Source organism: Talpa occidentalis, unplaced genomic scaffold, assembly GCF_014898055.3.
Source record: "Talpa occidentalis isolate TD23 unplaced genomic scaffold, MPIMG_talOcc4v2.1 talOcc4.5, whole genome shotgun sequence".
In the NCBI taxonomy this organism is placed as follows: domain Eukaryota; kingdom Metazoa; phylum Chordata; class Mammalia; order Eulipotyphla; family Talpidae; genus Talpa; species Talpa occidentalis.
Genome location: NW_023604861.1, coordinates 97,468,193 through 97,540,281, shown reverse-complemented (window position 1 = coordinate 97,540,281; position 72,089 = coordinate 97,468,193). Strand labels below are relative to the sequence as shown.

General features: G+C 43.9%; 1 long non-coding RNA gene across 1 annotated transcript; it reads left to right on the top strand.

Moving 5' to 3' along the window:
* Window positions 1-51,052: 51,052 nt before the first annotated feature.
* Window positions 51,053-58,770, top strand: LOC119259201 (uncharacterized). The gene is made up of 3 exons (XR_005128411.2): window positions 51,053-51,331; window positions 53,841-53,987; window positions 58,556-58,770. It is a non-coding gene; the product is annotated as an uncharacterized LOC119259201 (long non-coding RNA).
* The last annotated feature ends 13,319 nt before the right edge of the window (window positions 58,771-72,089 follow it).

Below are 72,089 nucleotides of genomic sequence, written 5' to 3'. Positions count from 1 at the left end.
AGCTCGCTGGCCAATATCCTATAAATCCATAATGCTCCATAAATGGCCACTAGGCTCATGTGATTAATTAATATTAGTAATTAATATTTATTACTTATATTAATGATCACCATTACTATATTAGTTATTAGTGATAAATAATTGCTCATAATTAGTAGTCAGGGAAATTCAAATTAAAACCACAGTGAAATACCAATTCTTGTGCACTAGAATGCTTGAAATTTTAAAGACTGATCATACCAAAGGTTGGCAAAAAAACATGAAGCAACTTGAATTCTCACGATTTTCTGGCATGAGAATGCAATCAATGTAAAAAGTTGTTGGCAGTTACTTATATATTAAATATGCACTTACAGTATGACCTAGCAATATTCCTCCTAGGTATTTCCCAAGAGAAATAAAAGCATTTGTCCACAAAATCACATGTTCATATTCTTAGCAACTTTATTCATAATACTCCAAAATTGGAACTAGCCCAAACAGTCAACAGCAGGTGAATGGATAAACAAATTGCATATAATTAATTACTTCCCATCCAATCTGTGGACAGATGCAAGTCACATCAACTCTCAGCACTCTGCTGTGTTGAGACTAGGCCTGGTAACCCCAGACATGGATGCCGAGATGAGAAGGACACAGTGAGGTAAAAGGCTGAAACCTGAAGACCACGTGGGAGGAGTTCTGCTTCTGTGTGATGCTAGTTCTTTCTCTCTGAGTGCCACAAGAGACATTTCTGGCACCTGGACTACATCTTAGAAGAGAGAAGAAACCATGTCAGAAATTTAGACCATGCGTAACCTAACATTTAAAGAAGAAACTGAGAAATTTTTGGCTCGTAAAATGAAATATTTTGTTGCTGCCAACAGGAAAGGAGCCTTGAGAACAAGATGGGTTTAGATATAAAAAAGGATGAAGGGCCTCCCCTGGTGGCACAGTGGTTGAGGGCTGGGCTGCAAAGCTGCCGGCAGCCTCTGCAGCACGGGTTCAATCCCCGGCCACCAGCGAGGGTCCCACATGGCGCACAGACCTCTCCTGTCGTATCCGCTGCTCTCTTCAGCAGTGTATTTCGTCAGTCTGCCTGTTCTGTTCCCTGCTCTGGCTCTGGTGAAGTCTCTCACCCTCCTGCGTTTCTGACTATACCCAGTGTTTGTATAAATAAATAAATAAATCTTTAAAAAAGGATGAAGTTGGGCATTCCCTGGTGGCACAGAGGTTGAGCGATGGACTGTGAAGCTGCCCGCAGCCTCTGCAGCACCGGTTTGATCCCCAGCCTCCGGCGAGGGTCACACATGGCACACAGACCTCTCCTGCCATGCCCGCTGCTCCCCTCAGCAGTGCACTTCGTCAGTCTGCTTGTTCTGTTCCCTGCTCTGGCTCTGGTGAATTCTCTCACCCTCCCAAGCTTCTGACAATACCCAGTGCTTATATAAATAAATAAATAAATAAATAAATAAATAAATAAATAAATATTTTTTTAAAAAAAGGATGAAGTTATGTATTTTTGCCTTCCTGACATGTAGTTGAGATTTTTGTGTATTTCTAGAGGATCCAGATATGGGGGGATCAGCCAGTGTGAAGAGGGAAGAGAAAGGCAGTAGTAGCCTGAAACCTCAAAAATTCCAAATCTGGATTGGGGTTTCTTTGTCCAAGGTGTGCAACCCCCCACCCCACCCTCCTTAACATGACAAGCTGCAGAAGACCACACTGAACTGTTAGCTTAAGGTAAATTGTTCTCCCTTTGAGTTTCAAATGAATTCAGTGCAATTGCACCTCTAGAAAAAGGTATTTTCCACAGATTTAGTTTCAACTCTGAGAAACAGGTTTGTGTTTTATCGAATATCCAAATTTATTGTTAGTATAAGATCTCATCATTCTCACAAAATCCTAAATGTTCTTAAGTATTCACCTTCCATTTCAGAATTCACTGTCCAAAATTCAAAATCCAGAATCCCTTGCTTCTGGAGGGAAAGTTGGGGTGATTCTTCCTTTTATTCTCTGTACCCACCCCAAGTATAACTAGTAAATGAGAAGGGCATCTTGGTGGCCCCAGGGGAGTAAGTGTCTTTCATCCCCAGAGAATTGTAGAACAGGGTTGAAACTTGGGTGACTGGTCATCCCAGTTGGCCTGTGACTGTCCCAATTTTAGCACTGAAAATCCCACATCTCAGGAAATTTCTCAGTTCTGAGCAAATTATGTTGTGGTCACCCTGCCGGTAGGTCATGATTTGTAAATCACAGGCTCTCTCTTCCTGTAGGTCAGCTGCCTCCTGTTCTAGAGTTTTCTGTTTGAAAGGCTTCCTGATGTTTATGCCTTGATCTGCACCCTGCTTGCTTTGTCTTTCTCCTGGCTTTGTGTTGTCTTTTATAGTAACTCTGATCACCCACGCCTTGTGGGGGTTTCAGCTACAATCAGTCTGCCCTTACTCTTCTTGGTACCTCTAGCCCAACAACTTCAGGCTAGTTTCCAAGAGAACTCAGAGTTTAGAAAGTTTTTTAGTGCCTATAAATGATGTGTAAACTAGCATTGCTATTAATTCTGATGATAAAGAATATCTTTTATTTATGGATGTTTTACTTAAATTTATGTGACTCCAAATGTGCTTACGAATTATATGATGCCCTCTTACCTTCAAGTAAAACTCTAATTTTGGGATTTGAGTTTTTGTTTTGTTTCTGGTTCACTTGAGTTTTGGTGGAGTAAAACATAGCCACAAAAAGAAAAAGAAAGCGGGCAATGTTCCTTGCTTTTCAGTTGTGTTTCAAGGGTTTAATATTGAAGTGTGACTACAGCTCTAACCCAATCAGTGCTACAGGAAGAAGGATTGTTTGGACCACAGCAGTAAATTCATTCATTCATTCATTCATTCATTCATTCATTCATTCAACAAACATGTATTCTGTGTCAAGATGTTTCAGAGATGAAATGAAAGCTAAAGTTCCAGCCAGCCACAGAGCACCACCATGCCCACCGTTGCTCTTACATGTCCTGCACACAACTGTGTAAGTGGGACTTTCATGAGTAAGTATAGGGATGTAGGGGAGGAAAATGTTTTTTCTCAACTATCTTGGGGTCCTTGATTGGGTTTGAAAATTAAACTGGCAAAGACAGATGAACAGGAGGAAAATCATGCAAATTAATTTCAGTAAGTTTTAAAAGACACTGAAGAATTACAATGAAATGAAGACTCAAGAAACCATTAGACCTGAGTAATTGATGCCAGGTTTGATGAAGAGTGCATTGTCACAGAAGAATATGATAGGCTAAGGAGCATAAGCTAAGAACAGTGATCTCAGAGAATCTTAGCACAACCTGCTTATTAAGATTCTTCTTAGCATCCTTTTGTCTTCATAGATAAGGATGTTCTTTTTTCCCCAAGTACAGAAGGGCATCTCTCACTGTGAGTTTTATAATCTATTCCAGGGAATAAGGGTAAGGTAGGCAGCAGGTCAGAGTGACCTAACTGCTCCTGTTGTTTTCTCAACCCCCTTCAGTTAAAATATTCAATATGCTAAGGTGCCATATTTTGGAGTAACATGTCCCAAACCCCATCAGGGCTCTGGCAACAATGATGTCATGTCATCAAACAGAAGAGCCTGTTTTATGGTAGAAACCAGGGGCAGAAATTGGTGTAACCAACTCCATCCTTCAGCCTCACCCAATGGATCCCAGGCACATGACTCATTGACAGGATCAGGTTACCAATACCCTAGGCCATATGTAGGATGGCACTAAAATTAAGCCATTTCTTTAACACAGATAATCCTTGAATCACAGGTGATGGTATGAGCAACAGAATCAGCATCTTTGAACTCCATCACCAAGGACTAAGAGAAAGGCAATTCCTTTAGTCATGGAAAAGGCTAGGTCACTTGGGTTGGGAATGTGCAGGCCCCAAGTCTGGGGGAGGAAAGACTAGGAATGGCAAACATCAGCATGAAGCAGGAGTAATGTGGTCAGAGGTCACAGCTGTGTTGAACAACATCAATTCTCATATCTCAGGCAACGGCACATAGGGACAGAAGTTGCTGGAATGCCCATTCTTGGTTATACTTAGAAGGGAGAGGAAAAGCTGGTAGTTCCATTTTGTGTATGGTTTTTGGATCGTCCCTCATCCCATGTGAGTCTTCACTATAACTTTCTATGGTGGGTTGAATAAAGACACCCAAAGTCATCCAGGTGCTAATCCCTGGAAACTACAAAGGGTCTTTGCATTGAGTTGAAGCTTCTGAGATGGGAAGCTCATCTGGGTAACCTGGATGGACACTGAATGGAACATTCAAGTCTATATAAGAGGGAGGCAAGGTCAAAGGAGAGAAGGCCATGGACAATGGAGGCAAATATTGGAGTAGTGCACTTTTACATGAAGGAAGGAGTAACAAGCCAAGGAATACAAGTGGCTTTAAGAAACTGGAACAATCTATGAAGCTGAATATCTCCTAGAGCCTCCAAAGAACCACAATTTAACTTTAGCCCAGTGAAACTGATTTTAGGTATCTGACCTCCAAAACCATCAGATAATATATGTGTACTGTCTTAAGAATCTTAGTTTAGTACAATTTGCATGAAAGAAGCAGGAGGTAGGGGGCCCAACAGGCTAACTTGTCACATCGCAGGAGCCCAGACCTCTCTGCCTTCTGCTGGAAACATCCCAGGCCTTCCAAATCAAGACACCATGCTAAAGTCCTTGAGAAGAAACTGGCTAGGTCCTTCAGGGTTCTGCAGAACTTAGGGAGAATCTGTGATCTTTATCAACTATGACGGCTGCTCACCAGCTCTTGGCCTCCTGCACATTAGACATCATGTGGCCCTAAGAAACCCCATGCTGGCTTAATAGCCTCCGCATGCAGCAATGAGCCCTGGCAGCTGGAGTGTGTGCTGGCACCAGCAGGGCAAAGAGTGGGCAAGCTGCAAAAGCTCTCAGGGCTGATGTGGCACCGCCACAGCCAGGCTGTCTGACCTGGCTTATAGAATGAAAGACAAGCACATACTGGAAACCTCCACCCAGAGTAGGAGCAGCTAACAGCTTGGAGGTCAACCCCCGGTGCTGCTGTGTTACAGCAGACGCTGTTACTCCAGCATTTTGGTCTCAGAGCCTGGGGACAATGGGCCGAGCTGCTGGCATTCTTTACAAGGTGCACTAACAACGCCAGGTGAAAACAAAGCATTTCCTGCTGGCTCATTTTGTCCCATATGTATTTCTCTCACTGTTTCTCAGCACAACAGGGTGTGAAGATGGAAGAGAGAGGCTGTCTCAGCAACTCATCGTGGGGGAGGGTAATTTGGTCAATGCTCCTATTTACTGAAATGGCTTTCTACTGACAGAGAAAGAAAGTCCCGAAATAAAGGGGGCCTGTAATTGTTTGCTTCCTATTGCTTTTTTTAGTTACAACAGTAAAAACTGTCCTTCAAACATAGTCCCAAAAGACATCAGAGTCTGACAATGACGAATGGGGAACAGATGTTTCTGGACCGTCAGAGCAGCAGCTTCCTCCTCGCCCCGTGTGCTCCGGGACACTGGGAGGGAGCTGGGCACTGTCCGGCCCTGGGACCCGACACATCAGGTGCTGGCCCCCAGCGTGCAGATTCTAAGGACGTGAAGAACCGACAGGCTGGGCTCCCCCTGATTAAATTGGGCGACTGTGGCTTTTAACTGCCTTGGGAATTAGGGTGTGTGCCTCGAATGAGGAACTAAGACGGGCCCTGATTTCCCAGCAGGGTCTAGCTCAATTTCCAGAGTTCTCGCTCCCCAGGCCGGGGAGAGAGGAACATCTGATTTTCTCAGGACCCGCAGCCAGCTCTGCAACTCTCGACAGCTAACACATGTTTGCCTCATGTCATTTCAACCCCCTTTCCTGCTCCCTGAGAATCCACGTGGCAAGTGTGTAGGGATGGGCATGCAGAGCAGCAGTGGGGATAAAGATGCCCCACATGCCCCTTGCCCTCCACTCATGGCCTCAGGTGTGTGGCCAGTGGAAATCAGTCACAATTCTATTTATATTAGGAACCACTAAGACCTACTGTGTGCTGGTTTCTAGATCCCAGTGGTTAGGAAGCAGGCTATGGAGTACTGCTCCCTGGGCTCAACTCTCAGCTTCAGGGCTCACTGTCTGCATGCCCTGGCATCCCATAACCTCTGGGTGCCTCAGTTTCCCCATTCTTAGGTAGTAAGAAGCTTAGTGCTTTCCTGTGGCACGACTTGCGAGGACCAAGTGATACAGTGCCTGTCGAGGGCACAGGCTGGCCTGACATGCAGGAGTGCCAATGACAAGACAGGAAAAGAGTCTCAGAGAGCCAGGCACCTGGCCTAAGGAGTAGAGTGGAATTTGAATCCAGGCAGTCAATCCTTCTGTCTACCAGCCTCCCACCCTCACCCCCTGCCCAGCCTTCGGTGGCTTTTAGTGTGTATGCACAGGCCTGCAGTCCATGCAGCTGAAGTGTACAGCTGACTCCAGATGGGAGTCAGAAAGCGGCTGGGAACATTGTCATCACAACGCGCATTCTGAGCAGAGGACAGGGGGACGAGGGGGCGGCTGGAGCCCAGTTTGCTCTTGCGAAGCACTTCCTGAACTGCACATTCGGTTACCACAAAATGAGTCAAGGTCCCTTTCAAGTGGCTTGCTGAGCTTCCCTCTGATCTGGCACAGCTCCCTGGGATGGAGGGGCAACAGCCTTCCCTGATGAGCCGTCAAACCCCCTTGAAAGTCCCCTCACTGGGCACTGGCCCTCACTCCTGCACAGGCCCTGCGTCCCTTCTCTCCTATCACAACCCCAAGGGCAGTCATGTCTTGTCCCCACTTTACAAATGGGAAAACTGAGGCTCAGAGAGAATTGTCTTGGATCACACAGCTAGGGCTAGGATTTGAATTCACATCTGTCTGACTCTTACCTGCCCTGGTACACTGCAATGAGGGGAGGTCAGCTTCCTGGCCTGGGTCAAGTAGAGACCTGGAAGTTTTCTCTGGACCCTTTTTAGATTCAGTCCTGGGAAGACTGGAATGTGGAGATGGAAGGATTAGAACTAAATCCTCCTCAATCCCAGGAGGAGACAGGGGACTGTGCTTTCTAGACAGTAAATGCAAAGGCCCCTGTGGGAAAGTGTTTCCTAGTGGACTCATTCCAAAGAAGAAAGGGGCCACCCTGTCCACAAAGGATCTCATCTGAAAGACCATGGTTTCCTGGAAGAGGAAGATAGTCACAAGCTGACACTAACGCTCGGTTTCAGCCTTAGACACTTGCCTGGGTGGAGAGGAGCTCAGCTGGGAAGGGTTTTTTATCCTGGGGTAACGGAGATGGACGGGAGGAGGAGCATGACTCCACTGTGCAGGAATGCACTGTCTGAGACCTAACACTTCTGTGGACCTGGAGTCCCTGGACAGGAAGGAAGGACAATGAGTGGCACTCAGGAAATAAGAGAGAAGAAAGAAGCAGGTGTGTTTAAAAGACACAGCCTGTCAAAAAGTAACTCTAGCTAGTTTGAATTGTGCCAGTGAGATTTGGTTCTCTATTTTTGCTTATGTCATGGCTGTTTTGATTTGGTCTCGGAGTTTTCTTGGTAATCACTGATAGACAAGACAGAAGGCCACAAAAATGTGAAAAAGAAAAGAACAACACAATGAAATAGTAACAGTAGCTCAGCACCCCTGACACTGTTATTTGTAGAAGTCACCCATCTTGTTGAAATGGAAACGAGCCGAGTCCCACATTGATTTTCCTGATACCCTTTGTCTTTCTTTAAAGAGTAACTTTCGGTTAGAGAGATAATGTACAGCCTCCTTGTAAAATATTACAATGTGATAAAGAAAGTTTAAGAACCCTTGACCACTGCCCGGATGGAGCTGCCTTCCCCAGTCAACCACCACACTCCCTTTGATGTAGGTCTTGTGGATTGGGTAGAACTTTTTAGACTTTGTTTACTACTTAATTTTTGAGAATGGATTTGGTGCTGTTGATTTAAGTATATACTTAAAGAAATGTGTCCTGCAAGTCAAATTCCAAAGGGTCACAAAGCCTCTTTCTTAGAAGGGCCCAGAAAGGTCTAAATTGCCTCCAAGCCCTTCCTCCAAGCAATACCTCAGCCTTCTTTGCTAATATCTCTCACTTGCTTCCTCTCTAAACCCTACTCTCCTAGCCTGACTGGCAGGCATCAACATTTCTGTTTTATAGACAATGGATCCTAGACTCTCCGAGTTAAGAGTCTTGCCCAAAACTACCCTCACTGAATGTTTTTTCTACTGCAGCAGCAACTCTGTACCAGCAAGTCCTGCCTACTCACTGAGATCTCAGGTAGTAAGATTTCCAGACGTAAATGGTCTGTTCCCCTGCCCACAGGGGAACCCAAGTTCTCCCACAAGAGGCAGCCACTCCTCCCTCAGGCTTCGTGAAGCACTGAGCCTAAATTCTTATAGGAGGGGGCTTTTATATTCAGTTTCTCAAGCCAGAGAAGTAGACAGATTTGTGAGTTTCCAGAACATTCAAGATCTTAAAATGCCAGACCCTGATGCAGCAGATTGTATAGACAAAGGAAAGAGAACAACAGCGTCCGTCCCAGGTTCTCCGAGCTGAACACATTCACTCAGGATCATGGGGAGGCAGGACCACCAGAGTTTCCAACTAGAACGTAGTATGGCTCTGAGGTTGAAGTGGACTATTATGTAAGTGGTAGTAACTGTGGTGGGTATCCTTAAGTTGGGATAAGCAGTAGAAAAGTAAGAAAGTATGAAAACTGTAGGACCCAGGGTCTTAAGAAGTCTTTCCAAGGAATATCGCATACACAGCAGACTTCAAACAATGGTTCACTGAGTTTGGGATACTTGAACAACTTTCCCTTCATAGAGATTTATGTTTGCCAGCACATTAAAGGCCCTGACAAGTCCTGCAGTAATGGAAAAAGCTCAACTGTCTAACCCAAGTTTTCCCAAACTTACTATTCCAGAAAATTCTTTTCTGGCAAAATACTTATTGCTAACTCTGTGAAAAATATATGAGATCTGCTGACCCTGCCATCTCAGGGGCAGGAGGGAGGAAAGATATTAGTCCCAGTGCTTCCTAAGCACTTGTGAACTTCTGTGGCCTAATGGCATAGGTCCTGGCACCCAATCTTGCCTCTGGTAGGGTAGCCAGACTCAGTGTCTAAAACCCTAGAGCACTGATAACACTTTCAATGATGACTTAAGTCTAAAATTACAGGGTCTCAAATTGTGGCCTTGGGCCAAATCCAGCCTACCACCCATCTTTGGTAAATGCAGTTTTGCTAAACATGGCCAGCCTCGTGCCTTTACATATTGCCTGTGGCTACTTTTTTCCTACAATGGGACAGTTGAATACTCATGACAGAGAACATTCAGCCCACAGAATCTGAGACATTTACTCTCTGATCCTTTAGAGAAAAGTTTTGTTGAGCACAGGCTTAAAAAAATAAATACAAACTCACCTGAAACATTGACTCTATAAAACCTCAATACCGTGGAAAATGTAGACTCTAAATTCCTATATATTGGACCAATTCTGGTTCTGCTGTAGTTAAATTGTTGACATAATTGACCCATACAGGATTCAAGTGCAAAAGAGAGAGAACAAGAAAGAGAGAGAGAGGATGGATAAAGAGAATGAAACTGGAAAGGGGTTCCCTTCTGAGCAGTGATGTCTCTCCTAAAGGGAACTATAGAGAAGTTTTATTGCTTAAGAATATTGAATTTGGGGCCTCCCTGGTGGTACATCAGCTTGAGCACAGTGCTGTAAAGAGGCCCGCAGCCTCTGTAGCGCGGGTTCGATTCCCGGCCAGCCAGGGAGATGCCCACATGGTGCCTCAGACTTCTCCTGTTGCACCCGCTGCTCCCCTCAGCAGTGTATTTTGGTCTTTCTGCATGTTCTGCTCCCATTCTGTCTCTGGTGAATCCTCTCATCCTCCTGCGCCTCTAGCTTGTACCCCAGCTCTTGTGTAAAAATAAATAAATCTAAAAAAAAAAAAAAAGAATATTGACTTTGAAGTCAGAACAAGGCTCAGATACCAGTGCCATTAATGGGCAGGTTGTTCACCCCAATGGAGGTTGTTCCCTCCAAGCCTCTGCTTGGTTGTGTGTGAGAAACCTGGAGAAGATGTCATCAGCTGGACAGGGTTGTTGTGTACAGGGTCCCTCTGTCGCTTCACAGAGGACAGAACGTTTCTCATAAGTTGCACCCAGGATGCATTAAAATGCTAAACAAATGTGATTCCTATCCAGGAATTATTCAAGGGACCCATAATCATACCTGGGGACAGGCAATATCTGGACCAGAAAAAATTCCTTTCTTTCCCAATTAGATGTTGGATGTTAATTTGGTCACCTGAGTGTGATCTTCCCCTGTGTGTGGGCATTGTGTCATACCTAACTGGGGCACACCCTGCTGCTCCCTTTTAAACCACAAGGCCGCCTGGGAAGCAGTTGGTCTTGTGTGTGTAATCCACAGACCCAAGATGCCCCGTGGGCAAATGGCAAGGCGGGAGAGACTTCCACACTACAATTCATGATGGAACATTTGGGATTCTGGGAGGCAAATATGAACAGACCAGCTCCCTGTCAGCTGGCAAGGTCTGCCCAGAGAGACGCTGGTGTTTATCTGCCACATCCTTTAGTTTTTATTGCACTCAGTCGCCTTGTATATTTAATGGGAAAATTTGTTGAAGTGGTTATTAAGCCATAGTGGGCAGGGGGAGGGGAGAAAGGGTGTGGGGAGGCATTCTCCAACCCTGAAGTTGGCAAAATTGCCTCATTAATCAGACCTGTGCTGGGATACAACGTTATTCATGTTTAGGGCATTAAAACTTGAAGCTAAAATTGTAGCAGAGGTAATTTGAGCACATGCAGCCTGTCTCTCTATAATAGATTTATGATGTTTACTCAACAATGGATGGGAACTTTCGGGGAAAGAGAGATTTTCCCTCCCTCCTTTCAAAATGCATTGTCAGCCCACAATGATCAAGTTCCCAATTTTTGTGTGAGTGTACAGAGCTTTTTAAAAACATCACTCCGGGGTGATAAGAGCAGATCCTCTATCTGATCTTCCCTCTCTGAGCCCAGGTGGAGGGAGGCTTGTGAGGGCCAGAGACTAGCGGCGACTGCGGTGTCCCAGATAGTCCGTAAAGCTGAATCAGGAACATCTGGGTCTGCACTGCCCACAAGGGACTCAGGGAGTTTCCGAGGGAAGCCTCCGCGTTCCTGGCTGAGGGTTTTGCTCTCAGGTACATTGTGGTTACAGTTCTTGGAACTGATTGCTGGAGCCTCAGAAAAGCGAGGGCTCCCACTTGCCAATTTTCGCACCTACTTCCCATGACAAACATGTCTGCCCCGTCAGCCCAGGCAGAGCTCCCTTTAGGCGAGACATCGCTGCTCAGAAGGGAACCCCTTTCCTATAGGGGTTTTCTTTACCATGCGGCACACGGAACATTCCTCCCACCTTTGAACAAGATGGCCAAGAACAGAGAAGTGCGCTGGCCTGAAAGTGGGGTGTCCATTTCTCCTCTCCTCACTGTGGTGGCTGCCACAGGAGTGGGCAGGGACAGGGTCCCCTGCTGGTCACACTGGCTGAGCCTAACTTTGCCTTGGGCCTGGTGTACCGGTGATAAATTGGGAACAACACCACCACCATACAGAATTGTTTTACAAATTAAGTGAACATATTTAAGAAATTTAGTTTAACACACCCATTTGGAGGACCAGCTTTGTGGCTTCCTAGCAGAGTCATTTGGGGCAAGTTGCTCACCCACTTTGAGGCTCCATTTCGATCTTAAAATGGGGACAAGTTGTAACCTTCTCACTGGGCCATGGCTGAGCATGTGCAAGTGCTTTCTAGAACGATATATGCTCATAGATTTTCAATAAATATTGGATTCCTGTCTCAATTTGATGGAAAGAGGCATTTCTCCTGAACTTAGGTGTCCCTGATTCAGCTTTACAGGAACAGAGTTTGTACTCCTGAGGAAGCAGAGGTTGCACTTCATGCTAAAGTCAGAAACACTGGCAGAGGTTGTACTGGCATAAGTCAAGCTGAAAATCTTTGTGTTTACACAGGCTCTGGGGAGAGCTCAGTGACACCACAGCGTGTTACTCAGATAGAGGATCCGAAAGTCCTGCCTAAAGCGAACGCTATAATTTCACAACCTCCTTCTTTTTTTCAAAACAGAGTCTGGCTTTCCAGTACTTGTGTGTGTTTGTTTGTTCTGTCATCTAAACCAGTGTGGTCCAACAGATTTAAACTAGCACTACTTTTCCCCTCCTCTGTAAACACTAGAATTTCCCTATTTGATCTAAATATAAGAAATGTGAAGTTAAACTCAAAGAAACATTTCCCCTCCCTGTACCCTGACTTGCTACACTAGGGAACCCTGTTTCGTCCCTGAGACTGGGGCAGGGAGAAGAGAACTGAAAAAGTTTCAAAGATGACACGCAGTTATAATTTTTAATTATTGCGCAAAATATATTTACCAACGGAAGGAATACTTTCAAACTACCTTTCTCATAATGGGGCCTGTTCAAGCACACACACGCAAGTATTTGTGTAATTTTGCAAAAAGTTTCCAGACAGAAACACACGCATGCAAAGACGTATAGGAGCTGGTCCTGTCTTTGCCCTAAAAACTGCATTCTATCTTCTGGCTGGAGACCCTTCAACCAAGTCTTTACCTAGAAGCACAGAGAGGAGGCGCTAGTACTAGAGTCAACTAGCCAACAAGAGAAGACAACACCACCTCCATAACAAAATGAATTTTCAAGACCATAAGTGCAACTTAAAATCACACTCATTTTTTTCAATTTAAATAATTTGAAATGAATCAATGAGGAAAAGATGGCACTAACCACAGGCAAGTGAGCTTCTTAAATTTTTTGAGTTAGCCTAGCCTTACAAATAAATTCCCAGCCAACTTCACAATGAGGGACACTCTTCTCAACCAGAAAGCTTGCAGTTTGGGAAATGAAATTCCTAAGAATTTATCTGCTGTCTCACCTTGTGTGCTCTGGGAGAGGGGCTGTGCGCAGAGCTCTTGGAATGTACAGAAGAGTTGACTGAGCAGTGCCAGCTCCAGCCTTCCAGAACTAAACCTCCAAGGGCATTGCAGGGACCTGAGACCTTGACTTATTTTTCCACAGAAGGGACTCATGTGTATGTTCCCAACATTTAAAGAGGTAATGTGCCTGGAGAACAGGAAGGGATGCTTTATAAGCAAAAATATGGGGTGATTAAGAGTATCAGGTCAATCAGATAAAGATACTATTTGAATTTTAGCTCACGATTTGAATTTTAGCTCATTCTTTAATTTATTCTGAAAGGAAAAGGAAGGGAGAAGGAAGGAGATGAATGGTATTGGGACTTGATTTCCCATAAACTGCTTCTCTCAAGAGCAAAGAGACACTTTGTGGTTTATTTCAATCCCATCTTTTTAGAAGGTGTAATTGTTTTGTGTTCTAGCAACACTGCCCTATATCTTAGATGACTTGAGATATTTATTTTCAATGCCCTCAGTGTCCCTGCCAATGGAAGCATTATTAGGCAGATAAACTCCCCAGCCTGCAACAGAATAGACACAAATATTGTAAGAATAGTAGGCACAGGGAGAGTTGAACAAGACTGTGGTCCATCAGGTCTGTGAATGCTGAGGGAACTACCATGGTTTGTTACAATATTGACAAGATTCCACCACTTAGGATAAAGATGATTTCTTCTTTCTCTCACTGTCTCAAAGCACCTTACAGATCTCGTGCTCTGATAGCGTCCATGAGGTTTGAAAGCCAAATGTCATCCTTCATTTGACAGTTAAGGAAATTACAGGGCAGGGGTTAAATGACACTTTCAAGTGAAAAGTCAGCGCTAGAATCTTGGTATTTCTTTGTTCTTTGTTGGTTCCCTGTCGTTGTTCTTCTTTGTCACAAAATATTCTTGCCCAACCCACTTTTTTGCACTGTATTTGTAAACAAAAGCAGCTGTCAGTCACCTGCCCAGAGAAAGAAAGAAGAACTTAGCTAGCACATGTACTTTTTGCTGCCAACACTTCAGATGTCTCTGTCTTTCCATTACAGTCTCTATTACAGTCTCTCAGAAGTTGCAGTGGAAGAAATGGAGTGAGGGGTGAGTGTGGAACAAGGTTCAGCAAGGAAATGGGGTGTGAGGAGTTTCTGATTAGAAACAACAAATTAGAGTTTGGATTAGCTGTATTTCTTGTCTCAGAAACCTACTGTGTGACTCTCCCTCTATTGTTTGGTTAAGTTTTGCTACTTTTAAATGGGAACATTTATGTGTTTCAAATTTTTTCTTTCATAAATGAAAATAAAGTTATTTTTTGGTGTTAAGTGTCTCCTAAAGTAAAGTTAAGAAGCAGAATAATGAGGTTTTCAACCATGCACAACTGACAATTAGCTAATAAAAATCTTTTCCCCCCATTTCCTCAAAAGTCAGTTCTCAGAAAAACAATTCATTTACTGTATGTACCCTGTTTACCAGCAAGGTTAAAAGTTCAGGAAAAGAAAGACATCAAAATATTTACATTAAAGCAAATCATGGCCCCTATACTGTGTCTGGCTCTGCTGTTTTGGGATGGGGCCCTTGGCACGCTTGTCTGAGCCGAGAAAGCAGAGCTGTGGCAGAGTGGTGCTGCCTCCCCGCCCCTCCCTTCCCTTCTGCTTTCCCCCCTGAGACTGCTGTCTCTGCTACCCTTGCTTTCTAGACTTTTTCTTCCTTTTGATATTTTATATTTTATGGGTTACATCACTAGATCCCATCTGGAGTATTTTTACTGATGACATATTTCTACTACCTCCTGATACATTTATTATTTTCCAAAACCCCTCAACTTTTATGGATTAAACAATAATATTCGGGCCTCCCTGGTGGCGCAGCGGTTGAGCGCTGGGTTGCGAAGCTGCACGCAGCCTCTGTGGCACCGGTTCGATCCCCGGCTGCTCCCCGGCCACTTGAGGAGGGTCCCACATGGCGCGCAGACCGCTCCTGCTGCCCGCTGCTCCCCTCAGCAGTGTGCTTCGGTCCATCTGCCTGTTCTGCTACCTGCTCTGGCTCTGGTGAATTCTCTCACCCTCCCGTGCTTCTGACTGTACCCAGTGCTTGTATAAACAAAAAACAAACAAATATATAAATAAAACATGCCTCTATTAAAAAAAAAAATAAACAATAATATTCACCACTTATTGAATCTGTACTTAGTACCCTATACGCTCAGTGCTTTCATGTATTATTGCAAATTCCCTCTTGTGCGGGCTTGGTGGGCATAACTGTCCCTTGTTGACGGATTTGGAAACAGGCTCAGAGCGATCAGACAATGTGCCAGAGACCATGCAGTCCAGAACTGGGCATGTCTCATCAAGTTCTGTAATTGATGGAGTCTCCATTTCCCCAACCCCAAAAGAAGGGGTCTAACACCGACCGTGTCTTCAAAGATATTCCTGGGTCATACCTGCCTCAAGAAGAGGCATGTCAAGGAAAGGCAGGTAGCCTTTAGCTAACCTGAGCAATGCACTTCCAGGGGGAACAGCAGCCGAGAAAGGGGCTGGGGGCCATGTGGGCAGGGGCTACAGTGACCAAGGCTCCTCACAAGCCCCTATGTCCATGGGAGGACAGAAGGAAGGGGCGTCTGTTCTAGTGAGTGCCCTGAGCACATCCTTCCTATGGTCCTATTGCATTGCAGTTGCTAACTAGGTACGAAGGACAAGGCCCATTTGTTCACGGCAGATGAATGTGTCCTGCCCTCAAGGGCTCCAGGTGAAGGTCTCAGCATCCATGTTCACCCAGCCTGGCTGCCATCACTCTTTCTCCCCACAGCACTGATGCCACTGCTGGGAGCGGCTTCCCTTGCGCACCTGCAGGCAGAGGCCTTCTCTCCCTGGAGACGCATGGGGCTCCAGCTCCACAGGGGATGAAGGGAGCCTGTGGACAAGCCTGAGGGAACACGACTCTTCCCTCCCTCGCACACACTCAAGACACACACACAGGTGTCTTGCCCATACTAGACCCACTTCTCACACAAACACCCACTCACCACCTGCACACACCACATGCACCTACATGCATGCATGCACACCACAGGTGTACACACATAACAGATTCCTCCACACTCCAACTCACTCCACAAATGACACTCCACCACCCACACCACACGAACAGGTGCTAATGTACCAGACGCCATACTCAATCACACACAAAGCTCTCATGCCACACACACAAAGCTCTCATGCCACACACACACACTGAACACATGCACAAGAGCTGCAGACACCTGTGACTACAACACACATGTGCTGATTCCACATCCAGACACATATACAACACACATGGACACACCACATGTCCCCCACACAGCAACACCCTCTGTGTCCTCCACCCACGCACCACCTCACACATCTACCCAGGCACCTGTACTCACTTGTACACACGACACATGGGCACCTAAACACATACACATACCACACACACACACACACAAACACTGCACATATATACCATGCACACATGTGCCTCCATGTGCATCACATGCGCACACATGATCGTACTACACACATACATACACACAGCCACACTCATTCTCACACTCCCATTGTTGACTCCAGTTGCCAGAACTGGAGGGGGATTGCCAAACACCCTTCCTCCTGAAAGAGACATTGGATGTGTGAAGGAGGTAATGTTTGTAAGGCGCTTCTTTAGGAAATTAGAAAGCAGATAACAAGTGACCTCAGTCACCAGATCACTTGTTGCCCAAACCAAGATATCATTGGGAATAAAAGGCAGAGCTGAAAGTAAGTGACTGTCCTGGCCAACCTGGGGTCCATGGTCTCTCCTGAAAGGGATCAGGACAATAATCACAGTCATGCTCTGCTGCCTTCAGAGGGCCCAACAATAAAGATATTGGAGCAAGAGCTGGCAAGGACTGGAGGCAGAATGCTAACAGTTTGGGATAATTTACTTCCTGTATGCTTTTTCTCCCTCCTCAGATGGCAGCAAGGACCCCTTCTGCTGGTGTAACTCTTTTCATGGTTTCTTAGCCTTCTTTCCTTTTCTATCTTATTGACTCTCAAAGGGCCCCACTGTTAGCTGAGGCGTGGAGGTTTGCCCAGGGCCTCAGAAGCCTCGTGCTGATTTTCCCCCAACCCCTTTTCTCCTCAGAAGAATAAAGACCAAATTCACTTCACTCGCATTTGTTCACCACCTACGTGAGGCAGGCACATGTTGGGTTCTGAAGGTAAAAGGTGTCACCACAGAACCCTGACCTCAAGGGGCCCAGACAGCAGAGCTAGCAGCTGCGCTCACCACTCTCCAGGGGATTGAGCTAAAATGCAGATTCTGATGCCAAGGGGCCGGGGAGGGGCCTTTGCTTCTTTGACCCACTGACCACACTTTGAGCACCAGGCAGTTGTCAGAATACAAAGTTGGTCAGATCCCAGCCCATGGCTAGGACCCTCACCCACACTGGAGGGTGCGGGATCAACATGGCTGCCCCTATTCAAGGCCGAGAAGGCTCAGTGGCTGCCCCTCCAGAGTCATTCGGCTTCCAGTCTCCCCCACTTTCAATTATGCTCTGGGGTCTTCCTTCCAACTGTTGCTTAACATTCACAGTCCTTTCAAAGGAAAAATGGCATTTGCTGTTCCACACTTAAAAGCATAAAGAGGCAGTATGATGGCAGTATGATGGTACAGACCAGATAGTGCTGGATTGCGATCCAGAATGCACCAGCACTAGTTTTGTGATTTTGAGCAAATTGAAACTCAGTTTTCTTAACTGAAACAACGAGCTAATCCTCCCACCTCTGGAGTCTATTAGGAGGATTGGAAATAGCATTGTGAACCATTAAAGTCAAAAGCAAACTAGAGACTCAGAGGAAGCTAGGATTACTTTACAGGTGCAATTTTATTAATCCAACTACATAGGTAAACACTACTAAAAATGTAGTAATTGGAGGTCCAAAGGAGTGAGGCCGGGAACCCAGGCTACAGAGACAGAGTTTAAAGCTGGCTCCTTATAGCTATAAGGACTCAAGTTGGCTCTTGAGGTCCTACTAAGTCACGCAAAATAGAGAAACAGACCCATGACTCACAAGTGACAGCATCATGCATAGGTAGGCCTCTGAGGGCAATCCAAATCTCGTGTTTGGAGACATGAGTCTTCCCTGATTCAAGGCCAGACATTCCCCAGGCTGACTCCCTTTTACTGGATAAAAGCAAACATGACTCATACTTTAGTAGTAACAAAAAGATCTTTAAATATAGAAATTTCAAGTAGAGCTATTTGTCAGAAAGCAAAGGTAAGTTTGTTAAAGCCGCCTAGACTATCACACCTTCCCTGATTTTGTTAACTGAGTCAAAGGACCCAACATGGGGATTCATGTGAATAAAGCCGATCCCAGCTGTTTCAGTTCAGTGCATTTCTCAGCCAGATGTTCACACATGGAAAAGGGGAGCAAAGTAGATTTTTTCCACTGAGTTCTCTTCTCCACCAGATTTTTCTCTTACTGGCATCTCTGATACAATGAGAACATGTGGATCAAACCACGTTAAGAGGATTCGCCCAGAAGTCCAAGTAGGGACCCCACAGGTGACCACCTTAGCCTGGGTTTGTGCACAGAACCCTTGGCCTCACCCTATTTTTGCCGTGCTCCAAGAATGTGTAGATCTAACTTGCAGACATCTTAGAAATACTGGAGTGAAAGGAAAGGGACTTGGAAGGCTGGAAATGAGCAAATGTCAGCACCACTTTCCAAAGGAATGGGTTCAAAAAACTGAGGAGCAGTTGTTTCGATTTCTGGCAGGCCTAGAAGTGACATTAGACAAGGTGGCCAAGCATTTGGGAAGAAAGTGGTGGTCTCTAAGAGGCAACACCAGTTCTCTAAGAGAAAGTCATTCCAAGCTAACCTCATTTCCTGTTTTGACGAGCTTCACCAGAACAGTCGATTAGGGGAATGCCCCAGAAAGTGTGTCTTGCTTTCAGTAAAGCATCTGAAAACCTCTCATAGTATCCTATGTACATAAGATACAAAAGATGGCACAGATGATGGTATAACCTGGTATAACAGCTGGTAAGCAGCCATCCCCAAAGAGGTCAGCTCAGGGTATCAGGCCAGCCCTGCCACCTCTACTCTCCCTTCAGCAGCTGGAGGTGAACAAGTCATTCCTGAAAGCTCTGTTGGGCAGTATTGTCTTTCCCCAAAGTGTGGTTTGAAAGGATTCTCTGTAGTTCCACACACAAAGGAGCATGAGGACTCCAAGGTGACAGTGTTCATCTGTGGACTTTGCACCAATTATTTTTGGAAAAAGCAGGAATGTTTCTCACAGAGAGCCATAGGACCCTGTCTGTGCTCTGTGCCACTGGGCATTTTCAAAATAATTTGGAGGGACAGACTGAAGGCATATTTATCAAATTTGTAAATCACACAACACTCTGAGGAAAAAAATGATCCCCAAGAATCAAGTCACCGAAGTCAGGAATATGGGATGAAACAAGAGAAACCCAAGTGAAGTTTCTAATAATGCCCTGGGAAAATACGAAATATAGGTGACATCCCAATCCAGTTATGCTGCTAAGTACTTGAGTGTAGGCCGAGATGACAAAACAAAACTTTTAAGTCTTCACCTTTATTTTTTAATTCTTTCCATAAGATCAAGCTCTCTCTCTGGGTGTTAGACAGGCACTGAAATCTCTTCTCTACTTATGTGAGGGCCTTGTTGTGAGGACAAAATAAGTCAGAGAGAGTAAAGTGCTTTGAAAAAGGGAAAGCTCTGAAATTCAAAATAGTATTATTATTTGTTGTAAGGTGCTTTCCCTCCAAAAAAAGAAAAAAAAAAATCTGACAGTCTACAAGTGATTAGCAGAAAATGATTCAGCTTTGGCTTCAGTTTCTCCAGTTCTCTCTCACCCCAACTTAGTTGAATTTGCTGAGAGGCCTAATTGGCCCAATTTAAAGGTCTGAACTCCCCCAGACTCCTCTCTGGCAATTACTTTTCCAAAAGTTCTTCCAGGAAGGCCTCCTTCCCACTGACCTCAATTCTGAGATAACAGCAATTAAAAAATCACTCATTGAGCTCCTTTTCCAGGGCTGCAAAGTGAGTCAATGACATCTGTGAGTGAATGCCAAGTGAATGGGGTCAGGGCCTTAGACTCTGCAGGTATTTGAAATGCTTTTCTATCCTACCATGCAATGCTTTGAAAGCAAGTGACTCTTACTGCTACTCAAGACTGACTGAAGAGATAGATGAAGAATATGCTGCAGATCCAGGACAGCAGGCCTTGGTCAAGTTAACACAGAGATGATAAAGTTCATCTTCCTTTGGGTTCAGAGTAATTTCACTTGGGAGTTAAGAGCCTCAGGGTTACCCAGGCTGGGTACCCTTGTCTGATCTGTCCAATGATACTTTCTGCAACGATACAAATGTTCTGTGTCTTCAGGCCACCTGGATATTTTCATTTAAGTTAATTAAAATAAAAAGGAATTTAAAATTCAGGTTCTTGGTCCGACTAGTCACATTTTCTATAGATGTGTGTGGCTAGTGGCTGCATATTCAAAATACAGTCCTAGCCCAAACGTTCTTAAGTATATTTTGGATATACTTGGGGGAGTTTAAAAAAAAATACTACTGTCTCCCCCATCCCAGATTCTGATGTGATTGCTGCTGGCAGACTCTGGACATCTGGGTATTTTAAAAACTACTGGATCATATCAATGTCTGGCCAGGACTCAGAACCATGTAATCAGTTCTCTTTATTCCTTTTCCTTTTAGCCTCCTGAACTATTGATAAATATCCTGCAAACACCATATGAGTTATTTCTGCTTCTCTCTGAGACTGTGATCTCCATTTTCCTAAGTGATAAATACCTTAGTGGGCTAGTCTTGGAAAGAGGCAGAGGATGCCAATTAGTTCTCTTTAAAGGTATAGGTAAGGGGCAAACAGGAGGGAGGAGACAATCTACCCAACCAGATTCCCTTATCCCCAGCAAGGGTATGTCCAGAGGGGTGAGTTAGGTCTGTGTGAGTGCCCCACAGAGCTCATGTGCAAACCTGCATGTGGCCTGGGTTCCTGGGCACCCTCAGAGATTTGTCTTGTGGCCCCTGCAATCTCTTCTTCATGGCCTGCTTCTCTCCTAGAATCTGGATAAATGGATCCAGTAGAAGTGGTTCTACAACTCTTAAAAAATAAAAGATTCTCAGGGCACAGTGGAATCTTAGTATTTTGTTGACAGAAGTGCCTTCTGGAGAAGCGAGGTGATACTCTTTGGGCAGGAACTGGCAGAGGGAGGAAAACACTGCTTTCCAGATGCCTCTCTGGGAACACATCCCTCCAGAAGCATGAGTAAATAAAAGTTAACTTGAGGACATTTTATCAAGACAGAGCTTGGTTTCTGATGAGGATCTGATGTCCAGATAGCAGTGGGCAGACTTTGCTTTGGGTGGTATCCTTGCAGAAAGTCGAGGTCCCCACCTTGACCACCCGTTCACCTTGTCACCTCATCACAGTTTCCTCATTCACCAAACAGTGGTGAGAATACCAGGCTGCTCAACACCGAGTGCTGCTATGAGAAGCCACAACATCCAAACATCAACACAATTACTGAATTGAGTGCCAGGGGCTGGGGACATACTGGGGTCAGGCAGATAGAACCTGCTTTTATCAAGCTGTAAACTGTAGGGCAGGTGAGAGGCAGACACCTAATTAATAAATGAACTGTCAGGATAATTGCTGCTATTGCTAAGTTCTGTGAAGAAAATAAAATAGGGTCATGAGGTAGAGAGAAATGTTGGGTGGGGGGCTCCTTGCAGGACATGGCGGTAAGAGTGCACCTCTCTGAGGCGTCCATCTGGGCCGTGACCTGGGTCTGCACAGCAGCATATACTGTGCCACACAGCAGTGGGCTGAGGTGGTCATCATGGTATATAGATTAATTCTGACAAGTGTGAACTAGGATCATGTAGTCTTTTCAATTATTCTTAGATACCCACTAATGGTAAAACTGAAGACTGACAGAAAGAGCTGGAAGGGAAATACAAGTGACCTCTTGGCTGGATTCCTGGAGGCTCAAGCTTGAAGGACTGCTTTGACATCTACCCATTTTCAGAAACGTGTAGTTGACACCTCTGGGGGTTGGGTCTGAACTGTGGATTTAAGAAATCTGAGCATCTTAATAAAATGACAATGCTGACCTGCACAGCCCTCCCCTATGCTTTGTGAGCAAAGACCCCACCATGTGGGTAGAGGTACTGGGAAGGGGATGTTGGAGCAGACTTGACCACATCCACTGCTTTGTCTCGAGAACCTCACACAAAGAAACCGTTATGGAAGGAAGACGTGAGTGGGTGACCCAGTGTGGAGGGAGCTGTAAGGGAGGCAGCTGAGTAGATAGAGGTCTCCAGTAGATAATTCAAGGTTCAAGGTTGGTGATGATTCACTATTTATAGGCTATAAGTAGGTGGAGAAAGAAATGTCCACATGCCTTCCAGTGTTTTTCTCAAATGTCAACATGCCAATGCTGATCTAAAGAGGTTTTCAAAAGAGGTAGAAGCTCAGGTCAGGCAAGACCGAGAGATAAGAAACTCAAGTTCACACCCTTATGAAGATGCCATCCGTCTATATGGTACGGCAGCGCTCACTCAAGCTCCTCTACAAATTAAAGACTCCTCCGTAACCTCTAAAGCAGTGTTTATAAACACTGCAAAGAAACAAACAATTCAGTTTTCTTTAGTTTTGCTTTTAATGATAGAGAAGCAATAAAGGCACACAGGGACAGGCCAGATAACAAGAGACCTGACCAGACCATGACCACAGAGATTACCAGCCACTGGGGAGACCTCGATTGTCCACGGCGGTCAGGACCTGGTCCCGGGGCAAAGCCTTCACCTGCATTCCGACTGTGGGCAGTGGGCAGCGGGTAGAGGTGCTGGTTGGGGGCCGAGTCCTGCTTTTCTGTGTCTGTGTCATTTTCGATCAAGTGTGTCATAGAGCTTCCTGTTTCATCTCCCAGTTATTCTGAAACAAAAACATGCATGAAAACACAGGTCATTGCCAACCACATTGAGAGGCATCCAGTACATGGAAACTGAAAAGATAAATGCCACAGTAAGCTGGGGAATCAAATTTATCAGCATCTATTCAAATAGTGATCATCAACACCAAAACTGCAGGTGGTGATGGGTGGGTAGGCGGGGCATCTGTTTAAAAATAATTCAGAAGAGAGTGAAGGCAGATGCTCCCAGAAGCCCACTGCCTGTTTACTGAAAACTCAAAGTCAGTTCTGACCCTATGCTCAGGGTCCCCTCTGGGTGCGCTCAGAGGCTGGCCCCATGCATGCTCCTGTCGGCCTAGCTGAGGAGTCACCCAGGACTGCCAGGACAACCCTGAACCTCCCTCCCCAAGTGTCTGAAGACACTTAAGGAGAGGTCCCCGGGGGAATTGTAGCCAATGAGAATGGACAAGGAGGACAGCAGCTGAGCCTCTGGGCCCCTCTCCTCACCTCTCCGCATTTCGGGAGACGTGCTCTCCCAGGCACATCAAAGCAACACGAGCAGACAAACTTGTGCTGAGCAGCCTCAGGAAGACAGAGGGAAGGAAGATGAGAAAGGGATTCCTGAACCAATCTGAGGACAGCACATAATTCTATGAAAACTGCTTTGCCTCTTAGACCAGTATGGTTTGGCTCCCAGGCTGCACCTTGCTTGTGGAAGTTCTTTCTTATGTCCTCAAAATAAGTGAAAGGATGCCTCCGCAGAGACAAGTCAATTCAAAAATACCATGGCATCATCTCCCCCAAAGTCCAAGCTGCAGCCCTTCTGGCAAACTTTGCATGTAAAGCTGCTGTCAGAGACGCTGCGGGGAGGAAGGGAGGGCTAGTGGCGGCGCTGCGTGGAGGGAGGTGAAAGCCAAGCCTGCTGCTATTCCAGGCGTTCTCTGACCACACGGACTCACTCGTGGCTACTCCAGCCGCTGTGGGTACCCTGCCGCCACCTTCCCCACAACATGCACCTGCCCAAGATGCGACCCTGAGTGCCCCCGGCAAACCTGCTGCCTTCACTATTTCTTCACTTTTATTAACAGCACAGATTTCTCTGTGAAAACGAGGAGATTTTAGAAAAGTTCCACCCTTACCCTGTAAATCCACTCACATTGCACACTGGCACTCAGGAGACCCTTTCACATGCTAGCCTCTGTTGGCAGAGTTCGGCTGATCCCTGCCCAGCCTCCGAGCCCTTCCTGTAAGCCTTCCTGTGTTGCAGGTCAGAGAGAAAAGCTTCTTTTTTTTTTAGTATTTTATTTTTTATAATTCTTACATCATTTTTCATTTTTGCACAATGTATGCATTTTCATTTTGGTTATATTCCCCATACAATTGCACCCCTCCCTTATTTTGACCCTAATCCTTCCTCTCCCTGCCCCCCCGCCCCCAGCTCATGGTGTGTCTCTGGTTAAGCTTCTTTTAAGCCCAGAGACCTCACTGTCCCGACACTCACAAGCTAGCTGTGCAGCTTGTATTTATTTCTTAAAACCCTGCTTCGTTTTCCCCCAATATCTTCCCCTGATGTCCTTATGAATATTAGATGATTCACACAAACTCCTACAGCCTTTATTTTTTCCTCAATGGCCTTATTTGCCAATGGCAGTGAAGCACGAGGCTTTCTGAGGGATGGCTCCTGGCTTAGTGGCAGCTAACATTCCCGGGAGAATGCTGACCAGAAAACCAGTCCACTGATTTATGTCCTATGAGCTAGCATTTTCTAGTATGGCTCAAAATCCAGCTTCTGAGCCCAAGATTTCAGAAGCACTGCCTTGCTGGGTAGGTGAAGAGAAACAGGAACTAAGAAGTACATCGGTGGCAGACATGGGTGGAAGGGGAAACCTGGTTCCTTTAGTTTCACCATCGAAAGAGGGGTGGCTTAGGAACCCGGGCTCCGCTCCAATTACCCACTTCTGAGTGCAAAGCAAAACCAAAGCGCAACACCCAAGTAGGCTGTGGTATGGAACCCCAAACATGTGGAGTTTAACCAAAACCATGAGAGGAGGTAGGACCTTCAGGACCATTTGGTCAACCCTTCATCTGACAAGCACACAGAGGGAAGGAGTTGACAAACTTCCCAAGGCACACTGCACAGGGCACTGCAGGCACTGAGATTTGGGTTTCTCCTACCTAGTCCCTAGATTCTGACTTCCAGCTTTCCTCTGCAAAGCCTTACCTGTCTTGTCTGGGAGTTTTTGCATGGATGAGTCAAATCCTGAATGACTCACTGTTGGCCTGGCTGTGTAGTGATCATTGAAGAAACCCAAGGTAGCCCATCCAGGAACTCCAAAAGGTTTGCCCCAGTTTTGAACCATTCATACAGATAACTTCTCACATGCTGGGGGATGTTGGAGGTGGGTGGAGACCACCAGAAATTGTTGAAACAATCCCAGAGGAGTTTCTGGTCACATGTAAGGCCATTTTTAATGCCATGTCAGCCAAGTTCTGTTCTTCCTGTAGATCTCTGTTATTCAAGGGGCCCTAGTAATGTCTCTCTATGGGTACATAATTTTGCTTTCATTTGGGTTTGAGGAGTGGTCTTGGGGTCCTGAGCCTTCAAATACATGACACAGCACATAAGTCCTCCTCAGGTAACTGAGATGCAATTTTCCCATCAGTTCCAAAATTGCAGACTGAGTGGGCACCAGACAGAGTGCTTTACCCATCACCTTGACCGAAGCCTCTACCTCTCAAGAACAGGCAGCAAGAACCAGGGAAAAGGGAAGGGAAGACCACAACCTCAGTTACTGTCACATCCAAAGCACTGCCAATACCTAACTGCAGAGAGGCCAAACCAGACTCCCTGTCACCCACATGCAAAACACACCAGGGCCTGTTCTGCACCCAGGTGGCTGAAGAGCAGCGATGAGCCAGGCACTCACATCCTGCTCGTGTTTACTCACATTGGATTTGGACAGTGTTGGAAGCCAACTTTTTGAGATTTGACAACAGTTTCCCGGAAGGATAAGATGAGCTCCCCAATGCTAAGGTACCCAGGCCTCAGGAGTCCACTGTTTTGATTTCTCAGATTTAAACTTACTGCTTGTCTCAGACTAGTTTTTTTTTTTTTTTTTTAAACATTTTTTTTTTTTTTAAAGATTTATTTATTTATTTATACAAGCACTGGGTAACAGCCAGAAGCGCGGGAGGGTGAGAGAATTCACCAGAGCCAGAGCGGGGAGCAGAGCAGGCAGAAGGGCCGAAGTACACTGCTGAGGGGAGCAGCGGGCGGCAGGAGAGGTCTGCGCGCCATGTGGGACCCTCCTCCGGTGGCCGGGGAGCAGCCGGGGATCGAACCGGCGCCGCAGAGGCCGCGGGCAGCTTCGCAACCCAGCGCTCAACCGCTGCGCCACTGGGGAGGCCCTGTGTCAGACTAGTTTTTAGGGATCATGGTATGGGTCCCTAGGGTAGATAACTAGGTTTTTGTGCTACTAAATGTTGGGACAGGAGAGAGAGGAAGTTACACTTGAGGGCCCCTTTTCTACTGCCTCTGAAGGGAGCTCCCATTTCTAGACCTAAAGCCACATAACTCTGAGCAGTCTTATGCCTTTCCTGAGGGGACCTCCCCTGAGAAGCAGATTTTGCAAAGTGCTCCACGCATCATTATAAACCTAACTGAGGTTCAGAAAGACTCCATGTCCTTCTATACCCCTCCCTGTCCCCTGAGTGCAGTCTTCTCCAGGTCTGTCCCAGAAAACACCCAGCTCCTCGTGGCTTCCATTCATTCAGCACATCCCAAATGCCAGAGGCTGCTCCCAAGGTGGGCTCACATTTAAGCATCACATCGACCCTGTCAGGTTGGTGCTGTTAAGATTATCTCTCTCACCTGGGAAGGACCATAGGCATTGGAAGTTCAGCAGTGAGCAGACAGTGGTGGTACTCAGCTTTCCACCCAGCATCCTGACCAAGAAGCTCTGCTGCTGCCACCTGGGGTGAAGAGGAGCTCACAAATATCCTGTCTGGGATGCTCTGCTACTTCCTGGAGTGAGCAACCACCCTGACCAATCCCAATGTCCTCACCCCCAAGGATCTTGGAAGTTTGTTCACCTTTTGGTACAAGAGGTACCTATTTAACACCTCCCTGTTTATGCAGAAGGTGAAAGAAGAGATGGGGTGGGCACCCAAGGGCTGGCCATCACAAAAATATTTCCTGGCCCAGACACTTAACCCCTCTGACGCTGGCCACTTTCTCCATCCATAAGTTAAGGCCCACTTTTCAAAGAACCAAACCTCAAAAACATGCAGTCTGGTTGACAACGTGAAAGGCCAAAATCACAGGTAACTTTGTTGTACAGTTACTAGTAGATGCCAAGGGGCTTCTGAATGACTGGTTTTCCTTGAAGGTTGTGCTAGGCCATGAAGGGAACACAGCACTGGAAGAAAATGAAGACAACCCATAGGCTCTATAAGACATGATCTCAGGCACTTCAATCCCTCCTGGCCCGTGGCCATAAATACAGTGCTCAACAAGTTTCTCTGGTCCAGCAGAATCTCATTGCCTGAGGATTTATTAGAAATGCAAAGTCTCCAGCCCTGTTCCAGGCCTTCAAAATCAGAAACTGGGGGTGGGGCCTAGGGATGCCTGTTTTCACAAGTCCCCAGGGGATTCAGATAGAGGCCTAAAAACCATCAGGAATGAGTGTCATCTGCTCCCAGTGACACTCTTGGACAGGGGGTAAGGGCTTTGTACCTAATGACCATGGTGAGTCAAGGTTGGCTGTCTACTAGTGTTCTTGGTTTAGTCAGCCATACCCAAGCTCTCACCAGATGACCCATAGTGGGATTGGGGGAGAGTAAATAGCTCAGAAGCACCCCCAGACTGAATGGGGTATCTGAAACTTTAACCAAATTCTTAGGGTGATCTCAGGAGAAAATGTGAGCAAGATTCACCCCTAAATTGCCTTTTCTGGATGCATGGCATGGAGCTGAATGCTGTGGGATACTACCCCTGCACCAGTCATTTCTCCCTGGTCATCACATTTGGCTTCCAACCAGCCCTTCATGCCCCCACTTCCCCTCAACCCTCTGCTACCATGGTGACCCTCCTTTCCCCCACTCTCAGTGTGCTTTACCTGAGAATACTTGAACCGTGATGGCTACTGGCATTTCTTTCATATAGGAGCACAGAAAAGTTTCCAACACCTTGGCTTTCCTCACTGCTATCCTGGGAGGAGTGGTTGGAGCAAGGCCCACCCTGCTACAGTGTTCTGCTTCCCAGACATCCAATAAGGCCCAGTGGGGAGCACCAGCTAAAAGCTCACAACCGAACAGGTAGGAGGCAATATGCAACCAGAAAAAAGTTAAAAAAAAATAGTTTGTTTATCATTTAAAAAAAAAACCTAACCTCATACAGGAAGTATGAGAAGAAAAAGAAGAAAAAAAAAAAAAACACACACACACACACACACACAAACCCAGGCTACTTAAAGTGTCAGGACTGGAAGTGCTCACGTTTGTTGCAGATAAAATGTGTGCTCCTCAGTTTCTATTTTCCACTGGGTAGGAGTGATGGTAACAGGTAGGATAGGGTACTGGGTGAGAGTGGGCCGCCACAAAAGATGGGAATAACGCGCAGGAGAGACTGTGAGTCAGGAGGCACAGGCTTGCAGATGCGGCAACCTGTGTAGCAGGACCACGGCCCCCTCAGGGCACTGGCTGCGGGCGTGGCTGTCTCAGCCACACTTGAGAAGACACTTGAAATGGAAACTGCCCTCGAGATCTCCCACGAGGCCACCTCCCTGCCTTCCAGGTGAGGAAACAGGAGTTCCAAGATCATATCATCCCCCCCACGCACCCCTTCTAGAAGTGTGACCCCTCCCGTCTGGCGCCGCCGGGGAGGCCCCGCCAGCCCAGGCCTTACAGGTGACTGGTAGACTTTCAGGACAACAAACCCAAACTGGCCCGACCTGCTTTGGTTTGAAGGACACTGACGTGAGAGGCCACCCGAGACAGACAGGAGTAGAATCAGATGCCGAGCACACAACCAATGCCCTCTCTGAAATGTGGCTGAACTGGATTTTTAAAATGGGGGTTGGGAACTCACAATAACTACCCAAGAATCAGAACAGGGACAAACAGTGACACTAAAGAACATTTCCTCTGTCATAGCAACAAACAGTAGGAGAATAGGAAATAGAAATTTGCCCTCTCCATAATAAAAAATACCCACAAACACTATAAAATATGTGCACCTTAGAAAGATAACGACTAAAGGAGTTCAAGCCATCACCATCGCTGTCAAAGAAAGCCACTGTCTTAAGAGGGAAAAAAGAAAAAGAATGAAAGAAAGAAAGAAAGAAAGAAAAAGAAGAAATTCTGCACACCAGAATCTCAAAATAGAACCAAAACCTGCAAATCATACTCAGGAGTCTATTATGAACCCATGTTTTAGCATGCTGTTGAAAAGGTTAATAATTTTCCTACCGAAACTGAATGTGGGTTGTGAAAGAACATTAAAATGAAGAAAATTTCCCCGTGGCTGCTATTTTATTATCGCCAAAGCCATCAAGTTTCAGTTTGAGTTATTTGTATTTATTTGTGAAAACAAAGATTAGATAAGTAAAAACATCCTAATTATTGCCCTGGAGCCTCTGATTTTTAAGACCAAAAAAAAAAAAAAAGACCATCACATACATATACATACAAGCATGGAAAGTCACAGCATAAGGGCAGAGAAGATGCTGTTATCTCTATCACTTGAACAATGTATTGTCTCATGTAAAACTTTAATATTTGTTTACATTCTGTGAAGGCACAAGAGACACAAGGTGTACATTTAGTTGTTGAAGTATTTGTCAGTTGTAGGCTGGGGAGAGAGCTGCAAACTATGATTTTGTGTTGCCCTTGCAAAAATGTAGTAAGAGCCATATAATTCAATGCTGAAGACTTGAGAAAAATGGAATTTCAGTGCTGTTTTAAAAGATCAAATTATAACCTGTGAGCCATTTTATGACCAGGTGGAGGCTGGATAAAAGGTGGGATGTATATACAAAGCTGGGTTTTAACTCAAATATATGTCAGATGTCAGGTGAGTTGCTTGTTGTCTGAAGTTTTAAAGGAAATCCATTAGATGAAATGGTTAATCAGAAGCTATGGGTGAGCAAAACTTCTCTCATGTACTCCCAGCACAACATAAACATCAGAATAGCAAAAAAAAAAAAAAAAAAAATTAAAAAAATAACATGCAAAAAGATCTCTAGTGGTCTCACATCATCGAACAAACTGTTTTTCTACCTATTTTGTGTTGCTGGCTTTTGTTATCAGCCCAATCGGCAAACTGTGGCCAATTTTGTCATGGTTTAAGCAGACATTTTGTTCCCAAACTGCTTTCAACATTTTAGCTACCAAATAGAGTTTATGAGAAATTGAACAAGCCACAATACAAACAAAAAAGGTACCCATTCTTGTTAAATTAACCCCTTTTAAGGTTAAAACTGACAGAAACAAGAAAAAAGATTAAATAAAGAATTCTAGTCAATTCAAATTCTGAAACAAACTCATCAGCCTTTCCTGGAAAAAAGAATAATTAGTGATTAACCCACTGATTGAATTTTGAAACCAACTTCTTTACATTCCCCGATTCTGACAACCATGAAACTCACTTTTAATGACACATTAAGTAAGTTTTGTTTTACATATCCACACATTATTATTTGAAGCTGCAGAGTAAAATCCTGAAGGAGTCAATTGAATTGTGCTAAGGTAAAATAATCGGCTAAGCAGTTACTACTGAAAATAAATGACACCCACGTAGTTCAAGTTATATATTAATATTGAAACCAAATGTCAGTCTTATACCGCAAATCATTTCATAAAAAAAATAATGAAACTAGTTAAAATGAAAATACAGGGTTTTATTTTATGAAACATTAAATATTCAGATCAAAAACGACAGAAAGCTGACGTGGCTTTTTAAAATTTGTTTCTGTTTAATTACAACAACAAATTGCAAATGAAAAAGAATGGAGGGATCCTCGCTAAAAATCCAAGAATTATTATTTGGAAGAAAAGCAGAATTTTAGACAGAAGACTTAAGAAAATGCTCCTGTTGGCAATTCTACCTCATATTTGAAGGTACAGCAATATGTACAACATTTTTAGCCTTTTAAAATACCAGCATGCCCACACACTATCTCAGATTAAACCAAGGAGAAAATGACACATTCTGAAACCATTTTCTAAAGCTTCTTTTCCTGATAACACTCAGGCGCTTACAATCAAATTAATGTGTTTCTAAAAAGCCCAAACACCTCTCCATAAAGAGACAAAGTTGTTCACAACAGCCTGCAGACATTTCTAGATTTTTTAAGCAACACTTACAGCATGGGTTCTTGCTATTTACATTTAGAAAAAGTAAGCTGCTTTTAACATTCATATTAGAAGGAAATACTCCTCAGTGCTTTGACTGATTAAATTGAGGAACAATTTGAAAAACATCACTAGAAGCAGCCCAGTATTTCCCTGATTTCAAACAAATAAAAAATTAGTTAATTCTCTTCCCCCACATTCTTTTGCACAAATATATAGTGTCTCAATCTAATGATACTTAAATATTGTTAAGCAGTAAAGAAAGGAAACACCCACAGACAAAAAGTCATCATTTCTTCTGAAAGTGGATTTCTTTCTAAAACATAGACCTGCAAATAAACAGTGAAAAGAACTAAAGACAAATAAAGGGGCTCAAAAGAAACACTGAAAAGGTATATTGACTGATAGAAAACTTCACATGAGGAATTTTAATTCAGTGAGAAAAATAAACACATTTGTTGTCAGTTTGAAACATGCTGGGTGACAGGCACTGCTTTTGGTAAACTTGAACTGATGACAATATCAATGTAATAACATCTTCTATGCAAGATAATGTGTTTACTATTTAACACCATCACTAAAATCTGTGATTCAGATTTGTACTTCATGTTTTTGGGTTCCAGTTCTTACAATATTATGGCACTGTTCTGGTATTTTAAAGCAAGGAGACTGATTTACGTAAGACAATAGCATTGAGGAACAAACAAACAAAACCTTGAAAGAACACTATAATTCAAGATGACAGGGAATAAGACTAGGGTAACCACCTGAGTTTGTTACTGTAAGACATTTTCTGAATGAGTGTTCTACCCCAGATTATCTGTCTTCCACCTGCTCCAGCATAATCGAATGATCACATTCAAAAAGAACCTGACCTTAACTAATACTTGCCACCCCTTTAAACCACATATATCCCCTTCCCCCGACATAAGGCTTGGGAAATGATGGTGATTTTAGTCATCTGGAAAGAGTGAAACATGACATGGTCTTAAAGTACTTTCTTCAGAACCGTTGTCATTTTAACTTTGTTTTACCACAACTAAAAAGGCCGTGCTTACGGAACAAATTCAAGTTCACCCTCAGTCCTATCTGTCACCTGGGGAATTTCTTCAGAGCAGAGTGGCACAGCATAAAAACTTTCATTGAAGAAATACTCAGAGCATCAAAAAAAAATTCCCACCTTTTTTGGCCAGTATGTAAGTCAAAATGTGATTTCTTCCATGTTAAAAAGTAATGTTTTTAGCAACAATTCTTCACCTGAAACTACCTAACTTGTTCTTCCTTTTTTTTCCCCCATGAAATGCATTTGTTAGCACAAAGATTTAAAAATACCATGGCTATATTTAGAGATATTCCTAAGTGTAAATAGAGTATATAGTTTTCCTTCTACTTACTAGATAAACCTTTCACTTAAGAACAATCTATCATGTCTGAAATGATGACAATAATTTTGATGGAGTGGTCTGACTGTAAGGGTGAGGGCAGGTTCAACTGTAAAATTAGAAGACTGGTCTTTTTTTTTTTTAAAGCAAGTAATAATTTTCCAGAACCTAGAAATAACTGTAACTAGGAAAAAAATAATATACCAGACAGACAAGGGTGAGAGAATGCGTGCCCTGAAACAGGTCTCTCGAATTTCATGTTCTATCTTCCACAAAGAAAAAACAAACAGCTTTCTAGTCACAAAATTAAATATGTAAAAGCAAAATTAAATATGTAATTAAATATGTAAGTAAGAAATTTGTAACATGTTAAATACTAATCTATCCAAATGAACACAGAAGCACGAATTGCATTTCTTGTTAGCAGGAATTCAACACACTGTGCTGGGGATTTGGTGAGCTGACAAAAGGCAGATCAGACAATGAATCTCTACCATCGGACACAAGATGACTTTGGTTATAAACCCAATTCAGGGCTAAATAATTCTCCTCTGACAGAGTCTGTTAGTGCAGTTTAAGAGCACTGTGGATTCCCCTGGACCATGAAGAATGTAGTATATTTCTGAGCCTCAAACCTTTCATTGATGTTGGCTTGAGAGCTGTTTAATTAGCTGTAGGATGCCAACCAATCTCTTTATCAAAGCCAGCTGAAAACAAAACTGAGAGAAACAGCTTGTGGTTTCACAAAAATGTATTTACATGAAGTATATTTTAAAGGGAGTTCGATCATTTGGTACGATGTCATCTGTGATGTGCGGTGGATTTGACATTTAAAGATGTCAGGGCTTGTCAGATTTATCTCTAGTCTATACTTAGTTTAGATGTAACCATTTGTGTGAGCAGATCTTTTTTTATTGCTTTCCAGCCTAGAAAACACAAGAGATTTAACTCTTATTTACTGAACACAAATCTTCTCCATGGCCTCTCACTTCCTTACCTAAGATCTACAAAAAGAAAGTGGAGCCACGGGTGACAAGTGGAATATAAGCCCACTTTCACACCTCGTCACAAGGATGGTGACAGAAGCAGCAAACCACAGTTAATGAGCACAGAGGGAGAGTTATTGATAAGCTGGAGTTTTCTGAAGTGGAGAAGGGTCCGGACCTCTTCAGCCCACGGCTTCACTGTGACTTGTCTTGAGAAAAGCATTCTGATAAGATGGGCTTTCGTTCTGTTTGCTCTTAGAATTGTCAGTGATGACTAGGAAAATGCAGAATGACACCAAACATGTTACTGTGCTGAAAGCTGTCTCAAGAGAAATGATACCAAAAGAGAAGCAAAAGATCCTGGCAAACAGCTGCCAGCAGGAGCCTTCAACCAGGATCATGGTTGAGGTGCTTTGTTTACAACCAAGAATCAGTGCTCTATATTTTATTGAAGGATGGAGAGGTGAATCACCACCCTTTAACTGCCACAAGAATGAAGCTTGGTGAATGAATTAATCACTCATTCACTCTTTTCTAAATGTCACTTTCCATCTTGCCTAATTTGTTGGGAATAGAAATTAAACTCTAGAATCAATTTAGACAACCCATAGCAGCCCCAAGTGAAATCACCACTCTAGAGCCAACAGCACCCCTGAACCACAGAGCCTCATGCCTGGGACCGCACAGACCTTTCAAACAGAAAGGGAAATGGCTGTTGATGTTGTATGAGAAAAATGCACACTCAAAGAGGAGCACCGTCCCTTCAAACCCACCTCCCTTGATTCACGTAAGTGAGGGTTGAGGGGTACCAGTCCCAGAATATCAGTGCAAGTGTTCCACGCAGTTAGCATCCTCATTTTTAAAGGGACAAATGTTGTCTAAAACTGCACTACTCGTCAATTGTTCTCCACAGTTTATTTTTCAGAAGTCTTCTCAAACACATGTCTTTCATTGTTAATCATTTTGTTTCTTAAAACGTAGCATAAAACCTGTCCTTATAGAATGCCTTTCAGCCACGGGAGAGCCAGGCCAGAGGAAATCCCCACCCGGGGTTCTGACAGAGAAACTAAAAAAGGAAACAGAACAGGACCGGGAAATAGGCAGAGGACAATAATAATTTCGACCTGTTATCTGTCCTGCCAACGTCTTATTAGCGAGAAATAACAACTTTGATTTCTTGTATAAACTCAAAAGCATCTGGCTTTGTTTATTATGAGCTCTCTTCTTCTTGCCGATTCTGTGGCATTCCCTGGTCTCCCCGGAGGGGTAGAGTGAAGGGGTTTCACTCTCTCCTAAGCACCCGCGAGTTCTGCATCTAGATTCTGGGAAACCCCATTCTGCCAGCCCCTCTGAGTACAAGAATGAAGTTCTGAACCAGTGCACAGAGGTCTCAGGGAGAGCAGATGAGCAAATTCACTTTATGGGCTGGTTTTTGAGAAGGACAAATAAAGAAAAAGATTTACAACACAGCACGAAAGCACTTCGATGGAACTAATCCAGAAGGACAATGTAGCCTGCAAAAGAAAATGTGAAATCTTCCACTTCAGCCGATGAAAGGGACTTCCCATATGGTCGGGACCTCCTTCCCAGGGGCCCGTGGTCACAGACAAGACGCCAGCGAAGCCTGAGAGGTGACACGTTCTGCCTCGCGTGGTCCTCCCTCTGTGGCCGCCTTTGTTGTTGACACTGTTCCCAGTGCGTTTATTAGGCGACACTGCCTGCAAAGCTTGCTTTCTGCCGCTGCCTGTTGCTAGGGAATGAGCCCTAATCGCTTCAAGAGAACAACAGCAGCAACAATCCTCTTTTGGCAATGAGCAAGCACAAATGTCTCAGTTTAGTGACAAAGTAGAAATGATCCTTAAAAACATCCTCCATTACATTTTGCCTCAGAAGGATGGCAACATACGTCCCATTGTGAAATACATATTTTCTTCATCTTAGTGCTGGATTTGGTGCGTCTGGAATGACTCTCATGTCCGTAATGAGTCTTTGTCCTTTGACAACCTTTGTGCCCTAGGTGACAGTGGCCTCTTAGAACTGCTGGCTATGGACCTCACTCACTTGTCAGCCTTTATTTACTTTTTTTCTTTTTTCTTGGAGAGAAAAGCAAACCACATCGTCAAAACATTTAAAAACACAAACCGAAGGAAACCGGGTTTCCAGGCTTCAAGGATGCTATTTACCCACAATTTATTTCCAAGAAGTAACTTGGAAACCATTGTCATTTTTCATTAGGATTCATTTAGAAGCATAACATTGTAGTTGTACCAATTACCTATATTTCCTTCTTGCCAGTGTGAAGCAGAGGGAAGCCTCTTCCCTCAAACACAGACTCACCTCGATTCTTGGGGCACAGTCTCCCCCCGTGCCTTTCCTAGGGGTTACCAGGTCTGGCCCTGCTGGTCGCCGTGACTAATAAGAAGCAGGTGGAGGTGGGATGAGCTGTTTTCACTCTAGATCTTACTTGCCCACACTAAATAGAAGTCCAAATGTCATTCTGTGGTTTGAAAGGCACCTCCTTTCACCTCCCTGGAAGAATGGAGTTTGTCACCCAGCAACACACAGGCCCGTGCCTCAGGCTTCCTAGGTGTTTGGCTCAGAGTCGGCACTGAATGGCTGGGAAGCTGCTGAATGGGCTCACACTTGGTGGGATGGATGCAGCTGCTCTGGAAGTAAGTGCCAGCTCTCTAGATAGGGACTCACTAAGCTCTAGATTTGACACAGGTACAGCACTCAGATAAGACTGACAGGCACCATCCTGTGAGGTACCATCCTAGGCGCATTGGGTAGATTATTGAATTTGCCCGAACTTCAGTGACAAAGACTGTCATTATTGTCATATATAGGGAAGGAAGCTACCAGAGGGGTGCTTCACTGCAGGTGACGGTAATAGAGAGTAAGGTAAAGACTGCAGGTATCTGTTGGTCCAGCCCATGTTCATGCCTTCACACCACAGTGCCTTCTCCATCATTCAAGTCAGTGGCCACCTCCCACAGCCCACGATACCCCTTCCACAGAGGCTCTGGTGCATGTATCCACATACCTGGCTGCACTGGGATTTCCCCAGGACAGAGCCCATGGCCAGCTGACCCTGTCATGCTAGCACCAAGCACCTTCGCTGGAACGCTGTGGACACTCCACCTGTGTTTATAGGACCCTCAATTTTTAGGAAGTGGTTTGCCATCTCCTGCACATAAGGCCTTCCAAGGCAAAGAGGAAACTGGCTTCTGTACTGCATGTTTGAGTTTATGCTAAGAGTAAGAAATCTGCAGGCCTAGAGAAGTTTCATCTCTTCTGCCATGTACCTTAGCGAGCCTCAGGTTCTCACCTGTTGAACAGACTACCTTATGGAGAGGTCGAGTCCCCTGCCCTGTGAGCAAGGACAAGTCAAGCTTGCTTTTTCAGTGATCATGTACACCCTGGGGAGGAGGGGGGTCCACGGGAGGGGAGGGAGAAGGAGTGGCTCCTCATCAGATTGTTCACTCTACCGGATTCCCCAAAGGGGCCTTGGAATCTGTAATATCGTGGGGGCATAGTTTTTCAGAATCACCCCTGAATATTAATCTATTAATTCATCCCTTCATTTACCTATTCCAAAGTCCATCCAAGTGACTAGTGCGTGCCAGGAGGAAGTCTTCACATCAATGCAAATTCAAATAAAAATCTGCTCAAAAATTTCCCTGTTAACCATGTCAGCATTACCTTGAAATAAAACAGAAAAGAGGGCTTCCCTGGTGGCTCAGCGGTTGAGCGCTGGGTTGCGAAGCTGCCCGCAGCCTCTGCGGCGCCGGTTCAATCCCCGGCTGCTCCCCGGCCACCAGAGGAGGGTCCCACATGGTGCGCAGACCTCTCCTGCCCCCCGCTGCTCCCCTCAGCAGTGTACTTCGGTCCTTCTGCCTGCTCTGCTCCCCGCTCTGGCTCTGGTGAATTCTCTCACCCTCCCGTGATTCTGACTGTACCCAGTGCTTGTATAAATAAATAAATAAATCTTTAAAAAAAAAAAAAAAAACAGAAAAGAAAAACTACACAAAACTTGTTTATTTGATTAAATAACATTTACCGGCCTCCCTGGTGGCGCAGCGGTTAAGCGCTGGGTTGCGAAGCTGCCTGCAGCCTCTGCAGCGCCAGTTCGATTCCCGGCTGCTCCCCGGCCACCAGAGGAGGGTCCCACATGGCGCGCAGACCTCTCCTGCCGCCCGCTGCTCCCCTCAGCAGTGTACTTTGGTCCTTCTGCCTGCTCTGCTCCCCACTTTGGCTCTGGCGAATTCTCTCATCCTCCCGCGCTTCTGACTGTACCCAGTGCTTGTATAAATAAATAAATAAATAAATAAATCTTTTTAAATAAATAAATAAATAAATAACATTTACCTTTGGAAGTTTATATATGTATTATCTTCATAGTTAAAACTAGAACATGTCTGGCACCACTAGTCCAGTGTTCTGCTGAAAATTCTCATGGGCAAAGATCATGAAAAATAAGTAAGGACACTTGATGAAAGGTGGCTGCTGGCAAATCATGAGGAAGGGCTTCTCTGGCACACCAAGAGTCTATGCTAAGGTGTGGTGGTAGGCCACGAGGATTGGGCCTTGGGCAGCAATCAATTAATGGATTAATTAATCACAAGGAATCCAATGTGTTTTTTCATAAAAGTTACTTCTAACTTTAGATTAGATTAATGACATTATTATTTCTCCTTTGTTCCTAATTCATAAAGTCTTTTATATATATGGTCGCTTCTGAACTTTAAAACTATCCAGGAGGACAGATGCAGACTCAGTCTCATTCAATTGTTTGTTTATTTAACAAATGTTTTTACAGACAGGAAAGCCTAGGAAAGTGGGTTGCTTGGAGAAAACACAGTGTGGAGCCTCAGGGCCAGGCCTCCTGACTCCATATCCTTCAGTTACCTGGAGGCTGCCCTGATGGCGCTGCCTGGCTCGTCCAGAGGAGATAGTGCCCTGGAAAGTACTCAGATGCCTGAGGACAGGAAGAGAAGTGGGTGAAGTATAGGGTTTGATGCCAAGGAGCTGGTTCCTAGCATTAGGCTTTGATTCAGTGCTGAAGTGCTGTTTGTGTAGTCTATAGTCAAAGTCCCCAGGCTGGGAATGAAGAAGGCATCCACATACATGAATCAAATTCATCAGTCTGCTATGTGTGCTGTGCTATGCTATCTGAGGTCCAAGACTAGGTATCCATAGGGAGTTATAGAAAGATAACAAAATAATATCCATCACCTTTAGACTTGGGAGTGATTAGCAAGTTAATTCACATGAATAAAAATGATATGCATTTAAAAACATACACACCCAGATACATACATACACACCACATGCACACGCTACACAGATACACACACCACACACCACACCACATGCACACATACCATATACACCACACACACACATGCACACACCACACACACAGACAAGTGATCAGGTTTCTGGACCCCCAACACCCCCACTATCAGTGTCACTAGCTGTGATATTAGCCAAACTCAAGCTGAGAACAGAATATTTTGTGCAGCAAGAACAGAAGGAAAAAAAGGATAAGTTGAGCTTTCTTTCCCATTCCTGGGAAAAGCTAGGCTTTGTCAGGCCCACTTTAGACTTCCCCCACTGGCCCCTCTTATCCCACATCTGCTCCCATTCCTAAAACTACCACCCCACCCCAGCCTCACTGTCCCCAACCCTCTTGCCATTCCCTCCAAGGACTGGGGAGGTGGACTGTGGGCATCAGACCACTGAGTTCAGCCTCCCAGACCACAGTCCCAGGCTCTCCTGTGTTCACGAAACACAAAAAGCAGGATTTCAAGCCTCGTGTCTGCCCAAATTACAGGAGAGAGGGTAGGGGAAGTGATGTTCGGAGACAGGCCCAGCCCTCTCTAAGGGGAGCCCTATAATTGTTTCCCCTTAACTAGGGTCTTCCCGCTTGGCCCACAGTCACACTCGGGGAGCTGACCACCTAGGTCTTGGGGAAGGTCAGCGGGCCCCAGGCGACACCCCCTCTCAGAACACCCAGGGTGTCATGGCTTTTCTAATTCTTTCACCCTTTTGGTTATTCTGACCCATCACGTTGGTGGGGTGGCCAAACACCGACCACATATCACCCACTTGGTGGGAGTGCGATCCTCTCTGAGTCACACTACATTGGAAAAAAAGCTGTGTTTCTGATATTTGCTGCTCACCATGTTCGTCTTTTCTTCCTGTAGCTAATCTACTAAGGGTTAGTTTCACTGTTTAATTCATCTTTTTTTTTTAAGGAACATATATCAAAATATCTTTTTTAAAAAATTATTTATGTACGTTGTTTTAAGCATACAGAGAAAAGGGAGAAGAAAAAGCAAGAGGAAAAGGAAAGGAAGGAAGAGAAGTTTGGGACGGAAACAAGGAAGGAGGGAAAGGATCCTAAGAAAGGGAGGAGAGAGATGAGAAAGCAACACAGACACCGGCCTTATCCAGGCAGAACGTAAAAATCAATTGTAGATTTTTTTTGGAAAAAAAAAGGAGCTTTGGTCATGGTCTATCACTGTTCTACAAGGTGCACTCCTTCACGTTGGGAAATGTCGCTCCTACCTTGTTATAAAAACATTGCTTTGCCTGCCCAGCCTTGTGACAGGACTATTTTAAAAGCAGGTCAGTACACGAAGCCAGAAAGAATGATCTGGAGACTGTAAACATGACATGGGAAACCTCTGCTATGGAAATAAATCTCCTGGACTGCAGGAGAAGGCATCCGAAGGGATGATCAAGGTGGCGGGGGGCATTTCTGGGCCATTTTAGTAAGCTGGCATTTAATAGACAATGTTCTGACCTTAATGACAATTTTGCAAATCATTTGGAAAATCAAAAGATTATAATAAATAAAATAAAAGGTACTCCGATTATGAATGTCTATGTACTTTCTAATTGTGACCCCATAAATACTACCTCACAGAAGAGGCTTTCACACAAACAATGACGGCTGAGTTTGGAAAGTTACAGCCTTAAACTGAATTAAAAAAAAAAAAGCTCAAGTTCAGGAACAGGAATATGGAAGGGGGAGCCAAGCATCCAGGTGCTCTGGTCCAGATCCCAATATTCTAGTTGGAAGGAGCTGTGTAAAAATCTACCGTGGCCCCTGGACCCAGCAGCCTGGGCCAGCCCAGTTCTCCTCCAGCACATACCCTGTCCTGCTCATTAGCTTTTCCTTCCAACTTTCTTTGCAATGTCACTAGATTTAGTTGATAGTTTTTCTCTGATAAGCCCATTTCATCCTCTAATGGACACACCCCGGTTGGAAGCTGATTTCTAATAGTAAATTCCAGGATGTTCTCTCTTGGTTTCGCCCCATTACTCTGGCTACCCTTTACACCATGTTAAACACCTCCTTTCTCTCCTGGGTATCAGTAACCTTCACATATGTGAGAGTTCTATTCTTTTTCTTATCTGAGCTCTGCTCAGGCAAATTTAAGATATTTACTTCTTGAGAGCCTTCTTAGCTATGAAGCTGATCTCTTGGTTCCTTCTGTCACTTCAAGTTTTATTTCCTCCATTTAGGAGTTCCCAACTCAATGTGTGTGGTCCATCTCTGAAGAAGCTCAGAATCAGGAAAACATTTATCAGATTAGGAAAAATATACTTTAGCCTATAATTCCCAGTTAGATAAATTGCAAAGCTAACCACAGAAGTAGTAGCTCAGAACAACCCCGACATTGAAGGTGATGTTTCAGGCTTCCTGTCGGTAGGGTTTGTAATCTGCAATTCTGAATCTACCAGCAGTACTGTCATTCATGATCCACTTTTCTGAATGGTATTCACATGGATCATGGATGGCACCGAGCAACCGTTTTCCCCTGCAAGAGGTATTTTAGAAAGCGAAAGGCAAGCTGAGTTGTTAGTTGTGGTGCTGCCTCATTTGGAAAAAAAAAATACGTCATGCTTTTGTTTCACAGAGTTGCCCGTCTCACACATTCGAAATTTGTGGTCCCTCACTCAGGCAATTTCTTCATTGTGATGCAGCCTCCACCCAGAGTTATGGAGGCCTACGTTGAGCACGTGTTACAATAAAACCATGCACTGTTACAGTGCTCGCTGTCAGGAAGTAGGTGGGACAACAGGTTGTATGGAATTAAACAGAATTAGTATTAATTCCACCAGATGGATTAAAAAACTATATCAAACGTGGCTCGAGAATTTGGTGAATAAAGGGATATATATTGGAATACAAAACAAAGGCACACCATGGAAAAGACTTGGGAATTTATATTCCAAGACCATAGGGTAGTTATTAAAATTTGTTTCATGAGGGTTTAGCTCTCAAGCTAATTTAAACCACTTCCAAAAATTACTTGGATCATTCTCACATATATTCTTCCCTTAGTAAAATGGTACACTCCAGAATTGCCAATGTAAACTAAATTTGAATTAAGGCTGTAAAAGTCTGTGCAGACACTATCAAATCCAAAGTTCACATAGAGCAACAGATTCTCCTGCTCTCCACTTAGAGAGCCGGGGGCCTGTAAACCGCTGCCGGGGAGCCACTTAGGTTTCAAACATGATTGTCCCATGAAAGAAAAGCCCCCTGGTCTAATGACACTCTGAGGTCACGGGGCACAGTGGAACCAGCCTCTGGTCTGCGAGCCTTCCCCCAGAGAGGCACCCGGCTAACTCATGAATTGTCTAGATTAAAGGCTGCAGGATTAAAACATCCTTGCTGCAGGTCTTTATCACAAAGCTGATCTAATCAACGGCACGTTTCCTCAGAACGAGGAGGAATGAGTATTCTGGGGCGAGGTTACAAAGGGTCAACAAAGAGGCCACAACTGGGCTCCCACCAGCACTCGGGGGTAATATCTGCTCCCCGAGGCCTCACCTCTGCGTCTGTGAAACCAGAGATTCTGGACTCAGTGGTGGCTCTTGAGATTTTTCCCCCTATAATTACTATAATTCCTTGCAAATCACATCTAGCATCTAACTATTAGATATAGTAACTCAAAAAGCCCTGTTTTTATGCATGTACATTTTTTTTAACTGTGGAAAAGTACACCTAACATAAAATTGGCCATTTTAACCATTTTAAAGCATACAATTCAATGGCATTAAGCACCTTTACAATATATTGTCCAACCGTCACCAATATCTACCTCCAATCATCTCAAACAGAAACTCTAACCTTTCAAGCAACAGTTCCCCACTAATCCCCAATAATGATAACCTCTTTTGTACTTCTTTTTTCTTTGAATTTGACAACACTAGATATGTCATATAAGTGGAATCATATGCTATTTTCTTATATTCACAAACACCCTGACTTTCCTAAGGATTGAACCAATTATAGTTTATTTGATCCACTGTCCTTCTTCTATTCCACTCTATGTAAATTACATTAAAATAGAGTGACTTCTCAAGGGCAGTTGATATGAGCAATTCTTTCTCTGATTTGAAAAATGGAAGTTGAGTCCAAACATCTAGTTGCATATAAAGCATCTGTGCAGGGACACTCTCCACTAGAAACATCAGAGGTGCTATTTGGGTTTGGTAAAAGACATACTTGTAAAACTTGCATTTTACAAGTCATTTCAGAAGTAAAATAAACCAGGCTGCTAGCTCATATGACTGTGAGTCGAGGGGACAACTGAGGTTGATTATTTAGCATTAAAAAAAAAAAAAACTAAGAAAAATAGGAGGGAAGAGTAAAAGAAATTTTCCTTCCATAGAAAAGATAAGTTTTATTTTTAAAATTCATCTGTTAATACTAAAAATTGTTGATCATGACAGTAGATGCCACTTATTTCATACAATAAGGAGGTACATGCATCTTGCTAGTTTTCTTAACTGGAATGTTACAAGATGAGCTGCAGCAACACAGAAAAATGAATTGTGTAAGCAAGCAAATAAGAAATACGAATTTCAGAGGTAAGCTTATATAAAATATTAATTTAATAGGTAAGCAAATATGAACTATTAATGTCATATAATATGGTTGCACATGGAGATAAAAATCAGTGGCCCAGTAGGTGAATTATTGATTAAAGAGCATTGTTTACCAGATCATAACAACAGCAAAACATGTCAGCAGCTAAATGACAGTTCTAATATGAAATATAACTCTAAGTCATATTTACCTTAGATCTGAAAATGCCTAGTGTTGTGCAAAAATTATTAAGACTTGACAGAGGTAAAAAATATGAAAGCCAAATGCTGCATTTTAATTCAGTACTGGGCAAATGTCAACTTGTTTTAATTTCTGAATCCTCTCCTAGGACTTGGAGTTTTTACACAATGCCCTTTTTGATATTGAAAAGAAATTGAGGTTAATCAACTATATTACTTTTCTTTATATAAATGTCTGTATGTATTAGCTATACAAAAATAATATACATAAATATATATCAGATATATTAAATATTGGAATAAACAAGAACATTTATTAACAGGCTTCCTAGGAAAAGGGGAAAAATCTTCTAGAAAAGTATATTCTTAATTCAACACAATTAAGGGCAGGCTCTCTTTAATTATCTGGAGGAAGAGGTTAGAGAGGGTATATATTTATCTATATTTACAGAAGGGACTGGATTTTTCAGACCAATAACCAAACCCACCGAGGTCTTCTAGTGTTTCCTGCTTTGAGACAAAATCCAGTGCTGACCCTCAGCGAGCCCTGTGCTCTTTGGTGCAAAGGCAGGCGAGGGATGGGTCCAGCCTCCCATCTGGCCACACCAGGGCCAGACTCTATGTCTCAACCCGCTTGCACCGTAGGATTTTGAAATCACTGAGTCACTAGACCACACACCGAGCAAGGAGTGATCACTTAACAGAGAAAAAATAGCTGTGTTTAAAATGAAAGCATTATCAACATTGGTCTGAAGCTGGTAAGATGACCTTCAGGGGAATTTCAAACTAAAATAGATGAAATTAGTTTTAGTCCCTCCTAAAATATAGAATGTCAAAAATAAAAATATGCTGAATTAAGCTCAGCGTGCTGATGTTTTAAAATGACTAAAACAGCATTTGTCATGGAAATCCCTACAATTTCACAATGGGGCCGTTTTGAACTGGTGTTTAGTCATGTCACATTTTTTGGGAGGTAAGAAAAGCCGATTCTTTCATGTCCCTGTGGCAGAATCCAAGGGTCGTGACCTTCACAGGACACTGGGGTGGACATTTTATTTCACAAACAACTCCCACCCCCACCACCAAATATTATGGTGGAGGGGGAATGAGCATGCTCTAAAAATACCCCTCACAAATTACTGTTAGTCAACTCACATCTGACTGTGAAAGCCACAGCCGGGTCGGGGGTGGGGGGGAGGTCTAAAATGTCTACTGGAGAGGGTAGAGAGCTGGTGTTCTAGAACCCCTGGCATCTGTGGGTGAGCACATCATTTTCTAATGAGTAAGACTGAAATCAGTGAAAATGTTCAACATTAAAGAGAAAAAAATAACTTTTCTGCACTCTAGCTACGGGGCTCAGTCATCTAAGAAAAGACAGATTAATTCATGAAAACTAAGCCCATATATACAAAAAGAGCTCATTGCTTTTTGAAGAATATTTAAACCTGGCCTGATTTTTGGGGTTTCATCCAAATATCATGTTCACAGACATGGCAGAGGTTTGGTCTAGGGAGCACTTACAAGTTTCACTGCTGGAACATTCATTCTATTCACTGACAGGGGCTGACTTAGGTGCATACAGTCCTTGACTATCAGCAGAAAATAAAATACTAACAATCATCAGATTGCCTAACATCTAGGCGCTCAACTCTAGAATATGCACTGTGTTTAGGAAACACACTGTACTGTACTGTCACCAGAAACCATGGCCTTTGCACTCTTAGATGTGTGGTGGATAAAGTGGGAATCAGGTGCCTTTGTGGCTATGCCATAAAAGGCCCCTTAAACACCATGGAAACCTCTCCCCCTGGAACCCTTCCCCAGAATCTGGGTGAGGGTTCGCACATGTAGACACATCCTAGTTCTTCTCCCAAAGAGGTCTGAACCCAGAAGAGACCGAGTGGGGTGTTTTACTGGCGAGAGTCTATCCTGCCCAATGCCTTTGCTTCTCTCAAGGTGCCGAGTAACAGAGGGGCCATTTATTTACTCTCTCCCAGTTTTTTTGTTTTTTGTTTTTTTTTTTTACATTAACCACAGCTTTTCAAATGGCATTGGGACTTGAGGGGGTGGGGGAAATACCTGGAACAGGGTGTGTACACACTCTGTTTCTTTCTTTCTCTCTCCCTCTTTCTCTGTCTCTCTCTTTCTCTCTCTCTCTCTCTTTCTCTCTCTCTGTCTCTGTCTCTCTCTCTCTCTCTCTCACACACACACACACACACACACCAGCACTTCTTTCTTTTCCTCCTGCCTACATTCACACTCCTGTGGCTTCAGGTCTACTGTTTCTTCCAGTTTTGACATTGAATTTCACTTAGTAAAAAAAGAGAGAAAGATAGGACTGGGACTCCCCACTGGAGAGTGAGGCATTTCTTTGCCCCTACTTTCCTGCTAGGAACCCTCCCTCCCTAGCACTCTTCCTCCCCCATTCTTGCAGCTCTGCACCCCATTTCCTGGCTACCACCCCCCAGCTATAGGAAACCCAAGGAGGTGGCACCATGAATGAGACAAAAGGCAATGGCTGGGAGGTCCAAAATCCAGGCCTAGTTCTGCAAGCCAGGGACCCAGAAAAGCTGGAAAGCTGCAAATGCAAGGTTTGGAGCAACAAAGCTGGCAGCACATCTTGACTGACCACCGCTCCTCCAGAATTCACATGTCCAGCCCTTCCGCTTTTTGGTTTCTGGCTGCTTCTGGGGGGCGAGTCTTCCAAATCCCAGTTCACACAGCCAGGACCTGGGGCAGAGGGCCTGGGGAGGTGACAGCTTCCTTTAGGCATATCTATTCTTGCCCATAATCTTATAGTAGAACCTGAAACTGAGTAACTGTTGCTATGATTATTAAAGTAATTTTTTGAAAAAAAGGGAATGAGATTCAGATTTTCTTAACAATTTGTTCAAATGGCAACAGTCTGGAGTTGTAACTAACTGTCCTAAAGGTAAAAGATGTTGCAAATTCCTAATTCCTATGAAGTTGTTTGTTCCTGCTTCTTTTACACACACACACACACACGCACGCACGCACGCACGCACGCGCACTCGCACGCATGCGCGTGCCTACACACACGCACACACACACACACACAAAATATTCAGGGGAAATGAAATATTCTTAAGTACTCAGCATGAGGAATAAAGAAAAAATACATTTTCCATAGGCATGGCCTTACTTCCATCTCCTTAAAATTCTACCCCTTAGTTCAGGACAAATGAAGAGGAAAGTACTGGAATGTCTGAGCAGGCCTGAAGGCCGATCCTCAGCAGGAGGCAAGCAGCTGCAGGGCATGCTCAGGCAGAATGACTGCTTCATTTCTTTATTAACACCACCACCTACAGGGACTGCTTTGAATAGATGGTGTGGCGTAGTCCAGAGAGCCTTACAAGAAAAACAACATTCAGAACAATTGCACCACATTTTTTTTCAACTTCCTGTTTATTAGTATTTTATCTAAGAGCAGAACAAAAGTCTGTATAAATGGGGGAAAAGAAAACAAAAGCATACACTACAAAGTCTTGCTCACAACACATGCACAAAAGACCTTTTCAAGTGCTATTTCATTTTGATTTTTTAATTGAACCCACTTTGGGACTTCAAATGTCTCTCATCTCATGTCTCATCTCATGACAGAGTTTAAGAGGAAATAAATGGAATTCATTATCTTACACAAATTATATATTATTAGAAAAATTAAGTGGATTTGTTTTCTCCACGTCTGGATGATAGTATGATGTATTTCTACACTAGAAAAGTACACATTGTAGCAGTGAGATTTTGCATTTTGCTAGATTTATCCATGAAGGCAATGAAAATACAAAAGTCAAAGCTTGGTTGCTTAAAAGAAGAATGAGCATGAAAAGCTTCTGTTGAGTTTCCCAGGCTCCAAGGTGGACAAAGGGCAGAGCCACCTTTATTTCTCTTAACTTTGCTAGGGTCATCCCAGATAAGACATGAACTCAATGCTAAATTCAGTGATGTCTGTGAATTCTGTCTTTCTTCCTAAATTGGCCACCCTGCAATTCTTAGGGTTCCTTCCCTGCCCACCTTTTGTATAAGATTCAGGACCAGTGAGATTCAGGGAACAATGAACAGCCATCAAACTTAAAACATTGATCTTGATGGCCACATTTTCTCTTGAAAACAACCTGGAATGTCCGGTCTGTTTTTGTGCTCATGTGTTCATAAAAAACCTAGGCTCACTTCCACTGAAGCCTTTTCTTTTATATCCCTTATCCTAAACTCCACTGTCTCTCAGTTATTTTGAATCCTGTCTTCCATACTCAAGGAAGATACCTAAAAATCTCAGGAATTGCCTGAGATTTTTCCTGTGTTCCAGCAATCCAGAATTGGATTATCATTTACCTTCCATTAACTTGTATGGCGTTGCTTAAGTATTCCTGATACTGATTATCCTGTTCACATAAAAATGAGTAGGAGCAAATACGAGGAGACCTCCTATTGTATGAGGTAACAAAAAACATATCTGCAGATAGGGAAGGCATAAATCAAAGCTGAAATACAAACTTGGCACTGATCAAGACCAGTTTAACTAATCAGAAACAGACTGTGAAAGCTCAAGCAGAACAAATAAGTATCTTTTCTAAATGAAAAGAGCAGTGAGGCACTAAAAGTGAACAGAACAATCACAGTAAACAATTGAAGTTCACCAGACAATACAGCAGCCATGGTTTGCTGGCTGGTTGTAATCTCTGAGAACTCACGGCTATGTCTTGGACATGAAAGAAAAGAACGTGGGGTTGTTTTGTTTTGCCAAGTGGCCTTGATCAACCTTTTTAGTGGCCAAATCTGGGAAAGGAGACTCTTAATGGAGAGAACATCCCTGTGGCTTCTTAACTGACAACTACAGATGAGCCCTTAGGTGATTCCTTCTGTTAAGGCAGGACTTGCTCCTAGACATCAGATTAGACAAAACATTGCAACATTTCATCAGCACTGAAAAGCTTTTTGGAAGCAACTCAATTCACTGACTTCAGCTAAATGACAGAGTAAGTCAGAAAGACAATATTCTTGTGTCTTCTTCACAGAAAGAAAATATGAATGCATGAAATGAGAAGGTCCTCTTCAAACATGAAAGACAACTCTTCATGCCGAATAAGAAAGGAACTAGATGCTCAGCACCAGGAGCTGGGGCTGCTGGGAGGGGGTGGAAGACATGACAAGGGCAGACAGTCAGTGAATAGGAACTGTCCCACCACCAATTTCACACTGGTTTGAGAAACAATGGACGCGATGCTCACTTTGTAAAGGGGTTACCTCGTATGCTGCTGTGCTCCCTTTTCCAGCCAGCCTACAAAAGGGATAACTAGTGTGAACTAGGCGGCAACTAGGAAATCAAACTATGACTCCTTTGCATATGAGTAAAATCTACTGCACTTCTGTGGTTCGCACCTCCAGTGTCCTATTCTCAATTTCCATAACTCTGTCTCCAGGAGAGGAGCAGAGCTATGGCAAATCAGTTAGTACAGCACAGTCCTCTACTGACTCTGATTGGTTCAGGGATAGGCAATCATTTCAGATGGTCCAATCAGAGTGAATCTCAGCACTTTTGAGGGGGATTTTGGAACAAAAATTCCTTTCTGTTGAATTTCAACTTGGCAGTACAAGTGGCAGCCACTTTGAGACCATGAGAGTTGAGTCTATCTGAAAAGGAAGGTAGCACATTAGAAATTGAGCCAAGAGGAGAAAAAGAAGCTGAAATGTTTTCAGTTCATTTCAGTATCTATGCCAACCCTCTTCTAAGATTGTTTATTTACCTGATGTGGTAAGTTCTGGCTTTTTCTTAAACTACTTTGAGCTGGGTTTTCTGTCGTTTTTAAGCAAAAGTGTCTTACTTCAATCGGAAATGCCTCTGCAAGTATTTACTAGTCATTTCTAGAGGAAGATGTGTCTAAAAGTGTGTATTCCTCTTCTTTCATGCACGTTATACTCATTACTATTCATGTTAAATTTAACAGTTAATTAAAGACACAGAAATGAGGTCTTGAAGAGCTAAACATATAAAGGCTTTTGGTTTTCATATCATAACAAATAATGCTTATAGGTTTCTTGGCATCATTGGTTTCTCACTGAGGTTCAAAATAACTAAGTGTCATAAGGGCTTTTAAAAGATTTCACACAGGCTATACTGGAAATAACAAGGAATATGATCCAACTTTTATCCAAGTCACTTTTTCAAATAGTTCTTAATATTATAAGCTTTGATTTGCTTCACAGAAACAACACTAGTTATGAGGTCATTCACTCACATGTCATTCACTGACAGGTCATTCGATCTGTCCTATCTTCCATTCATTCATCACTGTATAGTTCATTGTACAAATAAAAAGGACTGTGACATTGAACCTAGAATTTCAGGAAACCAACACCCACATAAGCTAAGAACCTGGGAAGGAACCCCAGCCAAACTTCCATGGGCAGTGACTAATGAATTGAAGACAGCTGGTGTCACTGAATTATCACTGATCACCAGGCCAGGCAGTCCATCAGACTAGAGGTTGTCCCCATTGCTGCCTTCGTGACCTCTCTGGTTATGAATGGCTTCTGATCATGGATGCTCCAATTCAGCTTCTCTCCACTTCCCAGGGAGGAATCTGGGGTGCCACACTTCCTGGGTGTAAGCCTCTTTTTGGCACTGGGAATATACTACCCAGGTGAACTCCGTGGGTATTGATTCTTACTTTTTTAGTGACTAGCTCACTACCATTTTACAGGTAAGGGGGATCTGATCTTTGTCCAACCAGATTGGAAGTTTTGTGGGTTTGTCTCTAGGTAGATTTCCAATTTTCTGGACCATCAGAGCTCCTCATCTGCCCTTTAGGAAAAAACAATGACAGAAAGGGAAGGAAAGAACCCCTTCATTTTGCCACTGCCCATTAGTTGTCTACTAATTCCTTGTCAGGATGCTCCCAGTCCAGTCCCTCTTACTGGCTCAGAAGGCCATAGACTTTTCACACCAGTCTTCCTAAAATGTTGCTTTGGCTATGGAATTCCCCTGCTCAAGGACCTCCTGTTCCCTCTCTTGTGTCCAGTACAGAATTTAAAGTCTCTGTCAGTCTGAGAAAGATTTCTATGGAAGTGTAGGAAGATTATTATACTAACAATGCACTGTTTTCCCCTTCCATCCATCTGTGCTTTTTATTAAGCAAAGATAAAGTGAGCCTTATGTTAATTTGCTCAGGTTGTCATAACAAATACTACACTCTGGTTGGCTTAAGTAAAGAAATTTATTCTCTCACAATTCTGGAATCTAGAAGTCTGAGATCAAACTGTTGGCAAGTTCAGTTTCTTCTAAGGGCCCTCTCTTGGCTTATAGGTGGCTGTCTTCCCCCGTGTCCTCACATGGTCTTTCCACCACATCCCAATCTCTCCGAAGAAGGACACCAGTCATACTGGATTTGTTTCTACCTGAATGATCTCATTTTAACTCAGTTACCTCTTTGAAGAGCCATCTCCAAATGCAAGCGCATTCTAATATACTGGCGATTGGGACTTCAACATATGAACTTGGAGTAGGCCCAGAACAAGCTACTACAGGGCGAGGTAAGGGGTATGGGAAAGGCTTGGAAGGAGAAAAAGATGGATAAAACCTGGTTTCTACTTTCAGGCAGATAAAATCCCACTTATCCAGAGGGAGGCCTTTCTCTTCACTCACACCAGTACCTGCTCCGGCCTCCATTTGGTTATCTCTGGTGCTCTTTCGCCCTCCATCTGCTCCATCCTGCAAGGCTCAGTCTCGGTCTCCCCGCTCCCACTGTCAGAACCCCTGAGATTACCTGACCCTCCCCAGTGGCCTCTGGGGGCTCTCACTGCACTCGGTGACCTCCAGATCTCCACTCCTGGCCCCAACTTGACTGGCTAGTGACCTCCCCTGAGGAGGGTCTAGTGCAAGGCTGTAAGCATTCAGTTTCAAACAAATACTTAGCTGTCACAGGATAGAAGTTTTCTCTCCTCTTCTGCTTTCTAACTCCTAAAAGCCACCAGAGGGCAAGAAGTGTATCTGCTTCTCCAGTCTATCTCTGCATCTTTTGGGTTATATCAGAGTGCTGAAATATATTCTAGTCAGGACTTGCTGGGTGGCTTTTTAGTACCAATAAGTGAAATCCTCACTCAGCCTACCTTGATGAAATATTCTTTTTAGTGTTTTATTTTTACTCACTTTCTGCCCCAAATTACGTGTATGAGAAGTGACATCTTGTTCTGTGGGGCAAGAATGCCTTTCTCACAAATGTTAACCATGTACGCTTGGGTGAAATCTAAGTTGAAAAATAACAAAGGTGTCTTAAAACATTATGTATCTGTGAACAAATGGCCCTGTCTTAACCTTTTCTTCTACTGTCATTGGCTGGAAATGCTCCCTTATGTATTGGCATTGGGAAATGAACGACCAACTTCTCTTTGAGTACAGCCTGGACAGTTGCAGGCAGACCCCTCAGAATTTTCTCTGCTCTCTCACGCGCAATGTGGCCAACTTGGTAGTTGAGCTCATGCACCCTGGTGCCCAACTACCTGACTGCAAAACCAGGCCCCGCTGCCTACTGGCTGTGTGACCTTGAACAAGTTCCTTAACCTCTCTATGCTTGATTTTCCTGACCTGTAAAATAGGGATCGGATGGCAAGAGGATGAAATGAGATCAGTTAGATGATGAACCTGATCTAGAGTCTGATTCACATTTGGTCCCAGGGAAAGAGGAGTTATGTGATAGCACATTATACTTCACAGCTGTCTGCCCCTTTAAACTGTGAGCTTCCCAAGAAGAAGAGCGCTATCCTTTGGAACGTAGTAATCATCCAGGTAACATTTGTGGGAATCAACACATAGAACTAACTCAAGTTCCAGTTTTAAAACTCTTTTTCCCCTTTCTAAAATGTAACAAGAAAGATGCATAGCCCTTTAAAAGCTTTCAGCGAACTAAATAAAGCCCTCCCCGCTCTAATCTTTTGGCCTCATCCTTAAGTTTTCCATACAAACACCCCACAATTCTGCTTAACAGAATTACACAAGTGCAAATTATCTTTTTCTCAATGTTCCTGGAAATAAATACTTTTATATAAGAAGTTACTGATAAAAAGCTTTCCCCACCATGGAAGAATGAAAGTAATATCATGATTTTCATCCTGGAGTGAAATGAACAGGGACTGAAATTACAGCTGAAAAAAACACCTGGAGGCACCTTCCCTGGCAGCCACTGCTACCTCCTTGCGGCTGCCCTGCCAGCACCAAAGCTGCATGCTCAGGGCTGTGAGGCTCATCCTGAGCCTGAGTCACAGTCTCTGCTCTCAACCCCACACACACTGGTGCTGGTTATTTTTATTATGTGGCAATTTAAAAAATATGAACTTAACTATGTATGCAAAAATTTTGCCTTGCTTATGTTAAAATAACTCTTATACCATAGGTTACACAAATGCCAAGGTCTTCGATTATTTACTTACCTAATTATCTACAAACAGACACACAGATATCTGAGAATATCATGGGATCTGAGGCTCTGGAATGGGGGCCATCCTTCTAGAACATTCCTCATTGTCTACCAGTAAGGATACCAGCCACTTGCTGGTTGAAGACAGAGCAAAAAGAAACATGGCAATGAAGGTTTCTGCTTCTACAAAGCTATAAGCATATACATTTTACAGCGGAAAATCTGAGACTTAGAGCAAAGAAAATCTGAGACTTAGAGCAAGAGAAAAGCAACCTATACAAAAACATCTTGTTTTTGTGCCCCTCACCCTCCACCAAATTACCTTGCCACTTGGAGACATTAGCTAGTCAAACACAGCAGAAAATACGCAGTCATATAATTTTCAAAGGACTACTAACCCAAAATGCCTTGCAAAACTTCAGGGGTGAAGACGAAGTGGGTGAAGCTATTGTTCCATGGGCCTCCTTTGGTCCCTGAGGGCTGAACTCTTCCCCAATAAATAGCAGGCCATGGGCTACACTGACCCTTAGGTACTGGCCTTGAGACTCCCCAACAGACTCAGAAGCTGACAACTGAGGGGGGAAAGAGAAGCAACAACTCTTTAAAAATGATTTATCTCCATTTTCCAGAACTTGCCCTGCCACACAAGATGCGACAGGTTGTGGATGTCGCATCTGTCTCACCGAGAGAGACAGGTTCAAACATACAAGAAGGAAAGGATGGTGCTTTATTCCTCATAGAGTGCGACCAGAAACTACTGCTGTCCTGAACTCCAGGTGTGTATTCTGGCTTCATACTCGCTGTCCCCGACCCTTGGTTGCTCTCCCACTGCCTCTGTGGGCGGCTGGAGGGCGCCAGGGTGTCCGTGGGCCTGTGCTGTTAGGAAACAAGGCCCTCCCCACAGCCAGGGTTTCAGTTTCACTAAGCAGCAAACACCATTATGCAAATGATTTTCTTTGTCCATGCCCCCACCCCCATCGCTGTCTTACATTTTCATTCTTGACTCTGAAATTAATGTACACACGGGGCCAACTAAATATTTGCATCATCTTCTCTTGAAAATGCCCAGGTGTAATTTTGAAACAAGATTCTCTTTTCAGAAGGGCAATCACGAATATAAAGTAATGAATTAGAAGCCGTGTCAAGAGTAGAACCCTGAGGCTAGCGCCAAACTTCTAACATAAATGGAGCGTTGAAAGGCACGTGCCAGGAATCACAGGAGTTGAAGAAGGAGATACCTGGGGGTGTGCTCTACTCCTTCGAGTGGGTCTGAGGGGAGACAGGCCCCACTGAGAGTGGACAGGTAGCCTCAGGCACTGCAAGCTGCAGTCTTGCCTGCTCCTGGAATCCTCAGTCTGGTGGGGTTTAGGAAAACAAAAGTCTAGTTCACATGCAAGTCACGTTCTCAGAACTGAGAACCACAGTCATTTTTACCTACATTATATATGATACAGTCACAGTTTAACTCAAGTGATTTGAAGTAACATCCACAAAGATAATTCCCTCCGACAAAAAAATATCCCAACCGGAAAGAGCGATAATAAAATTTAGGGATATTTTTCCTCCTCAACCATCAGTTTAAGAACAAAATAATTCTTTTAAGATGTAATCATTCACATTTCACTGACGAGATTCACATAATCTTGGTGGATGGTTTTGAATTTTTTCCTCTAAAAGATGTCAAGTGGATACACAGCAGGAGCCATTTGCTGAATAGCAATTTCTGTTTCCCTGAAAGACATTCTCCCTTGGTCCCACTTAGCCCCCGTTTCATTTTCAAGGTGCTTTGGCAGGGTTCATGTGAAGCTCACAGCTGCAAGGAAGTGGCAGATAACTCTGTAAATTATCCTGAGTGCAAAGAAAATCTAGTTCATTTATAAAAAGCTCGTCGAGTAATTATAAACTCAACTGCAGGTGGGAAACTTTTATAAGACAAAAACTACTGAAGCACAGCCACCTCTCGGAAAGCCCCAAGCAGGAAGAAATCCTCTAGTGACTTGACCCTCAAGGTAAAGCTGACCCACATTGAGAGAGAGGTCCCACCAGTTACTGGAAGACCCATCAAATGTAACACGGGATGAAGCCCATTCTTTCCTGCAAGGGTTTCCAAGCAAACAGAGAGACTGTTTCTGCCTGTGTGAAAGGTCATGGGCACCAGGCTAGGTTGGGAAGTCTGCAGCTGCCCAGCTAGAGTGCACTTGGGTGTCCACTAATTCCCGGTCAGATGATGCCTTGAGCACCATCCTGCATTAAGTGTCCGCAAGATGGGTTCTCTTTCCACTTATAAGTGATCAAATAAGACTTTAGACAGGCTAAGTAACTCACCTGAGGTTTTGAAAAAGCGAGAACTCGAGGTGTTTTTTGGACTCCTATGCACTATTAAGTCTATGGAGCAACAAAGCTATCAACGCACAACTTCTGTCCAACTTCTGAACACCTTTTACTCCAGAGCAGAGTTCCCTTCCCTGCCATGAAGACCAAACTGATGGTCGCTCAGCCCATCTTGGTCTGTGTAGACATCTCTAGTTTGTGCTGGAGTATGGCACTGGGGATTTTATAGTTTCCACACCCCAAAACCATGTTCTCCAAAAGCTCTGTCAATAAAAAACTTTATCTTGGAAGCTGGTGGACTATCTTGGTTTAGGACTCACTCTATTGTCCTGACCTGCAAAGAACCCCGTTCCCACTCTTACTTTTGGATAGAATCTGAGAATCTGGGTTCTTTCCCATTATACAGGGGACTCTTGTGCACTCCCTTCCCTTCCTCTTTCCTGTGGTGCTTCGTAATGATTGCCACTGTGCAGCTGTGGGCTGATGCTGGGAGGGAGGTTTCCCTGTATTGTTAATGGTCACATGAATGGGTCTTCAAATCAACTTGCATATAGGTGTCACAGTTATATAAGTTTTGGTCTTCTTAGTCTCCAAGTACCCCCAGGCAGGGTGAATGAATTTTCACGGGATTCCTCAGGAACCTTTCCTGGAACTTGCCTCCCGTGTGTGTGTCTGAGGCACAAACTTCTCACACCCTCTCCCTACCTACTCCCCATACCTACCTGACCAACCATCTGATCTCAAGGTGTGAAACACCTTTACAAGGACTCACATGGATGCATCAGAGCAGGGTGATCTGAGACAGTGTCTGAGACCCCCAACCAGCTGAGCAATAGTAAGGAAACAGCTTCGATTCCTCGGGACACGGCTACCACTCACCCACAGACAAAGACTGAGCCCCCCAAATGACCAGACTTCATTCCTTGTGAGAGGAAGGATATTTCATAATTCAACCCAATGATTTCTAGAAAAATTATGAATCATCAAAGACCTGAAAAATTCGATTAAGTTATGTAACGCCTCCCAATCCTTTCTCAGAGGTGGATTCAAAAGACAGCAAGGGAAATGACTGGTAGGTTTTCAGGTGAAGAAGAGGTAAAAAAAAAGTTGGAGCAAACCAAGAAGTCTCAGCTGCTGCCAGCGCTGAAGGGAAAGGAAAGAGGCCAGAATTCAGGGCCTCAAATCAGGGTGAAGGAGAAGTGAGACCCAGAGGTGCTGTGGGCTGGTCTTCCCCTCATGTGAGGAGAGACATGGCTGAGCCCCCTCGGGGTATACCCCGAGGCTCTGTTGGGCAGGTACCAGGTCTCCTCATTCTCCAGTGCAGCCAGGAGGATGCCATACCTGTCCTCATATTTGTCAGTGCTCACTGGAGGGCTGTGACTCTAGCTTGGGGTCAAATCTTGGACCAGGCACTTTTCCATAGTTTTTCTGATCATTTTCCATTTAAAGTTGATGTGTAGAAGATGTAATTTCACCACTTGCCTCAAAGTCCTGTTTTCAATAAGACATTAAACTGGAGCATTTAACAAACATTCACTCAAGTAAGTCTTTAGGGATTTATATACCTGCAGATGTGTACATACATAACTTTTATTTATACACCACAGATCTGATGATGGTATTGGTGACTTGATTTTAGCTCTTCAAGACTAAGGAGTCTATCCGTCAGGACAGCTATGTCGTGTAACAAACACTACCTCCCCTATGTCAGCACCTTTCCAACTAAAGTTTCTCACTAACATGCATGTCTAGCATCTCTTATTTTTTTTTAAGATTGATTTATTTATGCATACAAGAGCTGGGGTGCGGGACAGAGCCATGGGGGGTGGGGTGAGAGGATTCACCAGAAACAGAGTGGTGAGCAGAACAGGAAGATATGGCACTCGCATATCTTTTGCCAAAGCAAATCATGTATTCATGTGAAACTTCCAAGAAGCCGTGCAATTACAATATCACTTGAGAGGAGAAAGAGAATACCCATGAACAGCAGTAATGCCTGCAGCCGGAAATACTGGGGTGAAGAAAAAAAGAATAGACCTAAGGAGGAGTAGGTCCATTGAGATTAAGAGTTAGCTTTTGTAGGTCCAGTCACTAACAGAATTCCTTTTTTTTTTCTCCAGGGAAAGAAGTCTTTTTCTATTAGCACACATCTCGTTTATTCTTCACAACCTCCCTAATAGGGGAGCACTTTGAAATTTCCAGTAAGGGCCAGGAAGGTTAAAATTGCTGCCCAAGATCAAATGAAAACCAAACTTTAGATTTTGGGTTAAAACCATGGACTCTCTGACCCAACCTGGGCTTGCAACGGGCCTGCTTGCTGCTTGCAGGCAGAAGAAGTGGGAGGGTCCTGCCCAGTAAGAGGTGCTCCTGGGACTTCGGGAAAGCAGGCTTGTAGGCTGAGTCCTTAGGGAAAGGATGGCTTCAAGAGCACTGCAGGCTCTCAAATGTCCAACTCTTCTCTACCAGGCAATGTGACCTTATGAGGAAAAAGAGTAAGATACCTAAGGATATTGTCGTAGCCACACAGTAGAATTCTAATAGAAAAAAGTATGAATGGTTTCTATATAAAAGACATATATTAGGCTTCTGTGAATGTCAGTTTCTAGACAATGAAAACTTTTAGTAAAGATTTAAGATTTTGTGAAAGATGCCAGTCCTTAGCCTGATGACCTAAAACATAATAGTATTCAAAGGCAGCTGTGCTCCCCAAGTGAAAATCTGATTTGAGACCACTCTCAACACATTATCTTTTGTTCTTTCTTCCACTCTGTGGTGTTCAAACTGATTGTCATTTCTTCCTACATAATCATTTAGTAAAAATGACCAATATGCAGCAAGAACACAGAGATGATTTGAAAATGTACTCTATTATTACAAATATTATGCAAACTATTTTGAGATATATTAACTGTGTATTCTCATTGTTGTATTTCTTTTTAAAAATAATTTATTTATTTATATATATTTTACATCATTATTCATTTTTTTAACAATGTTTGCTTTCTTTTCTCAGGTAGTCCCCATAGAATTTCTACCACCGATTTGTATAAAAAGTGTGCTATCTACCATATCTAATCTAGACTTAAAAGATGATTTCTGTATCAAATGAAAGTGAACAAGAGCATCTGTTTGCTTCATCATATATAAAGCATCTAGACATCTGCACTATATTGTCTTAAACATCTATATAAACTGAAAAAATAAAAAAGCGTGAATGAAATATTAAAAATTGATACATAGGGGCCTGGCGCTCTCCTGCTGTTGGAAGCCAGCACCCAGCACATAGCAGGTGCTCAGTTCATGTTTTTAAATAGGACTCAGCAGAGTTCTAATGAAGCACTCTCAAGAAAACACAAATCTAAACAGACTTCAGAGAAATAGATCTTTTGTCATGAAAGGGAGCAGAGCTTCTCTAGCTCTATTCATTCTCACCTTTCTGGTCCAAATTATTCTGGTACTGGTCAGAGAACTGAACTAGTCAGAGTTCTACAGAGAAACAGAGACAATGGACATGAAAAGAGAAGGAGAGAGCAAGAGATTTTAAGGAATTTATTCATGTAACTGCAAAAGTTGGAAAATCCAAAACCTGCAAGGTAGACGAGCAGCCTGGAGACCCAGGGAAGAGTTGCAGTTTGCATCCTAAGGCATTCTGCTAACAGAATTCCTTTTTTTCTGCAGGAAAAAAGTCTTTTTTATATAAATTAAGGCCTTCAACTGATTAGGTGAGGCCCACCCACATTAAAAGTATCCGCTTTAGTCAATCGCTACAGATTTAAACACTAATCTTATCTAAAAAGTACCTTTACAGAAACATCTAGAATAATGTTTTATCAATGATCTGGGTACTGTGGTGGACACATAAAATCATCCATCACAAGGACCGTAACAGCAGGTAAAACAACAAAGCCCCAGGATGAGGGGGAGATAATAAAAGGGCACCTAGAAAATGAGAGCTGGGTCCTTCCTCCTTCCTCAGCAGCCTGCAGCCTAGCAGTCAGAAAATGAGCTCTTAGAGCTACCGTGGGGAGCTGCTCTGCTGTCCATAAGACATGGGCCATTCTGGTGGGCAAGAAGGGCAAGAGGTGGCTCCATAAGCCCTGAATCTTATGTTTACCCTTGACATGACAGGACTCTAAAATGCAAAAACCCCAATGCTTCAGACCTTAGAAAAGGAGGTGATGAGGACCCAAAACCGTGTCACATCCAGCTAATTTCGTGTGTGTGTGTGTGTGTGTGATCTCAAGATTAGTAAATCAAGGAAATATGGAGAGTAATCTGTATTTCAGCAAGACACCTGGCAAGGAAGTTCTAGAGGCCAAGATGGAGAAATACATTCAGTCACAAGTTTAGTAATTTCACAGTTGGTTCAACTGGTCCCAAAATTATGACTGGTGTCACCTGGAGGGCTGTCTCCCTCCTGTCATGTTCCAGACCATCACCCTTGAGGCTGTCCTGTCCACCACTTTTCAGTGACTTGACAATATTATAGTCGGTGTGCTTGTCAGACCTGTGCCTGGATTGATAGCGTATTCACTGACTGACTAAGAGAACAACAGAAGACTTTGATAATGACTTATATATTCTAAAATGGAGTTTAATAAAGATAAGATTAGATGATGAACTTTTGGGTGCAAAAAAAAACTTAACTTCTTAAGTTTAGAGCAGAGGAGCAGAAATTAAAGAAGAAAATATCTTACAAGATTGTAGTAGTAGTAAATGTAATGCAAGCATATCATGGTTACCAGTTAAGCACAAGTTCCCAACATGTCTAACAGGGTCCTATTAGGTGGGAGGTGGTAGCTTATTCTGCTCTGGATTGGTCAGACTTCATCTAAAGCATCTTGCTTCTTTCTTTCTGAGATTCACAGTTTTAGCATAGAAACAGCTGATAACTTTCAGGGGAGAGTGATCAGAGACTTGTTTGTTGATTGGGTTTGAAGTAATCAAGGAACCATGGGCCTGGGTATGTCTTAGAGGGACAAGAGAATGAAAAACCGAATTGCTCTGTACCAAGGGGTAGAACATGGATCAGAAACTGACAAATTTTCAGTAAACAAACTGGTTCAACGAAAACTGGAATTTTCCAGCCATTAAAGATGACCTTGTATCTATTATTGAAAGGGACATCACAGCGTTAAGAGGTTGTATGAGAGGATTCAGTGGGTCTTCTGTAACCTTGAAGGGGAATCTGGAAAAGAAATAACTCTGTGAAATACTACAGTAAGTGCATAGAGTAAAAAGAATGATGTAGCTGATGTTTTCCATGTACCTTCTTGGTATCAAGCTGTTAAAGTTTGCATTTGCCACTGACCACAGTCTCTAAAATGTTTGTTATCATTTACCTCAATATTATAGACAAAAATGTTGAAATTTTGGGACACAAACTGAACTGTCCAATCTTACATGATTAGTAAATGGTGGATTTGTTCACTCTGATCTGTGAGACTTCGGTGATAAAACGACCAGCACTTTCCAGGGAATGGGGCAAGTGGATTTTGTATTAAGAGCATAAGATGAGGGCCTCCCCGGTGGCTCAGCGTTTGAGCGCTGGTTTGCAAAGCTGCCCCCAGCCTCTGCAGCGCCGGTTCAATCCCCGGCTGCTCCCCGGCTGCTCCCCGGCCACCGGAGGAGGGTCCCACATGGCGCGCAGACCTCTCTTGCCACCTGCTGCTCCCCTCAGCAGTGTACTTCGGTCCTTCTGCCTGTTCTGCTCCCCGCTCTGGCTCTGGTGAATTCTCTCGCCCTCCCGCGCTTCTGACTGTACCCAGTGCTTGTATAAATAAATAAATAAATCTTTTTTTTTAAAAAAAAAAGAGCATAAGATGGGAGGAAAAGTCTGGGAGAGAGACCTGAGTTGTCTCTCCTGGTCTTTGCCTTAGTCAATTCCTATATGAGTAGAACATGTGGGAGAAATTAAGGGAAGAAAAATGACAAAGTAAAATAAACAAAACCCATAAATCCTGGTCAGAATTTAGGCTGAAAGCATCACCAAAGACAGCCAGTCCTATGGAGGATAATTACATACAATTTGAACTTGAAATGTCTATGGGAAGAAATCATGGAAAGCAAGCCAGATGGAAGTCTTCCTATAATTTGGACAGATTTTCACTGAAAGCAGGAAGTTTCTACCTGCAAGAATGAAGCCGTGTGCAGAAAATCACTAGGTGTCCATGAAAGGAACCAAAACTGGTCAACATCCTGGGTGATCCCAAGATCTGCCCTCTGTCAGAGGGCTAACAGATCAAGCTGTTAATCAGGTTCATAGACACTTATCTCAGGAATAGAGGGTCCTACCCAGAGAAGTAGGATCCCCTGTGTTCCCACAAGCCCAAGAACCATATCTCACTTACTTGCAATGAACAATGGGTCAAAATCTGTAGAAATGAAAGTCTGCTATTTGGAACCAGAAAGAGAAGTGACACACCTGCTAGCAGAATTCTGAGTTTTCATAGCTGTCAGAATTCAAGCACAAAGGTGGCAATGAAGAACGTGAATTGAATGTATTTTGTCTTTGTGATCAAACATGAGGACGTTAATTGGCCAAATATTTTAACGATCTGCATAATTTATCCATCAGTGAGATAAAGACATGGAAGTGAGTCTTTTAAATGCATTACTGAAAATAAAATGTCCTGAGCTGAACTGTGTTCCAACCAAAAATTTTTATGTTGAAGTCCTAACCCCCTGTTCTTCTGAAAAGGACTGCATTTGGAAAGAGGACCTTTAAATAGATAATTAAGATAAAATTAGGTCACATGGATGAACCATGCTCCAATATGACTCTCCTTATAACAAGAGATTAGGACACAGACAAGACACAGACACACAGGAAAGACCGAGAATACAAGAAGGTGGTTGTCTGCAAACCAAGGAGAGACCTCACCGAAACCAAACCTACCAACACCTTGATCTTGGAATTCTAGCCTCTAGAACTGTAAGCAAATAAATTTCTGCTGTTGAAGTGATCTAGTGCTTTGTTATGACAGTCCAAGCAAACTAAAGCACATTTCAAAACCACTTTGCCTTTTCTACTTGGTTACAAACAGCTGCAAAATGTCCATGTCTGCTATCTCCTGGGCCATCAGACACAACTGAGGCAGCCCCAGCCAGCAAGCAATCAGAAAACCCTCAACCTACATGATCTCAACCAACATGTGAACTTTGATTTCACAAAACTTAGTAATGTCCTCCCAGTGGAATCTTCAATAATAAGAAAAATGGTATAGAGCCAAGATTTCAATATCATGAACACTGAAGTACACAGATACACACACCACAGTTAGCTCAGGGTAGTTGAGGAGAGAAGCAAATGAATTCATGGTTAGTGTCATGATAAGATATGACGGTGGAAAAAGTGCCCAGTATCACAAAAGAAAACCCCAGTTGGAATGATATTAACTCTGCATATGACAGTGATAACATCACTTATCACAAATAAGAATATCCCAAATGGACTTGGCTTTTTAAAACAAGAGCATTTTCTGCTCTTTTGGATCAGCAAAAACCAGCTCACTGAACTGTCTGTTCTGGAATCAGATAAATTTCCACACTGTAGTTGTTAATGACAGGCTACACAGATAATTCAAATCAACCATATGGTTGGGAAATCACAGTTTTCACAGTTTAAGTTCAATTTTCAAGCTCTTCTTCTGAAATAACTTTGGGGGCATACAGTGCATTTTACAAATGCTTAATAGAGTGGCAATTTCTGTGTGACAGATTTTAGAAACCATCAGGTGAAGTGAACCAAGTGGTGGCCTGGCTGGGGCCATGAGGGTTCTCACTGTAACTTCAATATGGGCTCTGAGAATAATCAACACCACTACTCCCACGTGAGAAATTTCAGCATGTTTTGAGAAATGTCAGTTTTGGCAGAAATGTCTTACCAGAGGGCTTTTCCTATTTGCATATTTATGAAGGCCCATGTTCATTTGCATATTTCTTTCTTAGCAGGCTTGATGGGAACAAACTCACCTTTTCTACTGAGTTCTGCACCTCTATGCATTCATTCACCAGCCAAATGACACATACTGCCCCCGACGCTCGCACAGCCTGAACTTGCCTGCCTCCATGCCTTTGCACATGCTGGCCTCCGTGCACCTGCACAGCCTGTCACTACCACTACATGTCCAAATCCACCTGCCTCCAAGGCCTGGTCCAAACACTGCCTCCCTTGCTAGCACTGTGAGTCCTAAGGTAAGTTCCATCCTGAAACTTCAGCTCATCTCACCTGAACCCACACCCCAGCCCTCAACCCCCAGCATTTCCTCTTCCTCCTTCAGGCCTCATCGCTTAGGCCTTTCTCCTTTGAGGCTGTAAGTCCTTTCCCCCAGGACCCTTTTCTGGCTCATCACTGAGTCCTCATCAGTATCTATGATTCTTAATGAAATATCTGAGGTTTTTCACTTTATTCAAATCTCATTACTTCCTCATTGCAATGCAGAAATATTTCTTAGTATAATGTGGTGCTCTTTATAATGTAAGCTGACTATATCATGTCTGCCTTTCTAAGTACTAGATCCTTCCATCAGTCTGTCATTCATTGAGGAGGGATTAAAATTTCACTGGTGACATGTCTGCATATGGGACACACTAGGACATAGTCACACATGCACAGGATAAGGTAGCAAGATGGGAATGTACAGAGAATAGAAGCCAACTGGATTTTTTCCAGAGATGGTCCAGAGTTGCTACATTAGGTCCAAATATAAAGCCTCGGTCCAGAAAATACCGTTCTTCAAATGCTCTTTGTTTCATGCATGAACATTAAGCCCCAAAGTCTGCGACTTCCAAACCACAGGGCTTGTTTGAATTATCTACTTAGTCCTTTATTAACAACTTCAACGTGCAAATTTGTGAGATTCCTAGACAAAGAGTTCAGTGAGCGGTGGATTTTGATGGTTCCAAATAACAAGACATTCCCTTGCTCTGAAAGAAACAGATCCAATTGAAATGTACCCTATTAATTGCATATCACCTAATGCTCCTAGGACTGTCGCAAATGCCCAATAATGATAAGGAATGATGAAACAGTAGTGGTTTGTCCATTCCTGTGAAAGGGCCTATTTAGGCCTCCTACTTCACTTCACCTCCTGCTCCTGGACAAATGGCCAAAGAAACTGGTCACTCAATGCCGGGCAAGAGGGCATGCTGCCATGATGCACTAGGCATGCAGGTGTCCCCAATTGTTATTGGTGGCTACTCACCCTATGCACACTCGAGGGAAGAGGGGAGGGGCCTTTTAATAATATTCTTAATACTTGGGTGGGAAACACTACTTCCAACCCATGCCAACCCTTCACATGGTCAGTCCTTCTCCTGACCCATCTGTACAGACAGCTGTTCTGTTCTGAGTTCTCAAAACGTTGGGGGTGACACAGGCAACCTAGAGTTTCACACCTCAGTCAGCTCTGCAAGCAGACACTTCTATCTTGATCATGGCTCTCTTGTATACATCTGCTGCCCTAACATGTTCTGGGTCTAGCCCTTCCTGGATATCTCAAGTTTTTGTGCAGAGGGTGCCTTCCAAGAGGGTTGAGAGTCTCCAGTATGCCTCCATTTCAGTTCCTCCCACAAATCAGATTTCTAAAGCTGCACATTCATCATCTTCTCTTCTGCTCAAAACCTTTAAGCAACACACACACACACACACACCCCAAACATGCTGCCTGCAGCTGAAAGCCCCAAACCTGTCATTTGGTGATCAAGGCTTGAAGAAACTGCCCCAGCCTCATCCTTGTCCTCGTTGTCCTCCCTCCTTTTTCGCCCCCCAAACCTACTCCAGCTGGCCACCCTACACGTGGCCCCTCCAATGATGTGCCCCAGTTGTGCCTCTTGTCCCACACAAGAATGTTTTACCATTTTTTAATTTCAGTCCAAACATCACTTATCTTTCAGACAACATTCGTTCTGATCTTCCAAAACATTCGTGTTTTGTCCCAAGTTGCATTCTTCAGAACTTTAGTCCCGTGAAATTCTCCAAAGAAAGATTCTACCACCATTGACATTTAACATATACCACCATGCCATTCTGGTGATCCACAAAACACACTTCAGGGATTTACAAAGCAAGGCCAAACTTTCTGAATAGTCCTGCCATTAGGAAAGAAAAGGTTTCTCTTGAACCAACCTGGAATTCTCCCATTCTCTATTTGATTGTAGATTCTTTGGGGGCATAGCATTCATTGTTTGTTATTATTCTGCATCAATCCCTGGTATCCCCTTACCTCCAATGTTATCTTCATTGGGCATAACCCATAAACAATTGACCCACAGGTGGCCTGAGCATGAAAACAGCAGAGAGGAAGTTTTCTCGAAGCTTCTGCTTCCTATTGAGGCAACCACATTTAAATGTCTTGCATGTTTCATTTCATAAACTACCAGATTCCAAGAACCCTGTCACAGGGCTGCGATTAGTGGACTCTCCATGAAATCCAAACAGTGGCTCACCCGAGAGCTATAGGCCTTGGGAATTTGGGTGGAAAATGGATTGGCATCATGTTCCTGGTGCTTTCGTTGTAACTGAGCAGCAGTATTCCCTCTCAGAGGTAGGAAGGTGCCTGAGCCTAGTGTCAAGATAGTGACAAAAATACCCAAGTCCCTGTATGCTGAGGCCCTCGATGCTTCCCGCTAAGGAGGGCCTGAACTTGACAGCATGCAGTGAGGTAGTGAGAGTAGAACCTGGAAAGAATGCGTGATTCCTTCACTCCCCAGGATTGGTGGATTCGTTGCAAAGATGGTCTAACAGCTCCCCCCGGAGCCCTGGACTCTTATTCTGTAGACCTTTAAGGTGAGTGAGTGCCTGCGTGAGGGCTGAGCCTGTATTCAGTAGCACAAAGCCCTGCTGCGGGCTGCCTTCTCATCCCTGTGGGTCCTTCTAGTACAGAGAATACAGACCAAGTGCAGCCAGTGACGTCCTGGAGTTTCTTTAATGAGGATGGAATTTCACTGCAAATTCCCCTCCCCACTCCTTCATTCCATAGTTGCTTTTGGGCCACATTTCATAAATCAGGATCTGCTGTTACATAAGCTGGTAGTCAACAATCCAAGTCACGAAAGGCAGCTATGTTGTCTCCCTCTGGCTCCGCCTTCAGGCAGGGGCTCCCTGGTGCACTGTGCTAGAGGACCATGAGCAAGGACTGGGCACTCAGGCAAGAGGGGGGGACCCCTTACAGACATCCAGGCGAGGCTACAGAACACATGAGGCCCAAGTGCAAAACCAGTATGCATAACCCTTTGTTCAAAGACTATTAAAGATTTCAAGACAACAATATTAGAGCATTAAACCAAGGACAGGCCTTCTGAGCACAGGCCCTGAGCGTCACACCCGTGAGACTGGCCCAACCCATATCTTCGATGGACCCAGAAGGGAGAATTCTGGGGACTCAGTGCCACTATAACATCCCCAGAGTAGGGGCAAGACAAGCTACAGCATCCTGGAAAGACATCTTTGAAAAGGATCTCTCTGGCTGGCCATCCATGGATTTCCACCCTCTTGAGCTCTTATGAGATTTGAGACTCCGAGCCTCCCCACCCCGATCTGTTTGACTCAACCTCCACACCTCAGTGAGATTCCCCTCCTGCCTGTAAATTGAGCCCATTTTGGCTCGTTGATCTCTTTACTTTTGAGCACCAGAAAAATTAAGCTTCTTTTTCACCTGGGCTACATGTTTACTTTTCACCACTTCAGGTCAAATTTTTCAATACCACATTCAAACCTGATTCTCCTTGCATAGGCCCCCTGGGGCCTGGCCTGGCCTGCATCCAGCCTTTCTGGGAGCGGATCCCCCGCTGGATTCATTTATTCCAGACTTCCACTTAGTGCTCCACTGACATCTCCCCTCTGCAGTGGCCCTGCAGTTTCTCCACCATGTTCACTGCCAGTTTACCCCCCCCCCATTATCTGCCCTGACCTCTTCCTGTTTCTATCTCATATTCTGTAACAGCTCTGAGTTTCCCTCCATCCTTTACCCTAAGTCACAAGGATGTCTGAAAGACAGGAGGTTTCGTCACTGCACTCAACTCCACTCCAACCACAATTACCTAGTTTATACCTTCTAACTCCTCCAAGATAAAACTTTAAAAGTTAACATCTATTTTTAGCAGAAAGGGGTGGACTGCTTAGTAAATGTTGCTAGAAAAAAACTGTTGTCTATTTAGAGAAAAATTAGATCCCTTACTTCAAATATAAAGAAAAACAAGTCCACATGTGTGTGTGTGTATGTACATACATACATACATACATATATATATATATATATGAATGAATATTTTTGTAATCTAAAGGTAGGAATAAACTTTCTCAGGAAGCTAAAAGCTAAGTGTCAGGAAATAATAAGAGACTAGACTACATCAAAATGAAATATTTCTGTAAAATTAAGGCACAGTAAAAAGAGTAAAAAAGTAAAACAGCAGACTGGAAGAAATCATTTGCACATATATCAAAGGTTTAAAATCTAGAATATTTCAAGAGCTCTCACAGAACAACCAAAAGGAAAAAAAGGAAGGCGAGAAGGGGGAGGGAGAGAGAGGGAGAAAGAGAGAGGAAGAAAGAGAAAGAAAAAGAGGAAGGAAGAAAAGAAAAGACTATATTACCAGGGAAATTTATAAGAGAGCAATTACTAGGCCAATGACTTCCCTTTAACCGGCTCTCCTCAGAACAATCTGCTGGTTTATATATTTGTTTATAAAAGTCGTTATCTCTGAAGGCTGAATTTAAGCCTTTAAATTTTTTTAGTGCATAGTTACAATTTTTTGGGTTTATGTCATAAAACTCTTCAGCGGGAGGACAAATTTTAAATACACCCCTAAGTGCAGAGTCCTTCAGAGAGAGACCAGTTGCAAAGTGACCAAAAAAAAGAGGCAAAAGATGCTAGGTGGACTGTTCTACTCTAAATTGAAAAGAAGATTAATAAAATTATAAATTACTTATACAATTACTATTTGCAGAAGAAATGACTAGAAAGAAACATGCCTGAATAGGAAGTGCAGATTGCTCCAGCAGAGGAAAGCCAGTGAGTAGCACTTCTTCCTAGTCTTTCCTAAAGTCATGACAGCTGTGGGGCTGGGGGGCGGCCCCCAGAGTTCCAGCAGCACCCTGTCTGTCCTGATGCAGTCACACCGTACCTCTACCTCAGGACACTTAACAACCCACAAACAAAATCTCTTCACGTAGTTTTTGCTTTGTTTCAACTAATGCCCTCAACTTTACAGTAAAAGAATCATTAAAAATTCTAAGGCTGTGTCCTTCCTGGTGGTGCAGTGGGTTGAGTGCTGTGCTGTGAAGCTGTCTGCAGCCTCTGCAGCACAGGTTCGATTCCTGGCCAGCCAGGGAGAGTCCCACATGGTGCGACAGACCTCTCCTGTCTCGCCCGCTGCTCTCCTCAGCAGTGTCTTAGATCCATCTGCCTGTTCTGTTCCCTGCTCTCTGGTGAATTCTCTCACTCTCCAGTGCCTCAGACCTGTACCCCAGTTCTTGTATAAATAAATAAATCTTTAAAAAAAAATTCTAAGGCTGGCATGCTTAGCAAACTGCAGTGGCTAGGGACCCCAGATTTGGGATGTGTCCCCTGCCCAGCCACAAGGGCACCCCAGCCAGAGCCCATCTAACGAGTGCCCATTTGGCCAGAGCCTGAATGCCTCCGGCTGCCTCTCCCAGCTCATAAAATGGGCCAGGCTCTGCGGACCCTCCCTTCCAGCCCACTCCCCTGGGTGCAAGACGGCAGAGCCCAGCCTGTGCATGTGGGCGCCCGCCCTGCCAGCACTGTTTTTTTTTTTTTTTTTTTTCAGAGTGTGAGCTCCTCCCCTTCTGACTTTGAAGTCAAGGTTTCACTCTCTTCACGAATACTCATTGCTGAAGGCTACCCTTACTACTAAAATAACTTTCCATGAAATGCTCTGAAAGTGGCTGCTTGACTGTAAATGCCATTATATTATAAGAAATGCCTGAGTCTGGTGTGTGGTTACATCTTGTGTAACTGACTCCACCAGGTTTTCGAGGTGAAAATTGCTCATTTTTGTCATTTCCAAAACCTGACATTCTTTCACTATAATGTGGCAACTTCTCAGTTCTTTAAACTATTTTTTTTCTTTAAGTTCTCATGAATTGACAGTTCCTGTTTTTCTAAACTGCTGGTCGAACGCATGTTTGTGTTAGGCTTATAGTCACTATCGTTCAATAACTAAGAATTGGGGTGAAAAGTCCCTGAAGAAAATATGACTTTGCGGCCCCTCAGGGGTCTCCTCTTTCTGTAAACTGTCATGGGAGTGATGTGTGTTCCAGGGGAGCGAGGGAAGGGAACAGGGGAACGACAATGTGGGTGAAAGTTCCTATTGTTGGGTGAAGTTCTCCGAGTGAAGTCAGCCTGGGCTCCCACTCCTGGGGAGACCATGGTGCTGCACTGAGAGGGCCCGCCTGGGGACACCCCCTGCCGCCTGCCCCCACAAGAATCCCGTCACATAGAAAGATGAAGAGGGTCTTTTCCTTTTTTTTTTTAAAGCTAAGGTGAAAACCAAATTTCCATTTTTGATAAATTCCATTCTGCATTTCTGCAGTTAAGGAAAAGTCCAAAGAAAGCCAGAACATTCTATCCACGTAAGTGAAAAATGACTCCTTGCATATAGGCTGCTTGCTCATCTACTGTCAGCAGAGGTCTCTAGGGTGACTAGTCTATGCTGAGCTGGTCCTGGGCTCAGAAGCTGCTTGGGGAGACACCGCCAGGCCCTGTAGAGATGCGCCGTATTAGTGCCCTAAGGCACAAAGTACAATAAATTAAGCGGCTTAAACCACAGAAATTTATTCTCACATTTCTGGAGGCTGGAAACCTGAGCTCAGGAGTGCGGACAGGGTCACACTCCTTGTAAGGCACCAGGGAAGGATCTGTTTCAGCCTCTCTTCCAGCTTCTGGGTAGGGGCTGGCTTGTGACAGCTCAAGTCTAATCTTCATGAGGTACACACTCCATGTACAAGTCTGTGTCCAAATTTCCCTTTTCATGAGAACACCATTGTATCGCAATAAGGGAACACCCTATTCCAGTGTGATCTCATCTTAACCAAATACACCTGTGACGACCCTATCTCAAAATGAGGTCTCATTGTGAGATACTGTGGAGTGGGGGTTTGGGGGAAAGACTGCAACATATGAATTTGGGGGAGACACAATTCAACTTACAAAACATGCAGAGGCCCTAAATAATGACTCACAAAGTCTGGTCTCCTACTCACTTTTTGTCATTTCCTCCACTAGTTGCTTCCTTCAAACTTATTCCCCTGAAAGTAGTCGACCTTCTTAATAAACACAGGCCCTTTGCCTTTATCTCCTTCCCCTGCCCACCACGTGTCATCGTCTTTGCTAAGAAGTCAAACGAATGGCTTTTAAAGTGTTGAATTCCATACAGCTCAAAATCTTGCTGCTGATTACCAGGGTCCCCCTCAGGAAGAGCCTCTCAGAGGGCCCTGCTCACCAGCCTGGCCTCTAAGGAGGCTGTCAGGCGTCAGCAGGGATATCCAGCCTCCCTGCACCCCTTTGCTGTCTTCCGTCCCTCCACCCCCTGGTAAAATCCAGGAAACCCCTAGGACCTGGGACTACTGTGAGGACAGCAGTCTGCTGCGAAGCTGACTGTGGCAGCGAGCCGAGCTGCCTGCTTAGGCTGGAACTCTGGCTCCCCCACTTGTTAGCTATGAAGCCTCAAACTCTCCTTCCTCTCTGAAGAATGGGATCATCAGTTAGGGTGATTCAGTGAGTTAAAATGTGAGACACTGAAGAATAGTGCCTGACGCAGAGTCAGTGCTTGTAAAAATCAGCCATGGCTACATAGGATACCTCTCTGCTTCAGCCAGAGCACTGCATAGGGGAGGTTTGCTAAAAGAAGTCTTGATTCTCTGGACACTCGGTTTCCATTCCTTCATTGATCTGTTTTGTAAATACAATTTGGTGTTAAGTGACCCTGGAGGACCAGGTCCCTCATGAAGCACAAGGTGCCAAAGCCACTGTTCTCTATTCTGGCTGTCCACCTGACTCCAACACCAGCCCCTGAGAGACAGGCTTAGAATAGCAGCCTCTGATGATGACAACCTGCCCCTCTGAACCCTGGTGCTTCATGGGTAAGAGGAGCCCACACAAGGTCCCTCCTGCCATTGTCCCATGGCCCAGGATGCCTGGATAAGTGCAGACCCCACCTAAGGACACAGCAGAAGGGGAAACTCACTGACCCCACTTGAGCCCTGAGCTTCAGCAGCCAGAAGCTAATTGCTGTGCTTAGATCATGCTAGCCAATTCTTTTGAAAAAACAAAAGTGGTTTAAGAGCAATGCATTTGTAAAGTTTTGCTGGAAAATAGGGGGGGGGAGAAAAAGGTCCATTCTACTCTTTGCTTATACTTGCATAAAAAACTCTGGGTAGATACGTAAGAAACTAAGAAAAGGGTTATGGAAGGGCAGTCACGAAAACAGGGTGGGAACCTGGGTAGGGTATACTTTTCCTAGACACCTTTTGATAGTTTCACTTTTGAACCTTATTCAAACAAATTAAGGCTGGAAACTCTTTTCCC